General features: G+C 43.5%; 1 protein-coding gene and 1 pseudogene across 1 annotated transcript; one reads left to right on the top strand and one right to left on the bottom strand.

Moving 5' to 3' along the window:
- Window positions 1-24,905: 24,905 nt before the first annotated feature.
- Window positions 24,906-64,683, bottom strand: LOC148038972 (deSI-like protein At4g17486). The gene is made up of 3 exons (XM_087674836.1): window positions 63,753-64,683; window positions 25,539-25,826; window positions 24,906-25,445 (listed from the first exon to the last, which is right to left on the bottom strand). Exons 1-3 carry the CDS (start codon window positions 63,880-63,882, stop codon window positions 25,141-25,143), a joined length of 723 nt encoding a protein of 240 aa, XP_087530962.1. The 5' UTR covers window positions 63,883-64,683; the 3' UTR covers window positions 24,906-25,140.
- On the top strand, window positions 39,150-47,964 carry LOC148038973 (copper-transporting ATPase HMA5 pseudogene; annotated as a pseudogene).
- Window positions 64,684-72,089: the final 7,406 nt, after the last annotated feature.

Genomic DNA, 72,089 nt, shown 5'->3' with positions numbered 1-72,089 from the left:
GGGGTGGCTTTTGTCTAGGGCATTCGGTAAACACGTGAGTGATTCCACACTCTCATCATCTAAGATCGGTCTACCCCCGTTTGGGGCAGCATGAGAAGATGTGTCTTGGGTGACCACAATTCCAACATGAGATTGGTTCTTGGGTCTACCCTCCAAAGCCTCTGCCTCCACCTCTACCTAGTGCCATCACTAGTATAGGTCGGTATTCCATAAGGATTGCATTGCCCTCTTTGTCATATGGCACGTAGGGGTGCACGTAAGGCTCTTTATCATTCGGCTCCTCCATATAGTGGACTGAAGCATCACTCAGTGGATGGGTTATGTAGGGTCCACGTGTTTTAGGTATGCCTATGGGGTTTATCCCCATCCTAGGAATGGCCGGTTTGGCATCATTAGGTGTCCAGAGAGCCAATGGGACTCCCCTTTGGAAGAAGTTTTGTGGCCTATTCTCTAGGTATGGTTGTCCATATGGTTGCGAGTATAGGAGTCTCGTCGGCAATGCATGACATCGCGATCGAACCTACCGCAATTGGCGCAAGGTTGGGACCTCAGGTCCTGACACTCGGCTAGCATGTGGTTTCTACCACGATACACACATTGGACGTGAGGGCATGTTGGTCATCTTATCATTTGGCTAACTCTGTCATTATCTCGGCTAGCTCCTGACTTGCATTTGTGCCCTTTCCTTTATCCTGAGTACTTGGGCCTGATCTTTCACTTGGCATTGAAACTCTCTCAAAGTTTATGGTATTTGTCTCCTCTCAGGTTAAGCTCTTGGAGCTTCTCTCTTTGAGTTGGTCATCCACTCTAATTTCCTTGTCAGAGACCCTTGTGGGAGCTTTCGCTCAACTGCCAAGACCCACGGACCGCTTATTGTTCAAGCGTTCCAAGCCGAGCACTAATGGCTACCTCTCACATAGTCGACGTGCCATCCATATCCATGGGTGTAGTGAGCTTACCTCCATGCCGATCGAGTTACCTCCTCTCCTGCGCACTCCGGTAGCTCCATGATCCAAGTGCAAGCTTCCAGCATGCTCCATCCTCAAGCTCCATGCTCCACGCTCCATTGCCGTGAGCAAGACAAGATAAGAGAAGAGAAGAGAAGAAGAGAGGAGAAGATGGAGAGCTTCTCCTCCCCGGTCCCTCACCCTCACACACTCACTCCCTCACACAGGGGGGGGAGGGGGGGGAATAATTTTTTAGGGGCCATCATGGTGGGTGGGTGTGTGTGTTAAGGGGAGGGTGGCACGTCGCATCATGTCATGTCATGGGGCGGGGGGGGAGGGGGGCGTCGCGACATGGTGTGGTGTGTGTTGGGGGGGGGCATGCTCGCTAACAGGGAGAGAGAGAGAGAGAGAGAGAACCTTCTAAAAGTTTCTTCTTCTTTTCCCCTCCTTAGAGGGTGGCCATGCGCACTTTTCCTTTCCCTTTTTCCCGAGCTTATTCCCTATCCCGCGAGCCGATTTTACCCAATCGCCGCCCCCCCCCCCTCCCCCCTCTTCTTGAGCAAGAGGCTACTGAAATCCCTGCACACTCCCTCTCTCAAGCACAACTCAAGCAAGCAAGAACAAGAAGAAGAAGAAGAAGAAGAGGAGAGCCACTTTTGGCCACACACAAGAATGAGCTTCTCATTCACTTTTTAACTTTATATACAAAACCCTAAATCCCTTTTGGGCGGTCATCCCCTTATCCCCTTTTTTACATGGCCGGCCGTGGCCTCTAGGCCCTTCTTCCCATTGTCCTTCTATCTTCCTAGCTTCCTTTCCACCGCCCGTTTACATTTACAAATTGCACGGGTGAGAGCCCGACGCTGCTTGAATTAAACCATGATGTGCTTGCACTCTTTTACTAAAGTATTGACTTGCGCTTTTCCTTGCGCGCCTTTCTCCCTTATTTAGGACTTTTCTCCTTGTGCGTCTTTGTCTTCCGTTTCTCTTTTCCTTGGCCTTTGTCTTCTGCTTTAGCTTTTCCATATTTTTCACCTTCGTTCGTTTGAGGGTTAACATTACCCCCCTTCTAAACGAGTGCCTCTTAGATTTCCTCCTGTGCTTCGCTGCTCTTGATGCAATCTGGCCTCCAGCTGATAGAGGTGGTTTAGCAGGTGGTTTTAGTACCCAAATCCATCGGTTACCTGAATGAGCACGTAGCAACACTTTGGATATCCAAAGTCCAAAGCCCGTCCTTGGCATTGTCTCTTGACCTTCCTGTTTCAGGCATGGCCTCACAAACTCACCGGTTCTCGTTGTTCAAACTGTGCTTGTATCAACTCTTCCAACAAGTCCTTGCTCTCGTTAGCAGGCTTGACTGTTATGTCAGCACTCTCTTTGCCTTTCCCTCGAGGTTCGATGAGGTCACCCTTGCTAAAGGTTGTGACTATCCTCACACCCGGTAGTGTCAGGTGTATCCTCTGTGCTACATAGTCGGCCTCGCACTTGGTCGCCCTTTTGAAGGGTCTTCCTAGGAGGGTTTCTTTCCCACATCTAGCATTACTTGGAGGAACATGAAATAGGATAGACAAGCTTTCTGTTTCAATTGTCACGAGGATTTTGCACTTCCCTATGAGTGCTTGTGGGTGTCCCCCGTAAGGGCTAAGAGTTGCATTAGTCGGTGTGAGCTCTGGTTGGCCTAGTAGGGTCCATGATTCATAGGTCAAGATATTGAAATCTGCTCCTTCATCAATCAGAGCATCGATAGTATGCTCTCTTTTCGCAGTGAGTTTGACCCTAAGATAAGTAGGTGGTAGTATGTCTTCGTCTTCCGGGTCTTGGCTGGTAAATTTAATCCTTCTAACAAATGCCCTTGAGTCCTCAACTGCACGACCAGATGTGGATTCTCCACTGATATCTTGGATCGTCAGTACAGTGCTATTCAAGGTACATCTCTCGTTAAGAGTGTCATGTCTATCATCTTCGCATTTGTAGCTTGCTGATGTTGTATTTTGCTCTAACTAGACACGGTCTGAACACAATGTCTTTGTGTTCTCGTGGTGTGGCCTTTTTGCCCTTGATGGCTAGATTGGCCTATTAAGGTTCTAGGGTCTCTGTTTATCTCTGTTCGGGTATGGGCTTTTGGTTGGTCTTTTGCAAGTGAGAATTCATGCTCATGTAGAGCCATTACTACACTAGGGTCTAATTTGGAGAACCTCTCACGACGCACATTTTCCCTCCAACTTACTTGGGAGAGATACAGAGGGGGCAAAGCCCCCTCTTCAGGGGTCCGGGGCGGCAGTCCCCCTGGCCCGCAGGGCCGTTACAGTAAACACCATGCACAATTTGGAGGACTGTTTATAGCCAAATTTTGAAGTACTTGCTCTAAGTTTCAGCCCAGTGATGGATCTGTGATGGGCCTTTAGCTCTACGTAGCCTTTAGGGTCGATTTTGGGGTTCAGATGCGTCAAAATTTGTGTTCTAGATACCTGTCTGATTTTGACAGTTTTCTGTCCGATTCTCAGATGTCCGATTTTTAAGAGTCCGATTATCAGAATCGGACGTCTAATTTTGGGTTGGTCCGATCGACCCAGTGGTCCAATTTTGGTTACGTCCGATTTCTGGAATCGAACGTCTGATTTTGACAAGTGTCCAATTCTGAGTGGTCCGATTTCTTGTGTCTGATTTTCAGGGTCCGAGTGTCCAATTTTTCAAAATTGAACGGGCAAGTGTCCAATCAGTCAGACAAGGGTGGTCTGATTCTGGGACTGGTCCGATTCTGGACTGGTCCAATTCTGGGAATCAGATCGTGAGGGTGGTCCGATTTTCGGGTCTGATGGTTTTTTGGAGAGGTCCGATTTTTGGAGTCGGACGGTCCGACTCCAGAGATAGGGAAATCCTATTCTGGGACTCGGACGAACTGGTCTGACTGCGTGGCCGACGGCTCGTGAGTTGCACGCGATGCCTCTAGACTGACGTCTACTTTACCGAATCGTGTCGTGCCACCTAATTAGATGCAAAGCCATAGAGGAAAATGCCTAGCGTACCTGAAAATGGTGTGGCGCTCGAATCGATCAGCACGCTGACGATCTCCCCGCAGGTCTCTCTCTCTCTCCCCCTGGCTCTCAAGCTCACTCTCTTCTCAGAGGGCAGGATGTCAAATGTGGCCTTTCCTGGTTTCTTGGGCCTCTTATTGCCCCATTCCAGCCTGTTGTGACCTCAGAGGTTAGTCCCTCATACTCTTCCAGCCAGAAATTTGGATATGTGCCCCTATTTCCTTGTTTCAGCCTATTATACAGCAACAGAAAACCCTGTTGTTTTCCTTCTTTTTTCCTATCCTAACCTTACCCTAATCAACAAAAATCAAAACCAGAGATGGAGATGAATGGTCCTACTCTAATATTCAATAACAAATCAAAAACCTACTTGCTAAGGAGATCGAATACCTCTTCAAACTCCCTCGCTTCCTACCTATCCATCTCAAGCACCGGTTCGGGAGAAACCCTACTCCAATGCTTAATTCGAAGCGCGTAAGCGCTCAAGGCTTGAATCCGTTGGTCCCGGCAACGGAACCAAAATGTGGAAGCTTTTGCTCAACTGCCAAGACCCACGGACCGCTTATTGTTCAAGCGTTCCAAGCCGAGCACTAATGGCTACCTCTCACATAGCCAACGCGCAATCCATATCCATGGGTGTAGTGAGCTTATCTCCATGCCAATCGAGTTATCTCCTCTCCTGCGCACTCCGGTAGCTCCATGATCCAAGTGCAAGCTTCAAGCATGCTCCATCCTCAAGCTCCATGCTCCAAGCTCCATTGCCGCGAGCAAGACAAGAGAAGAGAAGAGAAGAGAAGAAGAGAGGAGAAGATGGAGAGCTTCTCCTCCCCGGTCCCTCACCCTCACACACTCACTCCCTCATACTCTCACACTCCCTCTCTCAAGCACAAGCTCAAGCAAGCAAGAACAAGAACAAGAAGAAGAAGAGGAGAGCCACTTTTGGCCACACATAAGAATAAGCTTCTTATTCACTTTTCAACTTTATATACAAAACCCTAAATCCCTTTTGGGCGGTCATCCCCTTATCCCCTTTTTTACATGGCCAGCCGTGGCCTAGGCCCTTTTTCCCATTGTCCTTCTATCTTCCTAGCTTCCTTTCCACCACCCGTTTACATTTACAAATTGCATGGGTGAGAGCCCGGCGCTCCTTGAATTAAACCATGATGCGCTTGCACTCTTTTACTAAAGTATTGTGACTTGCGCTTTTCCTTGCGTGCGTTTCTCCCTTATTTAGGACTTTTCTCCTTGTGCGTCTTTGTCTTCCGTTTCTCTTTGCCTTGGCCTTTGTCTTCTGCTTTAGCTTTTTCGGATTTTCCACCTTCATTCGTTTGAGGGTTAACAACCCTAGCTAGTGCATCTCACTGCAAGCTTGAATTACCAACCAAGGCCTTGTAGAGTTCCTCAATTCGTATCCCATTGATGAAGACTATGGAGACCACTCTTTTGGTAGGCCGGTCTTGAATTGCCTACCAAGTTCTTGTAGAGCTCCTCAATTCGTATCCCATTGATGAACATTGTGGAGACCTCTCTTTTGGTAGGTCACTCATTAGTTGAGATCCTCTTAAAGAGACTCCACACGTGGGTGACATAGTCTCTGATGTCCTCCTTATCTTTCTGTTTGATGTTCATCAGTCGTACCAGAAGGTTATCAGAGTACCCAAGCTCAGAGAATCTCTTAATGAAGAGACTCTTGAGGTTGTTGAAGTCAGTCTTCTCAACAGCGTCCAGACTCGTGTACTAGGTCCTACCCTTATCTCCTGAGTATAGACCTAAAAAAAGTTAAGATTGTTGAGGCCGTTGGCCTCGCAGACTTGCTCGAACTGCTCTACGAAGTTATATGGGTCATCATTTGACTGGTACTTGTCTAGTTGCTTAGCCATGACAAGGACTCTTAATTGGCTCGTACAGCCTTGATTGACCCCTAATCTTGCAAGCAACAAGGTTGCCATTGCAGCAGCACTCGGTTCTGCTGATGTGTTATCTAGTAGTCGCTTTGTAAGTAGCTTGCTCAATGTGAGATCACCTTCCAGCGCTATTTCCCTTTCTGCGTTAGGTCTGTCAAGATTGTGGGAGAGAAGGAAGGAGTCTCACTTGTAGCTTTCTTGCTTGCACAATGGGGGAATACACACAAAGGTGGAGGCTGAAAACTGTTTTCCTCTTCTTAGTTGTGTAAGCCAAAAAGAGCACTAGTACATAGAAATAGAAGAACCCTATATATGGGTCTCAAACCAAACTCAACTAACTAAGGTGGCATACTAACTGAGCCACGAACAGTAGATAAGGATAGCTGTCATGTAGCTATTATTCATGGGCAATGTACCAACCGCATCTGCAAAACTGACAAGTCGGTGACATAAATGCACAACGGTCACCCTGGCATATCACGAGTGGAGCTTGATATCTCAACACTCCCCCTCGAGCTCAATCCCAATTCCTGTACACCAAGCAGGTCTCTGAACTTGCGCAGCTTCTCTGCGCCCAATGCCTTCGTAAATATGTCAGCTACCTGATCCTCTGTGCTGACATAAACTAGATCAATAAGACCTAGTAAAACCCTCTCCCGCACATAGTGATAATGCACCTCAATGTGCTTTGTTCTAGCATGATAGACTGGGTTATTTGCCAAGTGTATATTGCTCATGTTGTCACAATAAATGACAACTGGCCCATCTGTAGGCTGATGCATATCATAAAGTAGCTTATGCAACCAAGCTACCTCACATGCAGCCATTGCTGCACCCCTATACTCAGCCTCTGTGCTGGACAAGGCAACTGTAGGCTGTTTCTTGCTGCTCCAAGTGACTGCAGCACTCCCAAAAGAGAACACATATCCACTGGTAGATCGTCTATCATAAATGCTATCAGCCCAATCAGCATCAGTGTATCCATGCAACTGTATCTGAACCCCAATCTCATAAAATAGTCCATACTGCAATGTGGACTTCACATACCTGAGTATGCGTCTAGCCGCATCCAAATGTGGTTTCCTTGGAGCCTGCATAAACTGACTTACCAATCCAACAGCATAGCTCAAATCTGACCTGGTAATAGTCATATAAATCAAACTTCCTACTATGCGTTTGTACATAGTAGGGTCTTCGAGAAGCTCACCTGCATCTGCACTCAACTTCACATTCTGCTCCAAAGGAACTGAAATAGGCTTACAGCCTGTCATCCCATATTTGGACAGCATGTCCAATCCATACTGCCTCTGCAAGAGCCATATCCCACTTGGTGATCTAATCACCTCAATGCCCAAGAAATAACGCAGCTCTCCCAAATCCTTCATCTCAAACTTCTGCTTCAATAGCATTTTCACATGAAGGATATCTTCATCACTGTCACCTGTGCTAATCAAATCATCAACATAAATGACAAGCACCATAATACCTTTCTCTGTTTTTCTCACATAAAGTGAGAAATCTGCCTTGGAAATCTAAAAGCCAATAGTGACAAGATACTGTCCTATCTTGTCAGACCATGCTCTAGGTGCTTGCTTCAAGCCATACAAGGCTTTCTTCAACCTGCAAACAAACTCAGGATGAACAGCATGCACATAACCTGGTGGCTGCTCCATATAGACCTCTTCTTGCAAATCACCATGCAAGAAGGCATTCTTTACATCCATCTGATGTAAAGACCATCCCTTTGATGCAGCCATAGCAATGACTGCTCTTACGGTTGCCATCCTTGTAACCGGACTGAATGTTTCTTCATAATCAATGCCATATGTTTGTGTATACCCCTTGACTACTAATCTTGCCTTGTATCTGTTCACAAAACCATCTGCATTGTGTTTCACCTTATAAACGCACTTACAACCAATTGCATTCTTATCTTTAGGCAAAGGTACCAATTCCCATGTAGCGTTTGCTTCCAAGGCATCCATTTCTTCATCCATGGCTTTCTCCCATTTTTCTTTTCCCATGGCTTGCTCAAAAGAAGTGGGTTCTGGTTCCTATATCACTTTGACCATATATGCATATTGAATGGCTGTAAATCATCATATTTTAGCCCATCCACACGATACCTATCTCTGGTAGACCTGCGCAAAGTAGGTTCACTCCCAGGTGCTCTCAAAACATCCTTGGTCTTCCTTACTCCAGGTGTAACAATAGAAGGAATACCCAACTCATCATCAATGCTCTGTTCTGAGCCACTAGATTCACCATCCACATAAGAATGACCTGCATTCACATCAAACATGGGTTGATCTACCTTCTCCTTTCATTTTCATGATACCTGCATACCACTATCTACATTGCTTTGAGAAGATTCTCATGATCTCAATCTGCCTGTCCATGGCAAGGAATGTGAACCACTGCTAGAGGACGCTCCTGGTCCACTAATATCTTGTGACTGTTGCTGTGAATTCTGTGTAGCATTACCATTTTGTGCATCTACATTATCAATCACATTTACTGGTTTATACCAGCTACTCATCTCATCAAAAACAACATCTTTGCTCACTGTAAACTTACGAGTAGAAGGGTTATAGCATCTTTACCCTTTTTGCTGCAGAGAGTAACCAATAAAGATGCACTTCTCAGCTTTTGGATCCAACTTGGATCTCAACTCATCTAGCACATGTACATAGACAATGTAACCAAAAATTTTCAAATGAGAAATATCTGGTTTCCTACCAGTATACCTCTCCTCTGGAGTCATGCCATGTATTGCTGCAGTGGGAGTCCTGTTCATTATATACACTGTTGTAGCAACTGCCTCAGCCCAGTAAAAATCTGGCAAGTCTTTTTCGTTGAGCATGGCACAAGATACCTCTCCAATATGCCTGTTTTTCCTTTCTGCAATTCCATTTTGTTGTGGGGTATGACTGCATGAATATTGCTGCTTTATGCCATGCTCCTGCAGGAACCTTGCAAACTCATTTAAGAGGTACTCTCCCCCTCCATCTGACCTTAGGCATTTTATTTGCAGGTCTGTTTCTTTTTCAACCATAGCTTTAAGAGTTTTGAAATGCCCAAAAACTTCACTTTTCTTTTTCATAAAATAGACTCAAACTTTTCTGCTATAGTCATCAATAAAAGTGACAAAATAATGACAGCCTCCAAGAGATGCAGCTTTAGTAGTCCACACATCAGAGTGGATTAATTCCAATGGCTTCTTACTCTCTTGAACATGTCTAGGAAATGGTTTCCTTGCCTGTTTTCCAAATTGACAGGCTTCACATACCTTATGTATTTCTGCAACCTTGAATTTAGGCAATCCTGCAACAATATTTTGGGCCTGCATTGATTTAAGTCCCTGTACATTAACATGACCAATGTGTTTATGCCAGATATCAATATCTGCAACTACACCGGTCCCATGTGCAAACATTGCTGCACTCAATTCAGACATATCTGCATCCAACCTAAACATTCTATCCTTCTTCTTTCCTTTTGCTATCAAGCGACCTTTATTTTTCATATCCTCAACAAAGCATCCATGGAATTAAATCTGACCTACAAGCCCTACTCAACCATTTGACCAACAGAAACTAGATACTTGGTGATATTCGGGACATGAAATACATCGGACAGGTATTTCTTTTTCCCGTCCTGCATAGACAAATGAATTTTTCCAATCTGCACAATAGGATGTGCAGTATCATCACCAATCTCCACAAATCCTGGTTTTTCCATTTTCCTTGCATCCTCCATCCATTTTCCATGACCTGTCATGTGGTTTGATGCACCTGAGTCAATATACCACACATCGTTGCTTTCTTCTGCACTTGTCACAGAATTGTTCATGTGCTGTACCATAAACAAATGCTCATTTCTGTCATCACCCTGTCTACTAGAAGATGCATAATTTCCTTGTTGCAGTTTTCCATTCATGATGTCATTCTGCTTTTTATAGCAGTCTTTAGTCATATGACCCATTTTACCACAGTAGTAGCATTCAACATTACTGTTTGCATTTTGGCCTCTTTGCCATCCACCACGACCTCTTTGGCTCCCCCTGCCTCTAGAGTTACCACGTCCTCCTCCATAGGACTTGTTTTCTTGAGTTTGCTGCATATTTTGATTTCTACCACGGCCTCCAAATCGGCCTCCTCTACCTCTGTCTCTACCTCTTCCAGCATTTGAGTAGAAGACTGTTTCTTTTGAAGTTCCTCCTGAAGAAGATGCACCACCATTTCTCTGCTCCTCAGAAATTAGAAGAGCAATCAACTCCTCAAAATTAGAAAATCTTTCACGAACTGAAATGGATGTCTGAAACTGTGCATAATCCTTTCCTAGACCATTCAAGGTCACAGAAACTAAATCATCATCTTCCACTGGCGACCCAATGGAAGCAAGTGCATCTGCAATCTTTTTCACCTTCATGTGGTAGTCATTGATACTCATACTTTCTCTTTGCACATTATGCAACTCTTGCTTGAGCTGCATTTTCCTGGCTTGCGTATTTGTGCTATACATTTTTGACAAAGTATCCCATGCCTCCTTTGGCGTACTTGCATCCTGAATATGCACAATCATAGAATCTGAAATACTGATAGACAGCCAGTACATAACTTTCCTGGCTCTCTCATGCCATGCTTTGAATGCCTGCATTTGCTGTTGATTGGGAACATCAGGAAGAACTGGTTCTTCTTCATTTCCTGCAACAAATTCCCAATATCCTTTTCCCATAAGGAAATTCGTCATTCTAAACTTCCATGCTTGGAAGTTGTTCTTGTCAAGCTTTTCAGTTACAATCTGTGAAAGAGAATCAGACGCCATTACAGAATACTGTAAAAATTTCTGTCACTGCAGAGAACACAGCTTCATCCTCACAAGGGCAAATCTGCAAAACTGACGAAAGTGGTATTTAATCACACAGTCACTTCCTAGTGACGATTTTGCATAAACAGGAACCAAGGATGATTCTGTAACTCCCAATGTCTCTGCGCACAGGCATACGATGCAATTTCTACAGTAACTTTTCACCGACCTGTAGAACAGTGGTCGCACAGCATAAAACTGGGTCTTTTCCTGAGTGCGTGCAGAAATCTTCCGCCTCCAAAACAAGCCCCGAAATGGCCTCAAATCAAAAAAACAGGGTCGCCAAGAGCTAAAGCCCTGTCCCGCAGCATATACTGCCCTCTTGCTTCACCGCGAAGGGCGTCTCAACCTGAGACAATGCACTCTTGCTATTTCGGCTGTGCTACCTGCATAGATCTGCTTCCAAAACAGAAAATGAAAGCAACACTGCTCCTCTTGCCAGAACACCGCGAGCTTGGCTTGCTTTCTTGAGCTCCTTACCACGAACAAGGCTCTGATACCATGTCAAGATTATGGGAGAGAAGGAAGGAATCTCACTTGTAGCTTTCTTGCTTGCACAATGGGGGAATACACACAAAGGTGGAGGCTGAAAACTGTTTTCCTCTTCTTAGTTGTGTAAGCCAAAAAGAGCACTAGTACATAGAAATAGAAGAACCCTATATATGGGTCTCAAACCAAACTCAACTAACTAAGGTGGCATACTAACTGAGCCACGAACTAGAGTAGATAAGGATAGCTGTCATGTAGCTATTATTCATGGGCGGTGTACCAACCGCATCTGCAACTGACAAGTCGGTGACATAAATGCACAACGGTCACCCTGGCATATCACGAGTGGAGCTCGATATCTCAACAAGGTCTTGTTCTATTTCTACTTGCTAGGGCTAGCACTCATTAAATCTCATGCATTTCTATGTTATGTTGCAAGCTTCTAGCTTGTTGTTTCTGATTATATGCCACTATGCCTTGCAAAACTTCCCACACTAGTTTCCTCTCCTCTTCGAGGTCCGGTATGATATCCTCGGATGGCCTACTGTGGTGGTCTATCCGAGTTTGCAAGTTGTACTTGCTCACCATCTATTGGATTTCATCTAGGAAACCCCCCAAATCAAGCTCTTCGTTGTGTCTGCAGTTCATGCTTGTCTTTTCCATATCTGCGGTCTCTTGTTCCACCAGGGTGTCGATGAGGCTGATTAGATCGGATAGATTCACGCCTACAATGATGTCGAGCCTCTAATTTGTCTAGCTCCTATGTCACATCTTCCTCTTAGTCCTACCACTTGGGGTTCTCAATTACCCATCCAAGTTTCACGGTCTTCTCCTACTGGTGGGTTTGTTCAGTTTCTTGAGTCTGAGTGAGTTACTTGTTATTTACAGACAATCCTCAATTTAAGTTCACTCAATGTGTGTGGTGCTCTTTTCCGTGCACTGTGCGAAATCAGGCTTTCGGCTTTTCAACACACTTCAAGCAATAAAATCAATGTGGGATGCGAATGCAGAATGAAAAATGCAGATCACGCTATTCCCCTTTTCGTTCGCAGCATAATGTGGCTCTAAGCATATTCTATGGCTACTCCTAAGAATTGTCGAGGGTCTTTACTGCTCCTCTCTACTCGATCAGGGTGGAATTGGGGTCTATGAGTTGGTTTCGGCTCTAAGTGGGATTGGACTCTCGACTATGCTACTAGAGGTTGCCTCTAGGCCATAGGTCACAATTTCCTGTGTTCTTGACTTCTGTAAGCCAAGTTGTTTTTCTCAGGGGGTTTTGGGGTCTAGTTCAGCTGGTTCTAGTCAGAGGTTTGTCCCTATTTTTGTTTTGTTGCCCTATTGGTCTGATTTCCAAAATCAAATGGTCCAATGGTTTGACTCTGGGAGTCAGACGGTCGGAGTCCGATTGGGTATGTCCGATCGGATGGCAGTTGTAAGGTGCGGGTCCTCTAGGCATGCTTTTAAAGGTCTATTAAGAAACGAATCTAAGCGTCGCTGCTAGTACTCCCATGGAATATTTTGGGTTTTGTCGCCTAAGGTTTCCTGAATCCGCCTTGCAACAGAACGTTCACGGCCGAACCCACTAGGATCGACCTAAAATTTGGGCTCCTAGTGGCCAAGGTCTCCTAACAGCATTCTAGCGTCGAATCTTGGACGTCCTACTTTACGCAGAGATACCCAAGCCAAAGCAGACCCATGCCGCACTTGGTACAAAGAGAATGGGAAACGAGAGGGATGCACTGCTCAACCTCTCTACCTGTAGGGCATAGTCCCATTCCGGTCCCTTAAAACGACATGAATCAGGGTTCTAATCTAACAATTCCTAAGGGTCGTCAGACGTCAGTAAAACCTTGCGAGAAGCCTCCCAGTTCTTTGGGACCACCCTGCTGTAGAACAGACCCGTCGGGGGTCTACCCACCCACTTCCCTTGATAGCTTTAGTTTTCTAATTAGGTCCTACCACATTTATATGCGACACTTAAAATCAGCTTCATTAATTAAGCCTTTAAGGGAACATGGTTCGTTCGCATAACTTATAGCACAAACACAAAAACAGAGCAAGCAATCTATTGACAAACAAGTTCAAACAAGTTCCTTAACTTATCTTTAAGTTCATCTTTATCTCCCGCCCATATAAGAGAAATTATATATCCCTTCTGTCCAACAGAAGTACCCCTTCTGCCCTACAGAAGTATTCTTTCTGCTCTGCAGAAGTAACTGGTCCAAATCACATGGCACCACAAACTCAATCCTTTATCTAGAAGAGAATCTCCCAACATGCCCAGACGTTGGGGGCCACGGAGGTCTTCAACTCCATTCTAGACCTAGCACGGGGTGTCCAGAGCTCCAACTGACCCGCAAGCTGTCTAGTGGCAAAACATCATTCACCACTCGACCTTCGGCCCATGAATCGAGCAGTGCCCTCTTTGGGTTAATCTGTGGTGCGATCATGGAGGTGATCCACCCGTGCAAAATATCCTTTCTTAATTAAATCCTTTAAGAATCAATCACAAACAAGGCATTCAGTCCTAATATCATTTTCCAAGAAAACATTCATTTATTCCCATGGCGACTTGTCATCACAGACCCTTGCCATACATTTACCATAAATCACAAGCACTTGGAATAATCATCCAAGCAACAACTAACAACCACTTGAATGTAAAAGCATCTAGGATGTTGTTCAACTAATTGCATTCTTTCCAAACAATGCAAGAATAGATGATATAACATTTCTATCGTATATTTGCTCTCCCCCTTGGGATCAACGAGCGATTCTATTAAATTTTACTTAATACTTGTATACACAATTTTTAATGTCATGATTATGCCATTCATAACCCTTGACCAATTAATTGCTCTATCAACGAATAAGCCACATGCAACTATATGCAATTAACTTTCCTTGATATATGCACTTCGCAAGCTCCATCTTACGAATATGTGAGATGAAATGATCTATACTTGTGCATCATAGTATGGGCCTAACGTATCTCATACGAGAATCAAAACAAGCATCTATCAATTTGGAAATACATTACTTACGACTGGAACCGCAGTTGGATTGATAATGATGCCTTCGCCCGAAGCTTCATTGTTGGTTATGGGATTGTCATCCGCACGTGACATTCTTCGCTTGGGGGCCATCATCGGTAAGTAGACTCAAGAGATTAAGAAGGTGGAATAGATTCAAGATGGAAGAGCGTAAGAGAAGATGATCAAGGTAGAGGGAATTGTGCAGTCTGTCGGGGTGACTCTTCTCTCTCTCTCTCTCTCTCTCTCTCTCTCTCTCTCTCTCTCTCTCTCTCTCTCTCTCTCTCTCTCTCTCTCTCTCTCTCTCTCTCTCTCTCTCTCTCTCTCTCTCTCTCTCTCTCTCTTTCAAGAGCTCTCTCTCAATCTCATAGAGGATATCCTTCTCTCTACCTCTCTCTCGCAGCCTCTCGGGGTCTCCTTGTGCCTCCCCATGCCTCATATTTATAGTGAATTAGAGAAGAGGGCTTGTGGCTGAGAAGTGGAGCTCTTTGTGGAGGGGGATCTTGGAAAGATCAGTGATCTGATGCTCAGATCATAAATCTGATGGTTCCATTGGCTCCGAAAGGGGGGGTAAAACTCCAAAACACTTGTTTAGAAAGCTCTTAGTTCACTTCTCCTTCTTTTCTCTGTTCAAAGTGTTATTTTCTGTCTGTGGACTGCAATCGCAACACGCGCGATTTCGCCAGTCACTTCTCTTTATTTTTCTTTTTATAAAATCTCCAAAACTAACTAAAACATCACTTGTCTTTTCTTTTAAATGACATCCAATTCTAGAAATCTCCATATCTTTTTTTTAATATAATATCTAAAATATCTTAAATAATCTAGTTTTGCCCAAAATCTAATATTTTTGGACCATCCAAACTATACACATTAATACTAGTGATTAATATAGCTCATAAGTCTCATTCACGTTGTAACTTACGTGAAGGGTGGCTAATCTGAGAAAAATATCAAATTTATGACTCAATTTTTCTAAATAAAATATTTTTAATTAAATAAAAATCCTTAATTATTAATGTTAATTAGTTTTTACCTTAGTCTTTAGTTAGTAATCTTACTAACTTATTAATTGACTAACTAACTTTCGAACTAACCAACTAACTTTTATTGTGTGAAAATATTACAGCAGTCCAATCGGCCCAAGGTGGTCCGTCCAACTAGACACAAGGTGGTGATCTGATGAATGATCCTGGTCCGCGACTGACTAGTCGTATAGTCTGATTGTACCAGTTTGATTGTCCTACTAGTCCAACTCTGGGAGTCACACACCGACGAGTGGTGACTACAACGAACACAAATGCAAATGCTAGCGCAATTGATGCTAGGGGTCCCTAGGGTTTATGGCATAACATGTAATCTTCCAGAACAAGCAAACATAGCATAAGGAAGGCCTGGAGGTACCTGAAATGAAAGATGGACTCGAAATCAACACGCTCGATTCGTTCTATACCCCTCTCCCTCTCCCTCTCCCTCTCCCTCTCCCTCTCCCTCTCCCTCTCCCTCTCCCTCTCCCTCTCTCTCTCTCTCTCTCTCTCTCTCTCTCTCTCTCTCTCTCTCTCTCTCTCTTGTGAAGTGTAGAAATGAGCTCTCCTCTATCGGTTTTGGGCTTTTAGGGTCCTGTCTAGCCATCCTTAGCCTTCCAACTCCATGTCTTGCATGCATTAAACCCCAAAAATCATTTTTTCCCTTTTCTTTTCCCTATCCTACCTGTTTCACAGCAGCAAAACCCTAATGTTCCCTATAAGTTCTTGGTCCTAATCTACCTAAATGCAACCAAAATTCACAAAGTAATCCCTAGCCTGAAGTAATCTACTTGTCTACTATCAAAAACTCCAAACACTTACTTCTTTTGAAGATCAAGCACCTAAATCTCCTACCTATATCAAGCACCGGTTCGGGGGTAAAATCCTACTTCAATGCTCTATTCGAAGCATGAAAGTGCTCAAGGCTTGAATCTGTTGGTCCTAGCGGCAATGTAACCAAAATGTAGTGGGAGCTCATGCTCGACCGCCAAGACCCACTGACCACTTATTGTTTCAAGTGTTTCAAGCCGAGCACCCAATGGCTACCTCTCACATAGTTGACGTGCTATCCCTCTCTACGAGTGTAGTGAGCTTACCTTGATGATCGATTGAGTACGTTCTTCCCTTGTGCACACCAGTGACTCCACAATTCGTGATGCGAGCTCGAGCAACCTCAATCCCTCTCCCTCAATCTCCATCCTCCATAGCCACGCAAGACGAGAAGAGAAAAGAAGAGAAGAAATGATGGAGAGCTTTTTCTCCAAGATCCCTCACCCTTACACACTCACTCCCTCATACTCCCTCACTCAAGCACAAGCAAGAAGGCAAGAAGAAGAAGAAGAAGTACCTAGCTTCTTTTCTACCGCCTGTCTACCCTTACTTACAATTTGCACAAGAGGGAGCTTGGAACTCTTTTACAAGGATTTTGGCTGCGCCTTTACATTCAAAGGTGTGCCTTCTCTTTTTTAGCACTTTTTGGGCTCCGATGGTTGTGCCTTGGACTTCTTATGGCCGTGCATGCACTTTTGGGCTCTTCCAGGTCTAATTTTCAACTCCCGACTTACGCTTTTTCATTTTTTTCTATTTTTTTCGTTTTTTTTAACATTATCTTGTGTTGAGGTTAACTTGTGTTTATTCAACTTGTGAGCTAAGAAATGCAAGGTGTATACCAAGAAGGCCAAGAGTCAAGACCAATGAAATACATTGACTAATTAACCATAGCCTTCAAACAAACAGTATATGTAAAATGATATGGACATTGCACCCAATACCTGCAAAACAAATTAGACAACTCATTAGTAAGAATAGAAAGTACAGCCTAGTCTTCATTATTAGTGTTATGAAGGTGTCTTAGATAGTAAACAAAAAGTAAAGCATTGCCATAAGCAAAAACATATGGAAACACTTCCCAACCAAATGACAAAGCCAAATACAGAGCCGCTAGCAATAGGAGTTATAGCTTGGGCTTGTCACCATTACTATAGTGATGGTGTCTTTGATAGCAAACCAAAGTTAGCATTACCCTTGGCAAAAGCATTAGTCCTTTAGAACCACATGGGCAACATGACTAGAGCTCCAATCATAATGATCACATCTTGCAAGCTTTGAGAAAACTTACCAGAGTTTATCCAAGTCAAGTATTCTCCTTCAACATTATTATCAATTCTCCATGTTGCAAGGTTGGAAAATTGGTACCCCAAAATCAATACCACCAATTCCAGTTGGGGTGGTGGCCAACCAAGGATATACCCTCAAATGCCCATGAAAGGCCAATACATCACTTAAGTAGGTACATCTACCAAGCACGGTGGTTTGTTAGATATGATCAATGCCCCACCCTCATTAGGTGCTACCAATGATCCATGGTGCTCAAAGTTGTAAGGCCCCCATTATGAGGAGAAGCCAAATGTGAGCCCGGACATTGGTTGAGTCCTGACTTGTATATCAGATGAGGTCTATGTGACCGGATGGCAAAAAGGTGACTGTTGTGGGTCTAATCTTTGGGTTAGACGGAGTGGTTAAGCTGGTAGCAACTCGAGGCACATTGCATTGAGTTGCGTGGTAAGGGAGTTAAAAGGGGCCCCTATTGTGGGGTCCGGGGGCCGCGGAAGCGGCCCCTGGCTGGGGGGTCCCAGGGGGGCCAGCGGCCCCCCTGGCGGGGGTCCGGGGGCAGCGCCCCCGGCCCGATGGTAAAGGGAATATTCCCTGGAATATTCCCTGGCCGACTAGTGGAGGCTCATATGGTAGGTCGGTCAGCAGGCCGACCTAACGACCTTCGCGGGCTATAAAAGCTAAACCCCTTCGCAGCCATCTTACACTCATCTTTCACCCAGTCAGAGTTGTTGTTCCAGCTAACCTTAAGCTCTTCACCTATCTTCTGTCTAGATCGCCATCTAAGCTTCATTCATTGGAAGCGCACGGGTGGACAGAGCCATCTTTGTATCAGTTGTTTGGAGTTAAAGAATTTTACTGATTCTCCTCTTATCTGTTGTGTACTCTCTATCTCTTTCTCAGATTCTGTTCGCTGCGCCGTGTAATATTTTACATGGTATCAGAGCCCAGGGGGCTCTAGAGATCGGAGAGCGTGCAAGAGGCAAAGGCTTCAACAGCAAAGAGAAACGATGTCGACTCCGGGAAGCAGTTCTGGCGCATCAGGAAGCGGTGCAGGAGGTGGTGCTGCTGTACCGGCTATTCAAACACTGAGGATTCGTCCACCAACCTTCAGCGAAGGCAAGTTAGATGGTACAAACTACACCTTGTGGAAGTTCAAAATTACTACTATCCTTGATTCTTATGAGCTTCTGGAGACTGTGCTGGGGACTGACGCAGAACCACAGCCTACCCCCGACCCATCAAATCCTAGTGTGATGATTCCTCCGAATGCAGATCTTCTACGAGCTTGGAAACGAAGGAATGCAGATGCATTGTGTGCCTTAGTTACAAGCTGTTCTGACAGTGTTTTGACTCTGATTCAGCATACAACCAAAGCGTCAGAGGCTTGGAATGTACTAAGGAGTCAGTATGAAACACGAAACCAAACAAGGATTCAAAACTTGGAGAATCAACTAGCAGCGGAGAAGTTTGCTGAAGGAGAGACGGTTGAAGCATTCATCACTCGGATTAAGAATCTGCGCGACCAGATGGCTGGCGCTGGGATACAAAAGACTAGCGAAGAGCTAGCTCGGAGGTGTCTTCGGATTTGTCCACAAAAGTTTGATGGACTAGTAACTGCCCTTAATACTCAGGTGAGACCTCAAGCTTTGACTTTTGAGGAGTTTTGTGCATTATTAATGGAGGAGGAGTTGAGGCTGAAAGCCCGAGAAGGAAGCAACAATGGAGATGCTGCATTCTCTGCCAATGCAAAAGGCAAAGGTGTTTCCTCCACCAAAAATGATGGTGACAAAAAGAAAAAGGGCGGCAAGAAGAAGTTTCAAGGAGAGTGCTTCTACTGTAAGAAGAAAGGACATGCAATTGCAGATTGTCGTGTCAAGAAGGCAGATGAAAAGAATGGTACCCTTAAAACTAAAGGGAAAGAGACAGCCAATACGGCTGAAGCAGAGTTGGAATTATTCATGGCGACCATTGAGGAAGTGTGCTCCTCGGCGCAAGAAGAATCTACCACTGACTCTTGGGTGTTGGATAGTGGGGCCTCCCGTCACATGACCAACAAGAAAGGTCTATACAGTTCTATGCAGCCTCTACAAGAATCCATCACTGTGACGGTTGGAAATGATGCTAAATGCCCTGCTGCGGGCACAGGTACTATTTCTTTTGTTGCTGCAAATGGTGAAGTCAAAAAGCTTTCAAATGTGTTGTATGTTCCCGAAATCAGGAGAAATCTCTTATCAGTTGCTGCCATAACTGATCTTGGTCATGAAGTGAGGTTCAAGAAGACAGGTGCAGAAATTATTGATAGTGCTGGCACAATTGTTGGCAAAGGAGAAAGAAGGAACAACCTGTATGAGCTAAGTGCTCTTACAGCCACCGCTGGAGTGGGCACAAGTAAGCTTTGGCATGAAAGGTTTGGACACATCGGATTTGCAGTATTGAAGGAGATGCAAAAGCAAGGTATGGTTGCTCACCTACCTACAATAACTGAATTGAAGGAACCATGTGAAGCTTGTATGATGGGCAAGCAACAGAGAAAGGCATTTCCACAAGAAAGCAAGAATAGAGCACATGCTCCTCTAGAGTTGGTGCATGCTGACTTGTGTGGTAAGATGCCTACACAGGCCTTGGGGGGATCTTCTTATTTTATGTTGATTGTCGACGACTACAGTAGGAAGATGTGGGTGTACTTCCTTCGTGATAAGGCTCAAGCTTTTGGTAAGTTTAAAGAATGGCTAATACTTGTTGAGAATGAAACAGGGAAAAGTGTGAAGAAATTTAGAACAGATGGTGGTGGTGAGTTCAACTCAAAGGAGTTTGAAGGCTTTTGCAAGAGCAAAGGGATCAAGCGTCAATTGACGACGCCTCACACACCTCAGCAGAATGGTGTTGTGGAACGCAGGAATCGTACCATTGTGGAGATGGCAAGATGCATGCTAAAGGGCAAGGGATTGCCTAACCATTTTTGGGCTGAAGCTGTTAATACTGCAGTCTACATTCTAAATCGGAGCTACACAAAGGCTCTCAAGGGAAAAACACCTCATGAGGCTTACACTGGTAAGAAACCATCTGTTTCACATTTCAGAATTTTTGGATGTGAATGTTATGCACATGTTCCAGATGAGAAGAGAAACAAGTTACAACCAAAAAGCAGAAAATGTATCTTCTTGGGTTATAGTGATGAGCAGAAGGCTTACAAGTTATATGACCAAGAGGCAAAGAAGATCATCGCGAGCCGTGATGTGGTGTTCAAGGAGGAGCCGCATACAGTGGAGGAGGAGAAGGCAAGGTCTTCCACTTTATCATCAAGCGAAGAAGTAGTCCACTATGAACCTGTCCCGAGAGCTATCCCTATCCTTAAGGAGGAGGAAGCATCATCTTCAGATGATGAGGAAAAAGTTCACCAACCTGACATCACCCCACCGGAAAAGCCATTGCCGCGCTGGGTGAAGCAGCTCTATGACCACAATAATCCTATGCCTGCATCTGTTGAGGAGAAGGCAGACGGACCAAGGAGGTCTCAGAGAATAGAGGAGCAAAGGAGGGCTTCTGCTCACATAGTCAACATGGCCTTGATGGTTGAGATTATGAGAGAAGTAAAGGAGCCAACTGACTTAGAAGAAGCACTTGCAGATCCATCATGGAAGGCTGCTATGCAGGCGGAGTATGACAGCATAATGAAGAATGACACTTGGGAGCTAGTGGATCGGCCAGCAAAGCGGAAGATTATTGGCACCAAGTGGATCTGGAAGGTAAAGTACAAGGCTGATGGTACCTTAGAAAAGTACAAAGCTAGACTGGTTGCCCAAGGATTTTCACAAGTTGAAGGGTTTGATTTTCAAGAGTCATTTGCCCCAACTGCCAGAATGACCACTATTCGCACGGTACTTGCAGTGGCTGCCTACAAGAAGTGGCCAGTGTACCAAATGGATGTTAAGTCAGCGTTCTTAAATGGTGACCTCAAGGAGGAGGTGTACGTGGCTCAGCCACCAGGGTTTGAGGCCCCCCATTCTGAGAACAAAGTGTGTAAACTAAAGAAGGCATTGTATGGGCTGAAACAAGCCCCCAGAGCATGGTACCAGCGGATAGATAGGTTCTTTTTAAACCTAAACTTCAAAAGATGTGCCTCAGATGCTAACTTGTATGTTTACAGGGATGGTAAAAAGTCTGTAGTGATTGTCCTATATGTGGACGACCTTCTTATTACAGGTGACTATGAAGATATGATCAACCAAACTCGAAAGGCTTTGAGTTTTGAGTTTGAAATGACAGACTTGGGCTTGCTGCACTATTGTTTGGGGATTGAAGTCTGGCAAGAGCCAGGAAAGATCTTCATCTCTCAGAAGAAGTATGCATGGGAGATCTTGAAGGCATTTGGCATGACCGAGTGCAAGGAGATAGCTACACCTATGGAGGTGAATGTAAAGTTATCCGTTGAGGATACATCAGCACTAGCAGACATTGGGAGGTATAGGAGGTTGGTCGGCAGTCTAATCTACTTGTGTAACACCAGACCAGATATCAGTTTTGCTGTTGGTGTTTTGAGCAGGTTCTCAAACAAACCTCATGAGAGTCATTGGAATGCTGGGATGCGGGTGCTCAGATACTTGAAGAAAACTCTTGACTATGGTATCACATACAGTTTCGGAACTTCTCTTGTGGGGAACTGTGACTCAGATTGGGCAGGAGACATTGATTCCAGGAAGTCAGTTTCTGGTTATTGTTTCTCTTTGGGTTCAGGAATTTTCTCTTGGATTAGTAAGAAGCAACCAACAGTGGCATTGTCTTCTACCGAAGCAGAGTACAAGGCAGCTTGTTTTGCTGCATGTGAGGCCGTATGGTTGAGAAGGATTCTATGGCATATGGGAGTGCAGGATGAAGAACCAACTGTGCTGAGATGTGACAATCAGAGTTGCATCGCCATTGCCAAAAAATCCAGTGTTTCATGCACGCACCAAACATATAGAGATCCAGTATCACTATGTGCGTGATTTGATGGAGGATGGGATAGTGGAATTGGTCTACTGTCCAACAGAGGAGAATGGAGCAGATATCTTCACCAAAGCACTTACGAAGGATCTGCTTCAAGTTCATCTTCAGAGACTCGGCATTGGGCCGAGGAGATAGTTCACCTATGGGTGGACATTGAGGGGGGGTGTTAGATATGATCAATGCCCCACCCTCATTAGGTGCTACCAATGATCCATGGTGCTCAAAGTTGTAAGGCCCCCATTATGAGGAGAAGCCAAATGTGAGCCCGGACATTGGTTGAGTCCTGACTTGTATATCAGATGAGGTCTATGTGACCGGATGGCAAAAAGGTGACTGTTGTGGGTCTAATCTTTGGGTTAGACGGAGTGGTTAAGCTGGTAGCAACTCGAGGCACATTGCATTGAGTTGCGTGGTAAGGGAGTTAAAAGGGGCCCCTATTGTGGGGTCCGGGGGCCGCGGAAGCGGCCCCTGGCTGGGGGGTCCCAGGGGGGCCAGCGGCCCCCCTGGCGGGGGTCCGGGGGCAGCGCCCCCGGCCCGATGGTAAAGGGAATATTCCCTGGAATATTCCCTGGCCGACTAGTGGAGGCTCATATGGTAGGTCGGTCAGCAGGCCGACCTAACGACCTTCGCGGGCTATAAAAGCTAAACCCCTTCGCAGCCATCTTACACTCATCTTTCACCCAGTCAGAGTTGTTGTTCCAGCTAACCTTAAGCTCTTCACCTATCTTCTGTCTAGATCGCCATCTAAGCTTCATTCATTGGAAGCGCACGGGTGGACAGAGCCATCTTTGTATCAGTTGTTTGGAGTTAAAGAATTTTACTGATTCTCCTCTTATCTGTTGTGTACTCTCTATCTCTTTCTCAGATTCTGTTCGCTGCGCCGTGTAATATTTTACATGGTTATCATATGTCAACTTTGGCACATGCAAGATAAGATTTGTATATATGTCATCAACACGTTGCAACTAGGTGAGGGAGGAGTATGTCCCATGCAACAACTACAAGTGGAGAGCAAGGGGGGCTAACTAGTGGAGGGTATCACTGCCCACTAGGCCAATGAGATGGTATGCTATTGCATCCCAAAAACAGCATCACTGATGCAATATGGATGGCAACAGATTCAATTGGCATAAGCTCTTGGCATAAGCTCAAACATCCATGAAGGGAAGATAAGAGTACTTATCACCAAGTTAATAGCACTACCAAGCATGGCACTTGCGAACCTCAGTGTGAGTAGAACAACACTTGCGTACATGTCATCATGAGGCTACAAGCCAAGTGAATAGCATGCTCTATGTAGCTGCTTATTTTCTTATTGGAACACCATTGCAAGTTCTTATCACCAAGTTAATAGCACTACCAAGCATGGCACTTGCGAAGCTCAATGTGAGTAGAATGACACTCGCATACATGTCATCATGAGGCTACAAGCCAAGTGAGGAGCATGCTCTATGTAGCTGCTTATTTTCTTATTGGAACAGCATTGCAAGTTGAGAGAAGGGGCTAGCTTGTGTGTGTAGCCAATCCATCTAGGACAACATAGTCTGGATTCACGCTAACGTTGAGTGCTAAAAATCGTAGCATAATAGTCCCACGCTATTCATCCACTAGAGTATGGAAATATTACACTTGATGAGAGATTGCATCAACTACAACAAAAGCTTGGCAATGGCAACTATTATAAAATTGGTACCATTTGGAATTCAAAATACCACATTCCCTAAGCAATTTGGTGATTGAAGGAAATAGCTAGAAAGGCAATGATAGCAATGACAACAAGAGTACTTACCAAGCCACTAAATGGTTGGCAACATGTTACCAATAAGTCTTATGCTCAACTAGCAAGGACTTTATAGTGAGATTAAATTCTCGAACAAGGCATCAATAGTTGTTTTTTTCGATGGTACATGCCCATTATTTCTTCAAAAAGAAAAGGCTACTCTTTAGGGCCTAATGAGATGATGTAATGAAGGGAGCTTACATGGAGATATGCAAGGCAAAGTTGTAGCCTTGCAACACCAACTTAAATATATGATAGCCAATGTTTTCACATGACTCAATTTATGTGAGACTCTACCCATTCAAATCAAAATATCAAGAAATGCCCACTATCAATTAAATTCAGATGGTAGTGGTGTTTAAGTGTCATCGGTGCTTGTATTATGCTTTGTGTGTGAGCAATGGATGGCATATTACGAAGATCATATGATTAAATAATAAAACCTAACACATGATTAGCAATGAAATGACTTTATAATTGCATGGTCCAAATGGTCATGAAGGATGTAGCATGCCACAAGCAACAGGTCAATGCCAAGTGTACGACTCACCTCACAAATTCTATTGATAATGACTCTGTTAAGTGTTTCCCAAAGTCAACACTTGGAGAGCCGTGTCCAAAGAAGAGAGATTAGTTGGTGCATGCACGTGTATATTGGCACATGTGAGGAAAAATGGACAGCAGCCCCGACAGCATGCACGTGTAGAATGTGAATGGCAGGTAAAAATGTACTCATTTAGAAACTACCAAAATATGTATAATTGCAGTGAATGTGACTGTCAGGTAACAATGTCAGATCAACACCCGATCTGTAAAATCGAAACCACCAAAGCATGAGTGATGCTCAACCTTGAGTCTTTAACAGGCACAAGTGGTACTAACAATGCCAAAAAAAATCACGAAACACACACATCCTTGAAAAACCAATACATCATTGTTGTGAGTGAGCTCTTTTTTTTTAGGCAAGGCTCTTTTTGTCTTTCTTTATGAGATGCAGTTCCCTTAGTTTCTCTCCAGATAGACTCCTGGGAAGGCTTATGCTTCTCCATTCACGTAACAGAGTTTCTCCCTGAAAGGAAGATCGGAGAAATGCAGGAGCCACCAGATGTCTTTTCTTTGGTGCTACTCTTGCCAACGCGCCAGCTAATTGACGATATGTTCTTGGAGAACATCTTTTTGTATCTTCTTCATATGCTTCATAATCTAGTGTATTTATAGAATCTGCCTGCAAAGCATCGGGTAAGAAGCAGCTGCAGAAGGAACCTGATCCAAAACAATGCAATGTTAGTAAGCCAAGATAACCACAGAAGATCCTGTAATCGAACACTTGCTATCCCATAAGAGTTTGACACAGACCTATCCTTGCGAGGCGATTTATCCACCCTGGAATGGGAGATTCAACTAATCTCATGCATACATCATCACAAAAGTGATTGCAATTTTTGAAAAGAAGATTATAGGAGTCCCCGGTATATTCACAGGCAATCTCCTCAATAAATTCTCTGAACTTTTCAGGTCCCAACCACAAGGATCCCAATGTTATAGATTTCCGAAATCTAAATCCTGGGCATTGCCTTGGCTCAACTTCAAACACCCCACTCGTTGGGTAGTCGTGAGCACCATATGCATACTCCATTCCATATGCTGCAGACATTGAATGATACCTTGTGTAAACATTAGTTTTTCCAGAAAAGCAGCTCTCAATTCAACTGGCGACGGACCCTAACTCAATATGTACAAACATTAAGTGTTCACACATAAAGTAATAGGCTTGATTCAACACGCACATCTAGTAACTGCCACAATACCTCACAGCCTTTTTAGGTCGAACATGGACACACTCAGTCTTTCGCAGAAAAATGATCCTGCAAATGAATCTATCACCCATCTCACAAACAATAAAAACTGCAGTTTCAAGCTCTCAGATTTCCCCATATTACTACCTGTAGAGTCATGTAGAGTGCCGCCACAATCTTTACAAGAATGAAATTGTAGTCAGATTAACAATGCTGAGCCAAGTCTAAGGAGGAATAAGAACAAATGAGAACAAATACTAAGTGAGCCTTCTTGTAACTTTGGGATAAGGTCTAGGATAACTTATGTTACTGTAACCCACCTGCACACATTCACAAGTACAGATACTGATTTCCCGACCAACATACTCCAAGCTCCATCAACACCGGATGGAGTGTGGACAGAAGAATGGAACAGCTAAAGCACATGGAAATTCGACACTTGACAAAAGACATTTTTTTGGTCCAAAATGTATTCTTGAGTTTAAAGCAGTGAAGGACAATGTTCAGTTCCCAATTTACCCCCACTGAGCATAGTTGCCAAGAGTTTCGGAAAGGGGGAAACGAAAATACGTTTTGAACTCATAAAATGGAGTTGGCATCGCCTCCTACGCCACCCTCCAGATCTGCCATTGCCCCTCTATTCGCACCCGCCCTACTCTATGTTGTATTGCATCTCTGCCAACCAATGCCGCCCTGCTCCATTAGTTGTTTCCATCAACACCACCTAGGTCACCCTACATCCTACAGCACCGCCGTTGTTGTGCCACTAACAATAGCTTTGCCAACAGCGGTTGCTGCTCCCAACGCTCCACTAAGTGCCACCATAGTCATCACCGTCTACCCAACACCGCTGGTCTCTGCGCATGCATCTCGAGGTGATAGAAATTTGGGGCTTTTGCCTAACTTGGAGTACACGCTTCATCACCCAATGTGCCAAGATTGTGTAATTTCCTCGAGATTTGTGCAATAAAAGCGGACCTTTTGTGATTCTCGCACGTACATTGCTGGTCGCTACTGACATAAGCTGGAAGTATTACCAAGACTGGGTCAGCTTGTACCTCAAACACATCACCGTGGTGCTAGACGACAATTAGCTACTCCTGTTGCTGCCCCTGCTCCTCCTACATCAAATCAAAGGAAGTGGGATTCGAAAGATGCATAGGCCTCATCTAACTCATTGCCTTGCCAATTAAGATGGCTATCATACCTCATATATGGTCGTACATGACCTCTAAAGCAGCTTGGTATATTTTGAAACGCATGATTGCAGCTTGTAATGAAGCCAAAATCTCCTACTTACAGAGAGAATTGGCTAATGCACATACGGATAAGGGTGACAGCATGATTGAAGGTGAACACTTGCAAGACATTCATGAGCAACTGCTAGACATTGATGAGGTTATTATTTTGGATGTAAAAATGGTGAATGTCACAAACTCCAAGAAATGTTGCTATGCGGTCAAGGGGTGTAGCCATCTAAATGTAAGGGCAAGGGAAAAGCAAAGCAGTATGTAAAAAATAACCAAAAGGCTAATTTGGGACAGCAATCAAACAAGGCTGCCCCAGACACAAAGAAGACAAAGAAAAAGGAAAAATGCCACTACCATAAGAAACCAAGACATTACATTGATGAATGTAGGAAAAGGTTGGCTAAGAAGAAGAAAAAGACAGCCACTTATTGCCTATATATAGGCAGCCTACCCTCCCACTCTTATTATCCATCATTAATCCTTCGTGGTCCATCATCGATCCTTTGTGATCAGCCAGCCCTCCTCATTCTCTCATCCCCTTACAACTGTATGGCACCCACACTAATGCGTAGAGCTCTGTGTTGGGGCCGACTTGCAGCGTTGTACCTTCAACCATCACAGTCACATTGTTCCTTCTCTCTCCTACAATCTCCCTTTGTCTCCTCTCCGAGTTCACTTTTCTCTTTCCATTGGTGCACTCTCACATGGTATCAAAGCCATGCATGGGAGCCAGAGATCTTGAAGAGGAGCGTGTTATCCACGACAATATTTGCACAGTGGCATCCTCATGTGCTGCAGACCCTGCATTTGGAGTCAAACAAGGCAAGGGGACCTGTTTCCAGCCCTTTTAGGTTGTGCTTACCAAGGCAGATTTGTGTCTTGCACATGGGCAGCCTTATATAGGCTGGGCAGCACCATTACTGACCCTATGTGGCCTCTACCAAGTTGGGCCGCACCATTTTGCAAGTTCAGTATTGCATTTCCTGCAGGCAGTCCCCCCCTTCAATTTGCATTTCAGTGCAAGCAGCTCTTGTCTCTCTCCATTTTGTGTGGGCAAGTCATCAATTCCCAGGGAGGCACATTTGCAGGCTAAGCAACACCTACTCTCTGCTGGGCAGCCTGTTTATAAGCACACAGACACATCTTTCAACTCTATTTCATACTGACTGGTCTTTTCTGACCACGGCGACTTCTTTTCAATGCTGGGCGGCCTTTCTGTCAAGCCTGACACAAGGTAGATTTGCATTTATTGCAGGCATTGTACTTCCGAGCACTCCTGGTAAGATACTAGCCCCTAAATTGGCTGCATTTACAGCTGGAATAACTATATTCATCTGTGTTTATTGCTCCCTCCTACTCCCCATCAAGTCATCTCTCTCACCTCGGATACTCCCCGTCTACACTGTTGTCCATCAGTCCTTTCTGATCAATGCAATGATGGACCCCATACAAGCGGAGGATATCCCAATTGCAGCATCTTCTTTGTTTTCTTTCAAGTATTTACTAAAGGACATCTATGGCTGACACGTATGCTATGGAGAATCGTGTGGTTTGGACTGATTCAAACTTACCACCATCCTATGTCTCTTTCCTACTATATTCTTCTAGGGCTAGAACTAGTCTCCGATTGGCATTGATGGCAAAGACCGATTCTTACAAAGCCCATACACATGGCTGTGCTTATACAAATTTATCTGCAAGTATAGGACAAGCCAAGCAAAAGAATGTGAAGAGGACGAAATTGAAGTCATCTCCCAACTCAGATACAACTTTTGTGGGGAAGCGTAGAGGATATCTCGCGTGTCTTCATTGCAAGAAGACCTCACACTCCAAGGAGAAGAGTTGGAGAATATACCCTCACCTTCATCCACGAGCGAAGGGTTAATCTTCATTCGAGCCTTCACCTACCTCTACTTCATCACCCGCTATTACCAACCAGTCCATATTTCTACATATTCATCAAGTAGCGGAGCCTTCTTCAATTGTCTTGTCTTCTAAGCATCCTTAGCTCATTGATAGTGGTCTTCTAAGCATCCTTAGCTCATTGATAGTGGTATATCGAGTCATATCACTCCCTAAGGTGATTTGTTGCAATATCTCCATCTGGTCACCATCCCTCAAGCTCTATTTCTAAGGCCCTACATGTTTTGGACATAAACTTTCCTCTCCTCTCAGTTAATGGGCTTCCTAGACTCAAGACCTACATTGTTTTCCTTGAGCCGTCCGTCTTTATTGAGGATTCTTCTACAAGGATCTCCTTGGAGAAGAAGCTTCAAATGCCCAATGTTGACAACTCTCGTTCCATGAAGGATCACATCAACAAACTGAAGGATATGCAAGATGAGCTTACGTCTTTTGAGAGAACAATATCTTTTGAGGATATGGCTATGTTCTATAGATACAACTACCATCTCCTAAGTACAATGTCCTCTATACCAACCTTTTGGCTTCGAGGACCTGAGATACTCTTCTTTGGAAGCAGCTTTCACAACTTGTCTTGAAGCATGATGAGCATCTCAAAGAGGTATTGCGCCTAGTGGCACGAGGATCAAGACACGCAATGCTTACACACAGCAGAAGAGACAAAGAGAAAGTGCAGAGTAGTGAGAAGAGTGAACACGACTTGTGGGTACAATGACGAGTGTATCACTTTAGGTTTTTAGATAGATATATATAAAAGTACAATGTGCTAAGGGTGTGTTCACAGCCGTGCACATATAAAAGGCACGATGGCTCTTTATTCCCAACAACCTCCCACCTAAAGGCAATGTGCCTTAAGAGGAGAAAAGAATCAGCTAAGTCTAGGTATGTACAAAGCTAAAATAAATATAGCTATCCAACTCCCATCATCTGTCGGCAATGAGCAAATTGCTCTGCTAGAAGACCCTTTGTGAGAAGGTCTACAGGATTATCATCTGTATGCACTTTGACAAGCTCAATGCTCTTGATGTCAAGTACATCTCTAATGAAGTGGTACTTTACCTGTATGTGCTTTGTCTTTGCATGAAAAATAGTACACATATAAAAGGCACGATGGCTCTTTATTCCCAACGACCTCCCACCTAAAGGCAATGTGCCTTAAGAGGAGAAAAGAATCAGCTAAGTCTAGGTATGTACAAAGCTAAAATAAATATAGCTATCCAACTCCCATCATCTATCGGCAATGAGCAAACTGCTCTGCTAGAAGACCCTTTGTGAGAAGGTCTACAGGATTATCATCTGTATGCACTTTGACAAGCTCAATGCTCTTGATGTCAAGTACATCTCTAATGAAGTGGTATTTCACCTATATGTGCTTTGTCTTTGCATAAAAAATAGGATTCCGTGCTAGCATGATAGCACTCTGACTATCACAATGGAGAACGAGTAACTCTGTGATGCCAAACTCTCCCACGAGACGTGAAAGCCATAAAGCCTCCTTGCATGCCTCAGTGACAGCCACATACTCTGCCTCTGTAGTAGACAATGCAACACACTTTTGTAGCCTGGAGATCCAAGAGATTGCTCCTCATGTGAAAGTAAACACATACCCAAAAGTAGACTTCCTACAGTTCACATAACAAGCATAGTCTGCATCCGTAAAGCCAACAACAGATGCTTTCTGCTTTGCAAAGTAGATGCACAACTCCTTTGTGCCTTTGAGGTATCTCATAATACCTTTCACTGCATCCCAATGCTTCTTGCCAGGGGTTGCCATATATCTGTCAACCACTCCCACTGCAAAGGCAATGTCAGGACGTGTAGCAACCATGGCATACATCAAACTGTCAACAGCTGAAGCATATGGTATCTTGGCCATTTCAACCTTCGCATCATCAGATGTAGGGTTGTCCTCTGCACTAAGTTTCCCATATGGAGACAATGGAACCCGTTTTCCCCCCCTCCATATTGAAACGCTGCAAAACTTTGGAGATATACTCTTGCTGAGATAGATAGAGTAAGCCTTTCGATCTTTGTCAGAGTATTCACATGCCAAGAATGTGATTTGCATCATCAAGATCCTTCACGTTAAAGCTACCATGAAGACTTTGCTTCAATGAGTCCAAGGCATGAGTATCCCTGCCAACAATCAACATGTCATCAATATACAAAACCAAGATAATCAGGCTGTCATCTACTGCCTTCTTGGTGTACAAGCAATGATCAACTTTACTTCTATGAAAGCCTTGGGATTGCATGAATGTATCAAATTTATAATACCATTCTCTTGGTGTTTGATTCAGCCCATACAAACTCCTTTTGAGATTACATACCATTTTTTCCTTCCCTTGTTCAACAAATCCTTCAAGCTGTTGCATATATATATCTTCATACAGATCACCATGTAAAAACGCAGTCTTTGCATCCATCTGTATGAGCTCCATATCCTCAACTGCAACCAAGCCCAAAATGGTTCTCAATGTAGTCATCTTGAACTACACAAGAGAAAATCTCATCAAAGTCAATTCCATGCTCCTGCTTGTACCCTTTTGCAACCAATCTTGCTTTGTACTTTGGTGAGGAATCAGAAGTGACCTCCATCTTATAAACCCATTTGCATGGAAGGATTTTCTGTCCTTTAGGCAACTGCACCAAGTCCCAAGTGCCATTTTTTTCAAGAGATTTCATCTCTGACAGCATGGCTTTATACCATTTATTGCTGTCCTATCTGTCCATTGCTTCCTTAAAGCAAGAAGGTTCACCATAGTCTGTCAACATGACATAATCAGCCACATTAATTGCACCAAGAATAAACCTATCAGATTGTCTAGTAGCCCTAGACGATTTCCTAACCCAATGGTCATTGTTTGTTGGCTGTTCCTGCAAATTTCCATTTTCAGCATGCTGTCTTGCCATTTCAGCCTGCAAATTAGCATTAACAGCTTGTTGTCTTGGCTGTTCCTGCACATGTAATGGCTCATTTTCATAGGCAATAGCTGGCTCCTGCATTTACAAGTTCATTTACAGCAAGTATTTGTAGCTGTACAGCGGGCACATTTTGTTGTCCAAAAGGTATTTCTTCCCGAAATACAACCCTATGGACCTAATCAATCTTTTCGGCCTGTTTGTGCATGAGATCTTCCCAGAAGATAACGTCATTGCTATGTACTACTTTCATTTTCTCGAGATCCCACAATTTATATTCCATTTCACCCTCGTCACCATATCCTAGGAAAATGCATTTACAGGACTTTGGCTCAAGTTTGCTGCATTTTTCTTTACGAATGTGCACAAAAGCCTCGTAGCCAAACACGCATATAAAGGTGGCTTGCCCGACCACGTTTAATCAATCTTTTCGGCCTGTTTGTGCATGAGATCTTCCCAGAAGATAACGTCATTGCTATGTACTACTTTCATTTTCTTGAGATCCCACAATTTATATTCCATTTCACCCTCGTCACCATATCCTAGGAAAATGCATTTACAGGACTTTGGCTCAAGTTTGCTGCATTTTTCTTTACGAATGTGCACAAAAGCCTCGTAGCCAAACACGCATATGAAGGTGGCTTGCCCGACCACGTTTCCTCACATCCTCGTATCCTAGGACTTTTGATGCTGCATTGACGACCCCACATCCTCGTGAGTCAATTGTTAACAATGGTGCTTCTCAGCATACAACTCCTCCTGCAACAACTGTTGCCAATTTACGGCCTTCACATGGACAAATTCTTGGCAATAGCTCTTCTATTCCTATTGAGGAGAGGACTAAAACACAACTTATTCCATATAGGCAAGGTGGTGCCCACAATTCAAAGGTACTTTATGTAAAGAAAATAACCTAACACAGAAGCATAGACAGAAACCATACGACAAAGCGCAGACTGATAAAAAAACACAGTTAGGATTAGGGTTAGGATAACTCAGAGACAATGAACACAGTTAATAAATGAAATGATATGACTACTAATAATACGATGCTCATGCAACAAACATACTATGCAGTGAATGAATGCTGGACCTCGAACTCCTGTATCTCAAGGATCAAGACAGGGGTAATGAGCTGGAGAGTGTATCGTACTCCGAACGGTGAGAGCGGAGTTTTGAGCTCGGGATGTGCCTACAATTTGCCAAAAAATCCAAAATTTAGGGAAAAAATATTTAACATCGAAGGCGACGGCTCCAACTAGGACGATTTTAAGCACCAAGTGAAATACGACTTTTAAAAGGCGCCCCAGCGACACTTGTGGATTTTTGATAATTTTTCAGACTGCCGTGCGGGTTGTCAAGAGTTGCCAGTCAATGCGGGATGTAGAGCTGGACGTGCAAAAATTTACAGCACTCGAATCGGAGCCCGAACGAGAAAGGAGCCACAAAATGGGCAAGATATGAAGAGGTGGACATTTGAGAGGGCCAAAAGAAGTGCCCTTTGGGGGAATTTTATCCCCCCTTCAATTTTTTAGTTTGCTTCCGAATCGATGTAGACATGAAGATTGCTGATTGTGAAGATGCTGGACATTGAATGCGGGCTGACCCGCAATCCTGTACCAAATCCGAGATCTCGAGACATGAAGCCTAAGCGGTAATTCAATTTTTATGAAGAAAAAATGAGTTTTTATGCTATTTGGATGATGAAATATTGTTCCCATGGGCTCATTATGCATTATGATGTTGTTTCCTATGAGTTTTATCAATTAATGCTCAGAAAATCAGAGAATCATAAGTGATATGGCTAGAATTAGTGTTATAAAACCCGTAAAACACGCGTTTAAGGGGTAAAATGGGGGGTTTTTTGCAAGATAAAGAGAAAGTATGGGCAATAACATCTACAAAACCTGAAATTTTGCTGTCAAAGAACCTAAGGGCCACAGCCCATAATCAATCTTAATTTCTAGTCATTTTTTATTGAAGAAAATAGAGGAAAAATACCAAAAAATAGTGGGAAATGGGTTTTAAATGAAAGAAAATTAGGAAACGATAAAAAGAAAATTCCAAAAAATTACATAAGTGTTTGTGCAATGTATAATGAAGGTAGAGCACGAGGTTAGCCTCGGTTTACCCTCGTTTCTATGTTTATGTCCGTGTTTATTGCTTTCTCCATAAAGAAATACACATAAAATGACCTTTACACCTATCAATGAATGCAAAACATTAAACGATAGGGTGAGAGGGGAGGTTGAGCGTCAAAGTATAATCTTAAATCTGATTTATGTGTTGAATCATGCCTATAGGCCGTTGTTTTAAAATAAAGGAAAAGGCAGCATGAGCGTAAGGCTCGGTGTCTCTCGTTTCATTATATAAACGTTAGTATGGAAATCATGAAAAGATTGGTTTCGCACGATACACAATGCTGATTTCCTTATGTTTGTGCACTAAACCATTCACATTATGCATTATGCATGGTTCATGGTATCAAAGGACAAAACCTCCTGGACTGCATAGCAATTGTTTTCTTAGAACTTTGACCCACGATTGAGAGTGTAAGGTTATCCCGTGCTGTAGGGTAGAGGGTCGGTTTTCTAAGAGACTGCTAAGTAAGGACACATGGTATATCTCCTGAAAATACGAGAAATACGAAAGAGAGGAGTTTGTGTTCGTTTGTGTTATATGTTGAGCAACGCATCAAGGGGCCAATCCTTGCAATGTAGGAGAGCTGCAGTAGGGCCGCAGTGTTTCTACCGAGAGGTTGCCTCCATATGTATGTGATTGTGGCATTGCCAACGTGTATGTTTTCTCCCTTTGAGGAGTTTAAGGGAAACGTTAGACTATAAACTATAAATGCCTAAATTAAGCTTTAGGGCAGTTTATCCTTTAGCATTAGATTGACGCTCCTGGTCCGCGTGGCCGTGAGGGTGTTTGTGTGTCATGAGCATGAGGTCCGGCTAGTGCTATAGGCAGTGCCGGCCCATTTTAGGTCCCATCAAACGGATCCCAAATCGCAGCAAGGCAGCCTTCGGATGTCAAACACCAACAAACACAATAGTGAGAAGTTGTATCTAATGCAGACAGTAGTGAGGAGAGAAAAACTAAAAACGTAAGCAGCGCGTGAGAGAAAGACTAAAAACGCAGGCAGGATAGCTTGCAAGAGAGAGAAAGACTAAAAAAGTAGCCAGGACAACCTTCAGGAGAGAGAAAGACTAAAAACACATGCAGAACAGCCTGCAGGAGAGAGAAAGACTGCAACGACTACAGCAAGAGAGAAAATTGTCGCAACAGCTAGAGCCTGCAAATGCAACAGTTTGCTGACGTGGCAAGCTGTATGATAGCAGTGCAGATGATCAACAATCAATCGCTAGGTAAAAACAGCAGCAATCATCGTGTCAGAGCTGAAAACAAGTGCCAGACTAGAGGGAACAGTGATGGACAGCAAGGGCTGAGATGTCCTCCGTGATGGGGGTGTGGACAACAAGCTAGTAACACCTAAAACCTGCAAAAACGAGATTCAGGAAGAGTGAAGGGCTGGCTATCAATTTATAGAAGATTAGAGCTCTAGATCCCCTCCCACTTAACTCTCTCAATCCGCTCCATGTTTTAGGATTTTGGCTAAAATAAGCCTAAAATAAGCATGTTTTGGGATTGTTTAAGTGGCTAAGAGAAATTCTTAGCACAACACCCCCTCTTAGGCCCAAAATAGGACGAGAAAAGTAGGCCAGCCTATATTTTGATTTACCCAAGACGTCGACTGCCCAGTGGCCTACCAAGACTACAGAGGCGATGGTTATCTAACCAAGGGAGCCCAAATGATCACCGCAGAGAGACCAGGGCATCGGATCAAGGTTTCTCGGTGGCTGCCCAAGGGCCAACCAAGTCCTACAAAGGCAGATGGAATCAGTGGACTTTTTTTTTAATGTTTTGAAAATGCATAAGTAATATAGGAACAGCGGCCGATTAAGTGACAGATAGAAAAATATAAAGAGAGTTTTAAACCCAAGTCAAGCACAAAACTAGCACACCAATCCCTCGCACTAACTAGGATAAGTGCCTAAGGATGAGAACAAGTGTGTGTATGTGTCAATCATGTGGTGAATATATGGAAAGGCAAAAAAAGGATGGTGGGCTTAGTAAGACGAGCAAAGCAAGAAACTGCCTTTAGGAGAACTGTCATTTGGTATGCCAAGAATATGGTGGATCCTAAAGTCGACCACTCCAAAAGACCGAAAAGGGATAAATGCGCACAGATGCATGTTTACATGAATAGAATACCAATGTATGGGGTAATGCAAAGAGAGATGCAAGATATCATGCTCATGCAATATGCTATGCAACGGTGCCACTGGGACAGTGCCCTCACTAGGGAATTATTCACTTATCCAAGTGCCCTTTTACAATCATGTCATCCTGACATTGTGGATAAAGTTACAAATATCCATAATACAATACAAAAGAATAAGTGAATGTAATATCTAAAAATTGTAAGCATCATCACTGTCACGATCAAGAGTAGAAGTCGCCCCCTCTCAAACTGGAAGGAAAAGCAAGAAGGAAACACCCTCTCTCCATCAAGCTTAAGAAGTAGGGGAGGGTGTACCCAAGCCGATCCTGGATAGCAGGTACTGAAGAACCGATCGATTGACCGCTTTGGTCGAGATATCTGCAAAATTATCTGATGAAGACACAAACTCTAAGCGAATAGTGTCTGGCTCAACCTGCTCTCTGAAAAAGTCGAAGTGGATTCCCGCATGCCATGTCCGTGGTGTGATGATCAGATTGCCCGCAAGGACAATGCACTCTGGTATCGCAGTAGACAACTGTGGAAGAGTCACATGGAAAGTGAAGCGCCGCCAATAAACTCCTCAGATAGATGGCCTCGATAGTGCCATCTAAGAGAGCTCGGTACTCAACCTCGGCTGTGAAAGCCGCCACCATCTCCTACTTACGGTTGGACCAAGAAATGGGAGCCGTGCCCAAGGTAAACAGATAGCCGCCATGGAAACGCCAAGTGTCAGGATCTCCTGCCCAATCAGAATCAGTGTACCCCTACAAACATAAACCACAACCATATGTCAAGCCATAAGAAAAAGTATACCGCAAATAATGCAATACATGAAAACATGCAATCCAATGTGACATCCTAAGTACTGTGAAATACTGACTAAGTATGCTAGCTGAGTAAGCTAAATCTCACCTGGTGTAAATTAGCCAAATAAGTTTTCCTACAACAGAACGATAGGTGTGTGCATCGAAGGGCTGTCCTAGGCTATCCTTCGACAAGTGAACAGTAGGATCAAGAGACGTGGCCATTGGCCGTGTCTGATCCGAAGTGTACTGTTCCATAAGCTGAAGTGCGTACTTCTGCTGTGACACAAAAATACATCCACCAGAATGAACTATCTCCATCCCCAAAAAATAGGACAACAAACCAAGGTCTGTCATTTCAAATGTAGCTTTAAGCTTAGCCTTAATTTCCACTATGGCAGCAGAATCTGAACCTGTGATGAGTAAGTCATAAACGTATAGCAAGATATAGCTAACCCCCTCTGGTGTGGATCGAACATATAAGTTCGGGTCATAAGGGATAGAAGGGAATCCATAAGTCTGTAAAAACTCATCCATTCTATGAAACCAAGACCACGACGCTTGCTTCAGTCCATAAAGAGCTTTCTGCAAATAAAATACCTTATCCTAAGATTCCCTGAAGGAAATCCCGATGGCTGCTCCACATAGATTTCCTCCTCCAAGTATCCCTTCAGGAAGGCACTCTTGATATCCATTTGATGTATTGGCTAACCGTGGTGAGCGGCGAGCGCAAGTAGCAACCGAAAGAAAGTCAACCGTGCAGTAGGGACAAAGGTCTCTTCATAATCAATGTCATGCTTCTGTCGAAACCCTTGCACTACAAGGCAAGCCTTGTACTTGTCTAAAGTCCCATCAGCTTTTAGCTTTGTCTTAAAAATCCACTTTGTCCCGGTGACTTTCTTGTAGCTCGAACGATCCACCAATGTCCAAGTCTCATTTCGGTCAATACTCTCTAGCTCCTTTTCCATGGCCTCTCACCATTGAGGATGTTGAAGAGCCTCTTGCCATATGTACGGCTTAGAATGCGCTATATAATCAGCTGTAAACAGCGTTGCAAATGATGCCTGAGGAGCATAGTGACAGGAAACGGCCAGAACGGCCCCCCGGCACGCGGAATCGCCGTCCCCGGAATGTTTCCGTCATGGACCGCGTTTCCAAACGATGGAACGTTCCCTGTCTGAAACGGGACAGGGAACGCCACGTGGCAAAACTTACCTGCGCTTAAGTTGGATTTCCAACCACATGTCGTGCAGTGTAGGGGTTCAAGTCCTGCCAGTGGATAAAACACTTGAAACTCAACTTTGGGGCAGCCTGGATAAGCTGGTCACTTTTTTGCTCTCATGGACAACTTCCTGAATACCCATGCATTCAACACCTTAGCACAGGCTCATGTACTCTGATATTTTCTGGACTACTGTAAATCCTCCCTTTTCCTTCCCACAGGCCATTCCAGCAGCTCATATACAAAGGTCTAATCTAGACCCATGAAGTGTAGCATTAGCTTGACATGACCAGAGAAATTAAAAAATCTGCTGCTTGCAGCTCCTGAACACCACTTTGCTTCCAGTGCCTGAAATGTGGAATGTGAAATGGTGTTAACTGCATTACTGTTATGCTCTTCTAAATCCCATTCTGGATACGTCCTAGGCCAAGAGAAATAAGGAGATCACTTTATACAGACCTTGGATCGTCAGAACCTTTTCCTCAATTTGACAGAAGGGCTTTTCACTATTGAAATTTTGCCCTTTTACTGCTTCAACTTGTTGCAGTTCTTCTATTATAATAAAAGACCCACCGTATCTTGTAACTTTAGGTTGATAATTGGTGAGATAATAGATTGCATGCACCATGAGAGTTCCAAGTTTATTGGACTGGTTTTTTGTTGGTGGTTTCCTGTTTTCAAGCTCATTTAGTTGACATTCCTCAGAACCATACATATTGCTTCATCAATAAGCTGTTTTAATTAAAAGGCCTAAACAGAATGCTTTATGCATGAACAGAAAGTTGAACAGGAAGTTAAAATTTGTGACAGCATCAAGGATGCTCGCTTTGAAGCTCAAGACATGCTACATAGGCTCAATGAGGAAAGCATAAGAACATGCAGACTGCGCATCAAGGGCATGACTTGCACATCATGCTCAACTTCTATTGAATCTAGTCTAAGTTTGTTACCTGGTGTGAAAAGAGCTGTTGTTGCCTTAGCAACAGAGGAAGCTCAACTTGATTACAATCCTAACTTGGTTAGTTACAAGCAGCTCATGAAGGCTATTGAAGATACAGCCTTCGAGGCTGTTCTCATAAGTGTAGGTGAAGAGAATGATAAGTTGACTTTGAAGGTCGAGGGTGCCCATTCCATTGAAGGCATAAACTTGATTAAGAGTTCCTTGGAAGCCCTGCCAGGGGTAAAATCTGTAGAAATGGAATTACAAGTTGAGACAGTGATGGTGTCATATGATCCTGATCAGACAGGACCTCGGTGTTTTATAGAGGTCATTGAATCCACGGGATTTCCCCTTTATAATTTTAAAGCAAGTGTTTGCAATCCTCCGGGAATTGGTGGGCCTGATAGGAGTGGAGAGATTGCACATTACAAGGTTTCTTTCCTTTGGAGTTGCATCTTTACCATCCCTGTATTTCTTCTCTCAATGGTGTTGATGTACATTCCTGGAATCAAAGAATGTCTGGATACCAAAATTGTCAACATGCTAACGATTGGCCAAGTGTTACGCTGGCTCTTATCTACTGTTGTACAAGTAGTTTTTGGAAGACAATTTTATGTGGGTTCTTATAAAGCCCTCCGCCAAGCTGCAGCCAATATGGATGTGTTAGTGGCCCTAGGCACAAATGCAGCTTACTTTTACTCTGTATATATTGTCTTGCGTTCTGCAACCTCTACAAACTTTGTGGGAGCAGATTTTTTTGAGACAAATGCCATGCTGATATCCTTCATACTTCTGGGGAAATACTTGGAAGTTTTAGCCAAGGGGAAAACTTCAGAAGCTATCGCCAAGCTTATGGAGCTTGCTCCAGATATTGCTGTCTTGCTTGTTACAGATGTAGATGGCAATATCATTTCTGAAAGGGAGATCATAAATTTTGATTTTTTAAATGCCGTTCCCGTTCCCACATCCCCGTTCCCTAGGTTTGGCGTTCCCGTCCCCGTTCCCCGTTTCATGTTTCTATGCTGAGGAGCAAGCCGAGTAGATCTTCTAGGTCCCTCCAAAGAGGAATCCGGTGGTAGGATCCCCGAATCCCGCATGGTCTACCGATACCAGCGAGGTAACGGGTCTCGCGAAGGGGACATGGAAGCTAAAAAAACTGCAAGAATGTTAGGAGCAGACAATAGACCAGGCTCAGTAGGCACGATCTCTGATAATGTGGAAGAAGAAAGCGGATCGGAATCCAATGCAAAAAACTAGATAATATCCCTCTCGTCAAAAACAACATCCCGCCTAACGATCACCTTGTTTGTATGAGGATCGAATAAACGATAGGCTTTCGCTTCAAAGAAATATCCCACAAAAATAAGGAGATCAACTCAGGGAGTAAACTTACTTATCTTGTCATTAGGCGTGTGTGTGTACGCACGACACCCGAAGACTCTGAAATGGAAAATAACAGGCAGAGAGCCAAAAAATGTCTCATACGGGGTCTTCTGAGAAAGAGCCATTGTCAGGCACCGATTGAGGATGTATATCGAAGTGTTAACAACCTCGACCCTAAGGCGCTCAAGAAGCTCTGTTGCGAACAGCATAGAGCATGCCATTTCCATGACTATGCGGTTCCTACGCTCTATGACTCCATTCTGAGAGGGAGAGTTGGTAGAGGTGAGCTGGCAAGAAATACCATGCTTCTGTAGAAACTCGGAAAGCTCGTAGAAGATAAACTCACCACTGCTATCACTCCTCATGCACCCGACACAACAATCAGTCTGGTTATGAACCAGCGACACCCATGCAGAAAAATATGTAAAAGCATTTGACTTATGCTTAAGAAAGTACACCCACATGTATCGAGAATCGTCATCCACTATCAAAAAGAAGTACAGTGTCCCGTTCAAAGCGACAGTGGATGTCGGTCCGCAAAGATCAACGTGAATCAATCTAAGAGGCTCCTCAACTCTATGTGTAGATTGCTAAGGAAAAGAGGCACGGTGCTGCTTCCCCAAGCTAACAAGCTTTACAGACATCTCGAGCTAGCTTCAGGCATAAAAGGCCCTCAACCAACTTACGGCGTGACAACTCATAAAGTGAGTCATAACCAAGATGCCCTAAGCAAAAATGCCAAAGACGCTCATTGTACGTAGGCTCCTGAGATGTAGCTAAGGCCTTGAAGCTATGGAACACAGAGCCCTCGGCAATAGACTCGGTGAGAAAGTGAGTCATGTGGTATAGGTCATTAGGTTGTGCCCTACCGCAAGCAATCACTAAACAGTTTGAGAGTCAAGGACCTCGATTGTAGTCGCTGTAAAGAAAACTGCTGATCCAAACCGGCAAAGCCGCTAAACAGATAACAAGTTCACCCCAAGCTAAGATACATAATATACATTGTCCAGTGAAGCCAGATCCGGACCCTTGTCAATGGCAAAACTGATGCAACCTTGAGCCTGAATCTTGACCGAGGAGTTGTTTCCTACACGAGCCCGCCCGGCTGCAGGGGCTTGGGTATGAATAAAGTCCTCTATAGGAGTCATGTGATGTGCAGCTCCACTGTCCACAATCCAAACTGGAGCTAAAGTGCTTGGCTATGACAAGTGGGCCTCTGCAATAACCTTGTCAGGAGGCAACTCACATATGTGAACGAGACTCGCATCGTATGTTTCTACGGAGACAATGTGGGCCTCTGCAGACCAGCCAGACAAGCCCTCTGGAGTTGAGAACGTTGTCGACTGAGATGGCTGTGCGGTGGCAGTGTGAGTTTGACCTTTAAACTGCCCCTTGCCATCACCTGTTAGCAGAGTATTTGTCAGCTCATGTGTGAGTCTGAGCTTGATCTGGGCTGGGCATTTTTATTAGGTATTTTAGGTATTTTTCTGGTGTGGCATTTTATGCCAGTGGAGCATTTTATGCACCAGTCGGCCAGCTTTAATGCTGTCCGACCAGCATTATTGCTCCCCACTTTTTCAGCCTATTTATACTCAGTGGCTCCTCCTCAGTCAGTCACTTCATCTTCACCATCTGCAGACTCTGTGGAGAGAGGAGCCAGTGCCAATGCCCACGCAGCCAGTGACTCACTGTTGTATGCGACTTCTCGTGTTCAGATATATGGATTCCATTTCCCGTGCATACATCTGAGTTCTCATCTGTATCGTGTTCTTTTCTTTTCTCTTTTTGTCTTGTGTTTCAGCAGTTTATTTCAGCACATGTTTATGCTTCCACCGCTGCTCCACTTCTGACATGATATCAGTTTTCAAGATTTGTGTTTCTGCTGTGTTTTCTTGCTGATTTCAGGACTGTTTTGTACCCCTGCTGATCAGGCGACTGCTGTAGCAGCCAGGCGACCTGTTTTGGGGCTGTTTTCAGCCTGCGTTTTTTGCAGTTTTGCCATCGCCTACTGCCTCCGCACCCTCTGCTGCCTACGCACCCTCTGCTGCCTGCGTTTTTCATCTGCAGCTGCTGGCGACAGTTTTCTACCTGTTTTTCTCCAGTTTACAGCCTGCGTTTTGCTGATTCAGCGTCTCTCGTGGCTGGATGACTGTTACTTCAGGCCGTTTTTGCTGTTTTTGGCAGTTTTTGACTGATTTTTTGACTTTCTGCAGCAGCTTTTGTCTTCTATTGATCAGATTTTGGGTTCTATTGCATGTGAACTCTCTTTTTCTGTAGTCTGTGCTTGTGTTTTGGCTGTGTTTCCTCTCTAAATTCCATCTCTTCTCTACTTCTCTTCTTATCCTCTCCATATGGCTCCTCCGTGCACTTCCACTGATGATAAGTTACATGGACCTGATTATCTCACATGGCGTGCTGTCATGAAAGCTTGGTTTGTGCAGAAGCGGCTATGGTACATCGTCTGTGGAGCTATTGCTCGACCTCTCCGTCCTTTTCCTCTTCTTGAAGACTTTGATGAGGACAATCATGAGGAAGCGGTGCTCACATGGGACTCGGACGATGCCCGTGCTTACTCGGCGTTGCTTCGGTGTATTTCTAAAGCGGTCTTACCGGCGGTTACCTCCTGTAGGACATCTCCTGAAGTATGGCAGAAGTTGCAGCAGATGTACGAGGCACCTTCCACCATGCGGGCCGTCACACTTTATGGCCAGCTCCAGCAGATGAAGTTTGAGCCGAAAGATACTATTCAGTCTTTTCTTCTTCGTGTTACGCAGGTACAGGACCAGCTTCGGCACATGCAATCTGCTCTTCCCGAGGTGCATCTCGTCGGAACGGTCCTCTACAAGCTCCCCCCGGAGTTTGATGGAGTGGCCAATGCTTTGCGGGCGCAGACATCATCGACTCCTGTCAGTTTTACACATATGACCTCGATGCTTCTTGAGCATGAGACATCCTTGAGATTACAGGGGCGGCTTCCGACACATTATGGAGGCGAGGCTTATGTAGCTTCAGAGAGGGGTGACGGGAAGAAGAAGTCGAAGGCCCAGTGTTACCACTGTGGCAAGAAGGGACATTTGCGGAAGGACTGCAAGAAGTTAGCGGCTTCCAGGAAGAAGGAGCAGAAGACGAAGCGGGATGCTGACTCTACCGATGAATCCTCTCCTTCATCAGACTCCGACTCCGATCCTCCGACCAAGGTGAAGTCCAAGGCGCGGAAGGGATCCTCTTCTTTGGATCGCGGGAAGGGCTTGGTGGCCCCTTCCTCGGCTGCTTTCTAGTGGTGGTGATGAGGTCATCCCTCACGACTCTCTTGTGCCAGAGAGGGAGTGTGAGCGGGTGTTCAGATGGGGCAGCCGCGCCTCATCTATACTTTTATACAGGTGCACAGGTTCCAGAGAGGGACGTCCCTGACGCATCGACTTCAGTCTGGCGGAATCAAATCCTGGAGCTGGGATTGACATCCAGGTTCATGCTGAGCTGGTTATCTGACAAAGAGCGGGAGGCTTTCGTCTGGAGCTCACATGAGGGGACACTTTGGCGGTCTGGCCAAAGGCGGGGACTCCATGGTCACATATGTTCAGAGGCATTTTTGACAGGATGGTCTTGTATGCTCCTGCGAGACATTGATGATGGACACAGAGACATGCTATGATCTTCTCTATTTTCAGGTGTTTGGTACGATCGACATCGACATCAGGTTCTCTCCGAGGCACCTTGGTGGTGGCTTGATCACCCACTCCTTGGGTATCCATGGTTCTACTTGGTGGTTCTATGTTGTATAGTTTCTGATCCCTTTTCATTGTACTATTGTATTGTATCAGATCACCCATGATCTGAGAGAGGGTGTTAGCAGAGTATTTGTCAGCTCATGTGTGAGTCTGAGCTTGATCTGGGCTAGGCATTTTTATTAGGTATTTTAGGTATTTTTTTGGTGTGGCATTTTATGCCAGTGGAGCATTTTATGCACCAGTCGGCCAGCTTTAATGCTGTCCGACCAGCATTATTGCTCCCCACTTTTTCAGCCTATTTATACTCAGTGGCTCCTCCTCAGTCAGTCACTTCATCTTCACCATCTGCAGACTCTGTGGAGAGAGGAGCCAGTGCCAGTGCCCACGCAGCCAGTGACTCACTGTTGTATGCGACTTCTCGTGTTCAGATATATGGATTCCATTTCCCGTGCATACATCTGAGTTCTCATTTGTATCGTGTTCTTTTCTTTTCTCTTTTTGTCTTGTGTTTCAGCAGTTTATTTCAGCACATGTTTATGCTTCCACCGCTGCTCCACTTCTGACATCACCTTGCCTCCCCTGCTGGGGGTTGCCTGATTGAGGGACAAGGGTCTGAGACTTAGATTTTGATATTGTGGCTCGTGCCTTTAATCAACACTCGTCGTCAAAATGACCAACCTTTTCACAATGTTGACAATGCCTATTTTTTTAAGGTATATTCTGCCACCCTAGTTTAAGTTGTGACTGGGAGTTTCCTTGAGAATCCCCAGATTGATTTAGCTTTTGATGTTGATTTTGATTTTGAGTGGAGGTTTGGTTTGGTTTGCCCTTCCCTTGTTGCCCTTTCTAAGAATGAGCAAGAAAAACCCCCTCTATGTTGACAATACCTATTTTTTTAAGGCACATTCTGCCACCCTGGTTTAAGTTGTGACTGGGAGTTTCCTTGAGGATCCCCAGATTGATTTAGCTTTGGATGTTGATTTTGATTTTGAGTGGAGGTTTGGTTTGGTTTGCCCTTCCCTCGTTGCCCTTTCTAAGAATGAGCAAGAAAAACCCCCTCTAAAGAGGAATTATATCAAAATGATCGAACAACCGTGCGTAACGCAACAGCTGACACTCAAATTCATAGAATGTAGGCATGGTAGGCTTTGAAACTATTCCTTCCACAAAATTGAAGTATTTCTTGGGGAGTTTTTTTAGGAACAATGTGACCTGATCGTCAGAGGACTTGGGAGTCCCCGTAGTGGAGAATTCAGCGAGAAGATACCGATACTCAATCAACTTGACTTTCAAGTCATCCCGGTCAGTGATTTTAAAAAGCTGAAGCTCATGGTCAAGATTAATACGACGGATCCTATCCCAAGCCGCATAGTGGTCAGTCAAGTGAGCCCATCGCTCTGACGCTAAGTCAAAATGTTGAAGCTAAGAATGAAACTTAGGCAATAAGCCCTGCATCAACTTGATAATAGCGAAGGCATTCCTAGCCTTCCATGAGCGGGCAACCTCGTATGGAACAAATGCGGAATCGGGTTGGGGTTCCAACCCCTGCACAAGATCCCATAGGTTTTGTGAGTCAAGGACATGTCTCATCAAATTCAACCTAGTAAAATTTGACCCGTTAAAACGAGTCTTGTCATTAAATGCATTCTTGGCAGAAGATGAGCTAGAACCATGAGGTGTCGAGTAAGTGGTGTAAAATGATGGTGGGAAAGATGGTGAAGGTGGGTGTGTCTAATAAGAGAAAGAGGGAGGGAAAAGAGGTGGGTAGGCAAAAGTAGGCTGTGAGTGTCCAATGAGTGTTCATTGATGCGGAGACACCGAAACATGAATGTTTCCATAAGGTACCGGTGTAGGTAGAGACACTGGGACATGGTAGCCTAGTCCAAAGTAAGGCTAGGACATAGCAGGATGACCAGCAGGTCCACTAGACAATGCCATGGAGACAAATTGTGGAGGCAACTGATCCACACTCGGAAGAGACTGAGTGGGATACCCAGGCTACAATGATCCCGAAAGTACATATGAGGTAGGTGAAACAACATCCGACTGAGGAAAAAGTAGGCTGTGAGTGTCCAATGAGTGTTCATTGATGCGGAGACACCGAAACATGAATGTTTCCATAAGGTACCGGTGTAGGTAGAGACACTGGGACATGGTAGCCTAGTCCAAAGTAAGGCTAGGACATAGCAGGATGACCAGAAGGTCCACTAGACAATGCCATGGAGACAAATTGTGGAGGCAACTGATCCACACTCGGAAGAGACTGAGTGGGATACCCAGGCTGCAATGATCCCGAAAGTACATATGAGGTAGGTGAAACAACATCCGACTGAGGGAAGGATGAGGTCCTAAAGGATGTGCCTATGTTTCCATAACCCCCCGATGTGATGTGCAATGCGACATGAGGTATCTGAAATGGAAATGTAAATGGTGTGAATAGAAGTGGTGAAGCAGCGGAAGAATGTGGTGGGATGGGTGGGTTTTGAAAGTGAGATGGGAAAGAGGTAGGTAGACAGAAGTAGGCTGTGAGTGTCCAATGAGTGTTGATTGATGTGGAGACACCGAAACATGAATGTTTCCATAAGATTTATATTCTTCAAAGATCAACTTACCTATCTTTTCTTCCATGTACTCAGATGTGTCTTCCACCATGTTGGAACTTTGTGGAACAAGCTGATCAGCCCACTCTCGCTCGGTTCTCGGCATAGACTGTTCTAGAGACAGAATTGATGTTGATGTGTTCGAAGTCATTTGAATTTATTGTCGTTCTTGCTTCATGTGAAGAGCTCTCAGATCAAAAGCCTAGATTTCTCAAAGAGTACCAAGTTACCATTTGCTTTTGGTGCACAAGATTTGTGCCCTCAACCTCTTGGTTAAGTTTGACAATGACTACTTTAGAATTCTTAATTGTGAACCGAGACAAGTACTTCCTTTCAGTTACGAGGAGATGGAATCTACAAGTTACAATCTCCTTCTGCCTTAACTTCTCTTTTTCTTACCTCTCAAATATAATCCAAGCTATGGCATGCTCGGTTTGGCCATCTAAATTATGATTACCAGACAACTCGTTCAAAGTAATGCCAAACATTGTGGTGAGCCAATAGCCATGTGTATCTTGCATTCTTGGAAAACAGCATCGTGATGTCATTCCCAACAAGTCTTAAGGCAATCTTCAATGCCCTTGGAGCTTGTTTCCACATATCTTTGTGGCCCTATATGGACAATCCCTTAAGGGAAGCTTGTATTTCATGTTGATCATGGATGATTTTAGAAAGATGGCATGGGCTTATTTTTTGCAATTGAAGTCAAAGGCTTTCTCCCACTTCAGGAATCAGTTACTCTTTTAAGAGAACCGATGGAGCTGAAAACTTAAGACATTTGGATAGGATAAGGGAGGAGAATTTGTTTCTAATGAGCTTGCTAGGTTTTATGCAAATCGCAGTATCAACCAAGAGTTAGCAAACGCAAACAGACCTCAAGAAAATGGCATGTTGGAGGGAAAGAACCAAAGTGTGACTGAGATGGGCTAATGCACCATCCTGGGTTCACTCATGAACTTGGCCACCAAATCTATAGCAAAACACAAGTTAACATGAGTGTTGAGGAGCCATATTAAGGACCCAATCAATTGCTGATAGCAGATAGATTTTTCCAAAGGAGAATCTGCATGGGCCATAGTCTTCCAGTTTGGATCCATAGGAGTAGAAATGACCTTACATCCCTCCATCTCAAACATGGCCAAGAGCTCTTGCATATGCCGCTACTTGGAGATGAAAATCTCCTTTTGGAGTCTGATAGTCTCATGGGTTAAAATGAAGGCAGCCTATATCTGTAATCTCGAATATCGTGTGTAGAGCGGCCTTAGTCTCCTCGACCTTTTGAGCATGATTTACCTATCAAAATAAGATCGTCCACATAAAGCACGAATAATGTGTGCCCTCTAGTTGAGTTATGGACTATACCCCAACTTCCCTTGGAGGAACGGGTTTATCTTTTTGTTCTGTGGAGCTTGTTTGAGGCTGTAAAGGGTCTTCTTCAACTTGTCTATGTTCTCCTCCTTTAAATGACCATTGACAAAGGCAAGCTTCACATCAAGTTGATAAATGGGCTATCTCCTATGGTTGACTAAGGCAAGAACGGCCCTACTGGTAGCCATCTGAGTTGTAGGTACAAAGGTGTCATGGAAATCATCCACTCTTGGCAGTTGTGTGAAGCCATTTGCAACAAGTTGCGCACCTTGTGGTTATCGAGAGTACCACCACTGTGATATTTGGTCTTGAAGACCCATTTCACACCGATTACCTTTCTACGAATGGGTTGAGGCACAAGATCCCAAACCAAGTGCTATTTTGTTCAATAGCATCCAACTCTTCCTCCATAACCTTTTTTCAATGTTGTGATTGCAAAGCCTCTTCATGGAGGTGGTTTTTCTATCTTATATGGCATGGACCATCAAACGATAGTTAGTATAAACAAGGTTGGTGGTATATTCTTGGTTTCTTTGAGACCGTTGCGGACCATCCTGCTACTGCCACTCCTCAGGGGCTCCCTCAACCTTGAATCATGGAGGGTGTCTCAAGTCCAATGAGGAGGTCGGATCTCGCCTCGTTGCTCTCCATCTGTTGAAGTCTTTAGAACATCCATTGGTGGTGGCTCAATTGGGGAAGTTGGTGGTAAAGTAGCATCGTCATTTGAAGAGGAAGCATCCAGAAGAGGTACAAGCTCCAAAGGTATAGACGTTGACACGTGATTATCTCTTGGATCTCCAAGCACGGGGTGCTCCTCATCCTCCTTTGAGGTTGGAACCTCCACAGACCAAACATCTCAACTTGTGTAGATATTCTGTTGAACGTGATCATACAATCGGTAACCTTGGAATTGCGACATGTGGCTTGTCTTCGGAAAGCCATTTAAGTTTATCACATTGTCTTTTGGATGTAGACATAGGTGTCGCACCCAAAAACCTTGAAATAGGAAACATTAGGCTCAGATCCAAAATATGTCTCATAGGGTGTCATACCAACAATGGTTGAAGTGGGGGATTGATTAAGGACGTGGAGTGTAGTAGCCATAGTCTTGGCCCATAAACACTGAGGTGTTTGTCTATGCTCCATCATGGTGCAAGTGCTTACAAAGCTGCTTCCACATATTTTACTTTGGCAACATTCCAAATCCCTCAGCCTTATGTCTCATCCAAGATTTGAGAAGAGGTGTTGGCAACATGGTCATCCCTTGGATAGACATTTGAGAGCAATCGCCTACAGTTTGGTCACAATTTGAGCAATTTTCATCAATTGTGGACAATCGAACAAGTGACACATGGCAAGGCAGGTCAAATTTGCATGTGCAAGAGCAATCAAACAAGTGCCACATCTCCAATCAAATAGTTGGTCTGTTTCTCTAGGCAATCAACCTATTTTTAATGCAATCAACCAATAATTACTAACCGATCTGTCCTATTTCCTTGGGCTTTTTTTGTCAACCCAATTCACACACTTGATCATCAATCTAATCACAAATTCCCCAGTACTAATCATGAGGATTCATGTGCACTCTTTGGCATTCACAACCTGGGGAGATCATCGAGGTGGAGATATGCAAACACACGTACTGCACCCATACTCGCAAATCCTCTAAGTTCTTCTATCTCTTTCACTCTTTTCTCTTGGTATTCACTTTATCTCCCAGTCTTGGTCACACACTTTCGCACCATGACACTCCAACACTAAAATCCTATAACATTGAAAAACATGTTTGTTTTCACACTTTAGACATGCAATGTCTCGACAATGGCCCACGCAGATTCATTGGCTGCGGATGCTACCCATATAAGCACTTGATTGGGTCATTGAAATACATTCTTAACACTCGGATTGATTTGTAATTTCCAATAGGTTTCCTTGCAAGGTTCACAAGTAAACCCAACCCAGTCCATTAGCAAGCTGCTATGAGGATTTTCCAGTTCTTAAGAAAAACTCCCAATCTTGGTATTCATTAACCACCAAGTACTGGTCATACAACTTTGGTTCTTAAAGTTAAGAGATTTAGATTGGGCTAAAGATATTCACCACAATAGATCAATGACAAGATATTGCTTTACTATGGGTGCAAGTATTATCTTGTGGAGTAGCAAGAAACAACCCATAGTTGTCCATGGTTCTACAAAGAGAGTATAGAGTGACTCTTTCACGTGTGAGACACTGTGGCTTTGGAGGTTACTAGGAGAGCTTGGTTGCCCACAATCAAGTCTGAAGACCCTTAAATGTGACAATAAGAGTTGCATTGCTTTGGCACAAAACCTTATGTTTCATACTAGGTGGAAGCACATTGAGATATATTACCATTTCATTCAAGAAGATCTTGGATGAGACCATTAATGTGATATATTACAAAGGACAATTTGGCTGATTTGTTTACAAAGGCACTTACTCAATCGACATGACTCCAGATCTATGAGCCTTGTGCCCCATCCAAGATCTAAGAGGGGGTGTAGATTTAGTTGTCCCCAAGACTAGCATTGTCAAGCTGCAATTGTATAGTTAGTTCTCTTAGTCACAGTTATGCATTTCCTATTAGTTCGCGTATTTTCAACAGCCACCTAGAGTAGGCACCTTATTTCGGGCAAGTCTGATATGCAATGGGCAAGTAGCAATGCCGCATGGCACATATGGGCAAATTGCACATACTCAATCCTGACCAATAAAGGACCTCATACACATGACATGCAACCAACAAATGAGCAACACGCACAATGTTGTTGTGGGCATTGATATGTGGTTGTGGGCATTGATATATTTAAGTACCTATAAATGAATCAGAGACTACTCTATTTTCAAAACTCTTTGAAACTCCGAAATTTTCTTTTTGAAAACTCCTCTAGACTATGATTGTGTGGGTTTCTACAGGCATTAATTATCTTGCAATTTTGAAACCCAACAAGCTAGTTTGACTTTAGATTTATGATTGCTTGGTGATACACTTTGGCAAGATATTGAAGAAAGGAAATCCAAGGTACATATTGAGCATGAAAATGTGTGAAAGACAGAGATTCCAAGTATTGCAGCATTTAGAGGATCTTCTGTAATGGGTGATTCCAAGCACTACATCACTATATATTTATTGTATCGATAAACCATAATGTGAGAGAGGGTATTAGTGTGGTGCATGTCATGTGTATGAGTTCCTTTATTGGTTGGTAATGGGTGTGTATGTTTGGCCGCTTTATGGGCAGCCTAATGGTGCTTCAATGGGTTGATTTTGGTTTCTTTAGTGGTGTTCTTTCCACTCTCACACTTTATATGTTACTCAAATTTTACACAAAGCTTCAAGCATTCATGTTACACAATTCATGAAGTTGGAGCATATTACAACTTACACAAGACAAGGAGGGAGAAAAAGGAGAACAAGAAGAACAAGAACAAGAACAAGAAGAAAGAAGGAAAAGGAAAAAATCAAAGAGAGAAGATAGTATTCCGAAACAACATTTTGAACCCCTAACATTGATTTCAAATCGTTTTCGAAATTCTGAAATGCATTTCAAGATTGATCACTTGTGCGTGCGTGTGTGTGTGTGTGTGTGTGTGTTAAAAAAACGTTTTTGGGAGGCAAGCATTTTGAACCTTACCAACCTACATTTTCATTTTTGGCCAAAAAGCAATGTCTTTTAGGTCGCAACTTTCAATTCTAGCCTTCAAAAACACTATTATTGCATTGTCTACATGCCTATTTATCTTCATTGAAGCAATTTATAGTGAAAGGATGAAAGCAATCACACAAAGATATGCATCATTGAGATGGTAGTACTAACTCTCAACTCTTGCCAACAATCTGTAACTACTAAATTGTGACATGATGGCTTGAAATCCTTAACTTATCACAGATTTTTTAATATAAGAGATGGAGACAAGACGAAGACAAGTTCATCTCACATGAAGGCTTGGTGTTTTGTGTAAAATTTAAGCAATGTTATGTGCACTAATATATTAAAGTACCTATAAATGGATTTGATACTAAAACCTAAAAATCCGCCCCCGATTTTCAAAACTAACTGAAACTTCAAAGCTCTGGTTTTAACCATTTATGTTTTTCCCATTTCCAAAACTATCTTCTATTGTGAAGAGGAGGAGAAGAAGTAAGTTGCCAGCTGTGTGGACAAAAGAAATGGTAAAACACGAAAGTAAACAGGCAAAAGAGAAATTGAGAAGTGATGTTCCATTTCAAGCTACCCAAAACACCATTTCAGCATACTGTGCATACAATGAACCACATCATATATCAATAAAGCAGAGTGCCCTCACTATCTATCTTTGGAGTTTGACTTGGGAACACAAGGAGCACCACTCCACTACTATACGACTGATCTAGCCCAAAAATCTTTCAAAGAAGAATCAAAGTCATTGTAGTAAGGATAAGAAAAGAGCACCACTTGCAATCACACCAAGTTGTCCAAGAGCCAGATGTGCATAGACATACCATAGGAGACATATCCATGCCTCTTTCTCACAAAAGGCACCATCACATGAACTACTAATAGGAAACCTAAATAAACCAAGTCAAGCCGAGGAATCATAACTCCATGTAGCAACTACACAATCATCCCTCATTAGCATAGCCTAAGTAGACCACCACCAATATTATTAGAGAAGCATCATCAAGAAGCCTCAATGACTAACACCAAAAATCACCATTTCAAGATAGCCTCTTAAGGCATCAAAGATAGAGAAGAGATCCACAAAGTTGAGGCCCTGGTCCAGCTCGAGAAAAGATGCATACCTCTAAAGACCACTTTGTCTCAATCAAAATCTCAACCCTCAAAGAAAGCCTCAAATGTTGAGAATAGCAAATGATGCTTGCCCATAGAGGTTAGATGTATGCCCTAAAGAGGCTAGAAGATAGACAAATGATGTATGCTCTAGGAAAAGATGTTCAAAATCCCATATGCACAGTGAGGAGAGTGGTGTGAAGAAAACTGCTAGGGTTTGCACTAAGGACACATAAAGTGTACGACCACGATAGAAACATAAAGAGACAGACACAAAGACCGAGGGAAAAACTCAAACCCTAAATGCAAAACTCAAAACTCAAACACAGAAACTCAAACACAACAGGGAGAGAGAAAACACAACTCCAAAATGTTGTAAATGAATGTAAAAGTGTACAGAGCAATGTCGGAGTGTGACGTCCATCGGAGATAGATCCCAAGTCTATGACCACCAATTGGAGAGTAGGAGTGCTGAATAGTGAATGGCAACAGGCTGGTCACCAAAACATAGCAGTCTGGAGGCAAGAAATTGGTAAACATAGCAATGTACCACCGATCGGGGGCTGGAAACTATGCACAATCTACTGTAAACAACAGGCTGAAACAATGTTTGATGTGGCTGGTGATGACCGGATGATCAGATTGCAGCAGATGATGATGTCGCCAGCAGCTGACATTAGCAAGGATGAAGGCACGAGCAGCAGGAGCAAACACGGATGAAGTGGCAGTAGTCTTGAGGGCTGGACAGCCACATGGGAGGAGGCTGATGGCTGAAATCTGCACATGGAGTGAGAAACCTGCACAGATGGAGTAAGGTTGAATGGGGGCAGCCTGTCTATTTATAGATGTGGAAGGGTTAGGGTTTCCACTGAACTCTCTCGAACCGCTCTCTGTTTTAGGGTTTTACTCTAAAAGAGCATTTTTTAGTGTGTTTTGGGGATGTTTAAGAGGCTAATCAGCAAGTAATGCATGTTTTAGCTCAACACCCCCTCTCAGGCCCAAAACTGAGCCAAAAGGTTAGGCCAACCCAAGGTGTCCCACCCCAAAGCAGCCAGGGCATCGGACAAAGGGTGCACGTCGGCTGCCCAGTGGCCTACCAAGACTACAGAGGCAATAGTTATCATACCAAGGGAATCCAAGTAGTCACCCCGGAGAGGATAGAACATCATACAAAGGGTCCATGTCGGCTGCCCACCAGTGGCCTACCAAGCCCTACATAGACGGATGGAACCACATGGAACCTTTTTTTTTTTTAAATAAGTGAGGTAAATTTTATGGGATGCAACCGATTGAGTAATAGTGACCCAAAAAACGGGAATAGGGATGGTACACCCAACACATCACAAAACAGAACAAGCCAACCCATCCACTCAATTGATGACAAGAAAAAATAAGTGATGAAGTATCCATGTGATGAAGGAAGATGGTGGTCGAATAACAACAGCCGCCAATGGAAACAGCTAAGGATCCGCTCAAGAGGTGCTCTGCACAATGAGATGCAAAGTATGCTACATGCTGAAGAATGCTCATGCAACAAGTGTCAAAAGTGGTGCAACAATGGAAGCATAAACAACATGCTGAAATAAACTGCTGAAACACAAGACGAGAAAGAATGAATGAATAAACGCAAATACAGATGAGAACTCAAATGTATGACTCAAATGTATGCTCGGGAAGCGGAATCCATATTGAACACGAGACAACAGCATACAACAGTGAGTCATTGGTTGTGTGGGCACCCTGGCACCAGCTCCTCTCTCCTCAGAAGAATCCACAAATGATGACTGAAGTACACAAAGAGGAGGAGAAGCCCAACAATATATAGGCATAAAATGGGAAGAGCAATAAAAGCAATCGGCTAGCATTAAATACTCCCCAACCCTAGACAGCACTCCAGAAAATGCCAAATAAATACTACATAAAAGTCCACAATCTCTGCAACACATGAGCTGACTAATCTGCTAACACCCTCTCTTTGATCAGGGGTGATTTGATACAATACAATAGTATAATGATAGGGAATCATAAACTATACAACATAGAACCACCAGAAGAACCATGGATATCTAAGCAGTGAGCAGCCAGCCCACCACCAAGATGCCTCGGAGAGTATCTAACATCGATGTCGAGCATAACATCACCACCTGAAAATAGAGAAGAATCATAGCAACTCTCTGGGTAATGTCACCTATGTCACTCAGGACATACAAGACCAATCTTCCAAACATGTCTCTGAACATATAACCATGAAATCCCCGCCTTCGGCCAAAATTGCCAAAATGTCCCCTCATTGCCAAAATGTCCCCTCACTTGAGCTCCAGACGAAAGCCCCCCGCTCTCTGTCAAGTAACTAGCCCATCATGAACCTAGATGTCAATCCTAGCTCCAAGATTTGTACCCGCCAAACTTCAGTTGATATGTCAGGGATGTCCCTCTCTAGATCCTGTGCATCTATATAAACATATAGATGAGGCATGGCTGCCCCATCTCACCACCCTCTCACACTCTCTCTCTAGCACTGGAGAGTTGTGAAGGATGTCCACATCACCACCACTAGAAAGCGGCTGAGAAAGGGGCCACTAAGCCCTTCCCACGATCCGAAGAAGAGAATCCCTTCTGTGCCTTGGACTTTGCCTTGGCTGGAGGATCGGAATCGAAAGCTGAGATAGATGATGACTCGTCGGAGAAGTCCGCATCCTGCTTCATCTTCTGCTCCTTTTTCTTCCTGGAAGCCACTAACTCTTTGCAATCCTTCCTTAAATGACCCTTCTTGCCACACTGGTAACACTGGGCCTTCGGCTTCTTCATCTTCGAACTCCTCTCTGAAGCTACAAGAGCCTCACTCGAATCTCCATAATGTGACGGAAGCCTCCCCTGTAGTCGCAAAGTAGCCTCATGCTCAAGTAACATGGAGGACATGTGAAGAAAATTGACAAAAGTCGTAGATGTCTGCGCCCGTAAAGCATTCGTCACTCCATCAAACTCCCAAGGAAGCTTGTAGAGTACCATACCAACAAGATGTGCCTCTGATAGGGCAGATTGCATAGTGCAAAGTTGGTCCTGAAGTTGGATAACACGAAGTAGGAAGGATTGAATCGTATCTTTGGATTCAAACTTCAATTGCTAGAGCTGGCCATAGAGAGTAATGGCCCTCATGGTGGAGGGAGCCCCGTACATCAACTGTACTTCGACCATATGTCTGAAGCAATCGGACAGGAGGTGACCGCCAGTAGGACTTCTTTGGAAATACACCGAAGTAAGGCCGAATAAGCACACACATCATCTGAATCCCATGTAAGCACAGCCTCCTCATGGTTGTCTTTATCAAAAGTAGATGGAATAGGAGAAGGTTGTTAAGGACGTGTCACAGCTCTGTTAACCACGTACCATAACCGCTTCTGAATAAACCAAGCCTTCATTACCGCACTCCACGTGTAATAATCAAGTCCATGGAGCTTGTCATCAGTGGATGTGCATGGAGGAGCCATCTGAAGAGGACTTAGAAAAGAAGTAGAGAAAAAGAAGGGATTGGGAGAGGAAACACAGCCAAACCACAAGCACATACTGCAAAAAACAAGAGTTCACATACAGTATAACCCAAAATCTGATCAAAATAAGACAAAAACTATTGTAAAAAGTCAAGAAATCAATCAAAAACTTTCAAAAAACAGCAAAAACGGCCTAATGATATAAGCGCCCAACCAAGAGGAGATGCAAAAACACCAAAACGAAGGCTGAAATGGATGCGCAGGCTGTACGGATGCTGATGTCAACAAAAAACGCAAGCAAAACTGGTCGCCTAATTGGAGCAGCAGCTACCTGATAAGCAAGAGGGAAAACAGTCTTGAAATCAGTAATAAAAGACAACAGAAACACAAATCTTGAAATCTGATATCATGTCAAAAGTAATGCAGCAATGGAAGCATAAACAACATGCTGAAATAAACTACAGAAGCACAAGATAAGAAAAAGAATGAATGAATAAGCACAAATACAGATGAAAACTCAGATGTATGCTCGAGAAACGGAATCCATATCGAACACGAGACAACAGCATACAACAATGAGTCACTGGCTGTGTGGGCACCTTGGCACCGGCTCCTCTCTCCTCAAAAGAATCCACAAATGATGGCTGAAGTACACAAAGAGAAGGAGGAGCCCAGCAATATATAGGCATAAAATGGGAGGAGCAATAAATGTAATCGATTAGCATTAAATGCTCCCCAACCCTAGACAACACTCCAGAAAATGCCATACAAATACTACATAAAAGTCCACAGCCTTTGCAGCACAGACTCACACCTGAGCTGACTAATCTGCTAATAGCAAGTGCCACTTGGACAGTGTCCCTCATGGGAAAATTGTTCACTTGCCCAAGCGCCCTAGTACAAAGATGATGAAATCATGCAAGGGTAAGATACAACAGGGGGGAAAAGCCGATGTCGAAGACAAAGTGCTGAAGCATGTAGAATACCAAGAAGGGTAGGAACTCCCTCTCAACCTAGATGTAGATGCTGAAGAAGGAAGAGGAGCCTGATATCAGTCTTTGGATGGTGCCGAGAACCATAAGAAATGAAAGAAAATGAAGTGGATAAAGTGGATAAAGCACCCCGCTAGAAGAGAAAGGTAGAAGTCACCGCCATGATAGCATCGAGAGAGATGCTGCACGATCCACCTCGGGAGGGGAAACCGCCATGCTGGAAGAAGAGCAAGCACTCCTAGGATGATGAAACCATGAAAGGAACGGTGCGCATCCCCACGTCTCTAGCCCAAGTAGGACCAAAGCAATTTGCAAGTTAGCCCTACACTGAAAGACAAAACCCTGCAAAAGAGATAAGAATCTGCTAACACAAAGGTTAGTGGTGGGATGCTCCAAAGCAAAACATAACAAAAGGAAAATCTAACTCAAAATAAATGCAATGAATGTGTATGTATGTGAGTAAATGCAATGGAAGACAAAAGAATGGAAAAGCTAAGGACAATGTATCCTATGGGCCCGACTCTAAGAGTACGAAAAATGAATGCTAGACTGACCTAGGGTATCCGAAAGGACCTAAAGACATGCTAGTCTAAGAAGGTGGCCACCATCGCATACGTCTAGTAGCAAGGCTCTGCCAAGGAAACGGCTGAAGAGATGCGAAGGAAGGTGAGATAAATGCATGAAGTGCAACGGGATCAGAACCTACAAACCAATCAGCCAATCCCTCAGGGGGTGATGAAAGAGATGGGCTGCTAAGGCTGTACTCGAGCCACATATCCAACAGCAACGACGGGTACTAAAGGAGCAGATGAAGCAGCAGCGGAAGGCATAGCCCCATTGGACTATGCAATTGCAACGGTTTGCAGAGGCTTTTTAGGTGGAAGATCTTGGGCCTTGAAACGACACTCCTCGTCCACATGGCTTGCTCTATGGCAGTGTGTGCAAAACCGGTTTTTCTTAGGGAGTTGCTGCCAGATGGATCTAGATTCTTTGGTTCCATTTGAGGAAGAGCAATCACCCTTTGATTGGCTTGCCTTCGCATCTTGCAAGTTCTTGCCACTAGTGGTTTTTCCTCCCGAAGAACAGGCAACCAACCCCCTCTACTCTGAATAAGGCTGTGATGAGGAGTTCTTGTGGACTTGATCATGCAGCCTTGCATGACTCAAGAATTGGCACTCAAACTCGTATAAGATTGGCAATCGAGGTTCAGAGATGATGTGTTGAATGAAATTGAAGTATTTTTCGGGCAACTTATTCAAGAAGAATGTATCCTAATCGTCATCTGATTTTAGAGAGCCAATAGTGGCGAACTCAACAAGTAACCGTCTATATTCAACCAACTTGACTTTCAGATCATCCCCTTCCTTAATAGAGAACTCTTGAAGCTCAAAGTCGAGATTGATGCGCTGAGTACGATCATGAGCCGCATAGCGGTCAAGAAGGTGACTCCAACGCTCTGACACAAGCAAGAAGTCCTGCAATTGAGAGTGAAACTCAAGAAGCAATCCCCGCATCAGCTCAACATTGGCTGTGGCATTGCAAGCTCTCCATTGACGAATGTAATCAAGGTGAGCTAGTCGAGGGTCCGACATAGGCTCTAGACCAATGACGAGGTCCCAAAGACCCTGAGACTCAAGCACTTATTACATGAAATTAGACCAAGTAGTGAAATTTGACCCATTAAGATGTGTCTTATCCGTGAAGGCATTCTTAGCCGTTGCAACAGGAGTGGTAGTACTCGGAGATGGATAGTGTGAAAAAGTATAGTGTAGATAGGATGGGAAAGCGGAGTACACTTGGGAATGGGCCCCAAAGTGCCCATCACGCATGCGGCTAGTGTGCAAGGTGGATCCATAGGTAGGGATGAGATAACTAGAGATAGGCATGGTAGCCACATGAGGAACCCAAGGAGGTGAGATGGAAACACGGGAAGCAGAAAAGGGAAATCCCTGCATAGGTGTAACCCAAGGAGAGTGTGAAGACGCACTATAAGCTGAGAAAGGAAACCCCTGCATATAAGTGGTCATGGAAGATGTGAAGCTCGGGATAGTGAGGGGGATGCCCATCACAGTCGACCCACGAGTTGTGGATGTACTCATTTGCTGAAAGGTGAGAGGCATTGTGTTAAAGGATGGCATTCCCCCTAACGAAGTACCATGGTACAAAGAGGTAGCGAATGGGGTGGAGAAAGAAAAGGTACTAGGAGCAGAGATGGAAGATCCAACCCCTAGGGTGTGATGCAAATGTGAAGTGTAATCCAAGGTTTTGGAAAGATGATGGGGTGATCAAGGTGTGATATAGAAGAGGGTGGGATGGGAGCTATGTGTGGCATGCTCAAATAAAACAGAAGCTATAGATGTACCTGAATTTCGTCTACTTCATGAGCCCCCTCTATTGAAGTTCACATACACAAAGCCATCCGGATCCTATACCTCAAAAGAAGAAAAAGATAAGGGTTTTGATTTATGCAATACAAAAGAATTGTACAAACCTGCCATTGGACCTAGCTGAGATGATGAAAATGGATTGCAAGACGTTCCGAATGCCGTATATCCTCCATGATCAGAGAGGTGGCCAACCTCACTAACCGGTCAAAATGTGGTAGCAAAACTGATAGGAGGGGTGTAAACATCACTATGCTTATTGCGATAGTACTCCTCAAAAGTCCTCTGTCATGTTAGTGAAATCTGATGAGGATGGAGTGTCGTCCTCCTCACTGAGTTCATAATGCCGTCTCAAGGTCTCCAATGATGAAAAAGCCATCATAGAAACTGGAGAAGATGTCTAGGACATTGTGATTTAATTACAAGTTGTATTGTGTGCCTCGCATAAAGACTAGCTCTCAACAATATCCGCAAGATACTCTTTACAAGAGCATCGATTCTGATACCATGTGAAAAAAATTGCTAGGATTTGCACTGAGGACATACAAAGTGTACAACCACGACAGAAACACGAAGAGACAGACATAGACACAGAGGGCAAAACTCAAACCCTAAACGCAAAACTCAAAACTCAAACACAAAAACTCAAACACAAATAGAAAAGGGGACAGAGAGAACACAACTCTGAAGTGAATGAATATTGTAAATAAATGTAAGAGTGTACAGTGTGCTCAAGGGCAGAGCAATGTCGAAGTGTGACGTCCATCAAAGATGGATCCCAAGTCTGTGACCACCAGTCAGAGAGTAGGAGTGTTGAATAGTGAATGACAGCAGGTTGTTCACCAAAACACATCAGTCTGAAGATTAAAAACTGGTAAATGCAGCAATGTACCGCCGATCAAGGGCTGGAAACTGTGCATAGTCTACTGTAAACAGCAAGCTGAAACAATATCTAATGTGGCAGGCAATAACTGAATGATCAAATCACAACAGATAATTATGTTGCCAGCAGCTAACGTCAGCATTGATGAAGGCGCGAGCAGCAGGAGCAAACACGGATGGAGTGGCAGCAGTCTCAAGGGCTAACAACCACGTGGGAGGAGGCTAATGGCTGAAATCTGCACATGGAGTGAGAAACCTGCATAGACCGAATAAGGCTAAATGGGGGTAGCCTGTCTAAATGTAAATGTGCAAGGGTTAGGGTTTCCACTGAACTCTCTCGAACCGCTCTCTGTTTTAGGGTTTTACTTTAAAAGAGCATTTTTTAGTGTATTTTGGAGCTGTTTAAAAGACTAATCAGCAAGTAATGCATGTTTTATCTTAACAAGTGATACTATCCAAAAAGCTATAAAAACATGTACTTGGTTGACACTCATAACAAGGTAATGGAACTATCAGTTTGAGTCATTGTCAGTGTTATTGTCCATAATACTTTAATGTGAGTATCAAATTGATAAAACACCTTGTAAGCCTCATTATAAGGTACGAGACACTGCCTTGAGCATTTGCTCAATGATAAGACCTTCCCATGCCTTTAAAAGAAAGATGTTTTATACACAAATGTCAAGAAAATCCAATGCTAGTGTAATGCCAAGATATCATCATATAGCCACCAGTGATCCAAAGCTCCAAACTCTAGCCCAATATCATAATGTGCTGTCAAGCAATACATTTTAACAAGTTCCAAAGCTATCCAAAGAGAAATATATCTGTCTTGCAAAACTGCGTGAAACCCCCAAATCTATGTATCCCAAAGCTTATGTCATGTCAAGCTTCATCAATGTACCTATTTGTATCCATCTCAAACTCACTAAGAAAGAAGATCAAAAGGACCTCACAAAGAATATTAGCGCACAAGATTATAAAAAACAAGAAGATTGAAGACATCATCAAAGGGTGTCAAAGAAGCACAAAGAAGATGAAGAAGATACTTTCCAATGTTGACAACAAAGAATTTCCCATAGTGGATCTCCCTGGATCTTGTTTCCCATAGTGGATATTGTAAAAACCCTACCAAAAATGTAAAGTTTCAAGCCTTCACTTGACTAGGCTGCCAAAGAGCTAATCTCCCGGGCCATGTCATCATGTAGGGGAGACAAAAGCCAACAAGGATAGAGATTCATAATTTGAAGGGGGGTGTTGAGAATAGCAAATGATGCTTTCCCATAGAGGTTAGATATGCCCTAAAGAGACTAGAAGATAGACAAATGATATATGCTCTAGGAAGAGATGTTTAAAATCCCATATGGATAGTGAGAGAGATACTATCCAAAAAGCTATAAAGATATATACTTGGTTAACACTCATAACAAGGAAATAGAACTATCAGTTTGAGTCACTGTCAGTATCATTGTCCATCTTACACAAGAATGTGTTTATAAGTCCAAGCTAATCTATCTTGAAACCTAATTCACTTGTGTTAGAGTTTGTCTATTTAAGTCCATGTCATTATGAGTTGTACATTCATCTTCCATCCTCCATATCTTCTACCATGCTCTAGATCCCGGTTTATCAACATCAAAGACAAAGGAATCCAATCAAGCCATGGTAACTTATAGTTTATACACTAAGCTATCAAATAGAAATATCATGACAAAAATATAAATATGATAACTAGATAGCAATTTTTAAAAAAACTATTAAGAATTGTTGAGAGATCCTAGATATGCACACAAAAAACTTTCAAGTTCAACTATATTAATAAACAAGTCGCATGAGGTACGATCTAGATACATCACAACTTGTACGTATATCATAAACACGCTCAACAAAACGTAAAATTTCTTAGTCTTCATAGTATTCATTTGTTGATTCCTAACTCTTTGGTCTTCCTCTCTCCTTGTTTTAGTTGGTATTGGGCATTATAATGGTCTTATTATTCTCATTCTATACTTTAGCTTCGTTCCATGAAGACCAAGCAACAAGAAAACAACAACAATATTGAGAGGCACTAACATATGTATATGTCATTACAAAGACAAAGGGCAACAAGAAGAAGAAAAAGACAAGACACAAGACGGAGAAAACTCCACCAACAAGCACCTAGATAGAGTGGTAAGAATATTCAGATGATGTAACCATCTTACCATCCTATAATAGCTAGAATAAGGCACCAAGGGGAGGCGTTGAAATATTTATTGAGGATATGTATGGTACCTTACAAGAAACTGAAAGGCCGATGTGAACTAGACCTAAGAGTATAAAAAGATGAGGATAAATTCAAGTAAATGGATGAGTCCACACAAAGAAAGATGCCAAGCCAAAGGAATCCCTTAATTAAAGAAAAGAGCCCTGTGAAATGGACCCCACAAAGATACCTTCTACTTTATTATGTAATACAAAAGTGATAGTGTTCAGCATTAAGCTAATCTTGTAGCTTGTCTATATAAGGCTCGCTATGATTGGAAAGAAGTAGAGGTTTTATCTATTTTGTGTATGATTGTCTCTCTTTTCTTAAGTCTCTTATAGCATGAAGTTAGCCAAATAATGTATGCATCCAAGATCCATGTTTATTTTCACAACACAACAAGCAGCTCAATCACAAAGAACAGTTACATAAACTCAATCTAAGGTGGCATTTATCCCACAAATGCCAACAAAAATAATCTCTTGAACCATGCAAGCACTTGAATTTAGGAGAATGATAGTATAATCACAAACATGGGGAAAGGGACAGAATGCGAGTGTTCTCACCTTCAACAGCTGAATGATAAACACCAAGACCAAGCCAGTACATATATCCATTCATAGGTGTAAGATCGTAAACATTAATCCTTAATGGCTCGGCAGCACCAGAGTTGTTCTCGTACGGCAGTGCATCCATCAGATTCAAAATTGGATCAACTGCAGGTAGATGAAACCTGAGACTGTGCGTTATCTAAATTTGCAGTGTTGTATGGGTACAAATGGTGTAGAAAGCTGCCAGTTCCTTTACACACAGGTTAAACCATGTGATGCAGAGTTGGTTTAATGTCTGATGGAGCACAGCAACTGTGGAGCTAATGCTGACAAAAGATATTATCCAGAAGCCTTGGCACAGGACCTGAAGTACACAGAGGTTGGCATCAAAGGCCTCTTAGACTTGCAAGTACTCCATTAGATCAATCTGCAGGTCATCTAGCTACGACGGTCGATCTGTTTGCAAGCCTTTGCACACTGCCTTAGGGCGGCAGTGCACACATCATACCATCTGCTGTGCAACTTTATGTTGCTGAAAAGGCATAAGGATATCTGGAATACAGATCAAAATTTACAGCTTGTCAAGGGAAGGCACAAGAAGCACTCTGTATGCCTCAGCCTGATCAGTCTTTCTTTTGTAAGGCAAGAGAAGCATTCTTGAATGATCCCGTTAGCATTCGTTAGGCTTAACCAGCCAGTAGCAGCAGTGAAAAACCCTACCGCTCGATGCAGTTGAAAGTCAACCAATACCAATGCCGGAGATTTGATAAGACGCTAGAGGTTAGATGAAACAGGCGATCTATTTACCACACCTACGAATGAAGAAGACGAAAGAAGAGAGAGGGGACAGGGAAACAAAAGAGTCCGCCATTGCAGCGTGCAGAGGGAGAGCTTCGAATGAAGCAGCCATACTCCTTTTGAAACATAAATAACGGTAGCATTGTATTTGTGGTTATTGATTACTTTCGAAATACGTAATGGTTCGGACACAAGTTCTGTCAAATGCGCTTATTGCGGGGGCCTGGTGGGGCCCGCCTGGAGCAGTGAACCACAACTACGCACTGCCACGCAGTTTTCTTCTTTTTAATGCGGAAAGGTTATATTAAAATAAAAGCGGGAGAAGGAGGTGGTTACACGTAGCATGTTAAGCAGCAAGCTTTAACCTTGGCCTTTTGTAACTCGTCCATTCGCACAAAGGCGAGTTATGAGTCACGACTCACGCTGCTGCTGTTGCATAGTGTTCATTTTTGAAGGTTGCACAGCCCTTCTGGGCCATTATTGACCTACTAGAGAATCCCAAAATATTACAAGCAATGCATTTAAAGGGGAAAAGAAAAAATTTGTCCTTCTTGGAGAAATGCAAAAATCTTCTAACACTGCATTCGAAGGGCACTTTTTTTCCTAAAAATTTAATATATTATATTATAAATAAATTTATTAATCATATTGCCTAAATTCCAATGCCTAATTAGTAGTGACTCGTGAGTCTACTAGTGAGTAGTGACTACTATTATCGAGATCCGAGGTAAGTATAGAGTATACTTTATAAGTTTATAGATAATAGACTAGTCACTATAGTACACCGGTGACCGAGCGGCGATCAAAACCCTAGGGGCTCCCTTGACTCCTGAGCCCTCATCTTCTTGAGTGTGACAGCACCTCGGTCCTCAACCCTCCCGTCACCTTCTTGAAAGCGACAGGCACGTAGGCTGTAGCAGCTAGTTGAGCAGTGAGTCGACTCCAGTGACCGCCACCCTGGAGGCTAGGACTCGGGAGTCGGGACTCGGCCCTCAGGACTCGTCAAGCATCAGGACATGAAGGGCCCGGCCAAGGCTTGAAGGCTGGCCGCTGGAGCCGCGAGCAGCGGATACTCCCTGGACTCTGGAGCGTGGGCCGTGGTGCTGCGCCGGCGGCCGCTGCATGCCACCGTGTAGGGCATGACATTCAGGACTCGGCCCTCTGCCGCTTGCGTGTCAGGCTTCACCGTGGAGTGACGGTCCATTCAGCAGTGCAACACTACCACAGTGCCGCTGGCGACTGCAGCCTACCTACAGACAGCATGCTACTACCTAGAGGCTAGTACTATCGTCGCCTGATTCTCAAACCTTCATAACGGACTGCGGCGACCAATCCCCTTTTTCCTCCCTGGGCTAGGGCCTAGAGGCTAGTATAGTGTACCAAATGACATTTGGCACTTCACTATTCAGGATTCAGGATTCAATACGAGGCTCGAGCTATAATAGAAGCAATCTTGAGGTCCACCGCCCGAGGAGTCAAGGACTCGCGCAGCTCGAACTTCAAAGGTACATTCCTTGTCGTACAACATACGATTCTTGAGCTTGGAGAATTTAGATTTTAGCATACGATTCTTGAGCTTAGAGACTTTCAAAATCTAAGACTATTAATCTTAGATAGATGTCTTTGCCTTGCAGCCTACAGGGCATATTGATATTAGAGTATACCATCTAACTTTAAATCAAGTCTTCATCGAAACTTTGAGCAGGTATGAGTTCAACATTCTACCAATTTTTAAATCTCAAGTTTTAAAGATTGCTAGTATTTGTCGCAGTCCACTACCATTTGGATTTTGGAGTGTCTAACTTTAGCAGACCTTAACTCTTTGCATCCATATTATAGATATGGGTCGTCCTAAGAGGGATTTGAGTCAATTGACTCTATCTCTAGCACTTGCTCGAAGGAAACGGGTTGCTCAAGGAGATTCCATGCTTGTAAGTGCCTCATCGATTGCACCTCCGCCCACATCTGACACACCTACAGCATCTACTCATATAAATGTGAGTTTGGATCTAAACATGCCTATAGGGGATGCAAGTGAAAGTGTGGATTCTTTTGATGAAGCTATGAGAAGTCTTGATGGGGTAAGAGAGCAATATGTTGCTCATGTAGATGCCACCCTAGATTATGAGGGTAGTGCACCTAAAAAAGTGAAAGGTCAACGCTCTTACAAAGAGCATTGGAAAACATATCATCCATGGAGTTATTCATTGCATGATGCTTATGGTAAAGAAAGGATTTTTTGTAGCTATTGCATACAATTTCGAATGAGTAATGCTTTTGCTACTGTTGGGAGTACAGTACTTCAAAGGCCATCATTACAGACTCATGAGAAATTGAAGGAGCATGAGAAGGCTGCATTTCTATGGGCTGAAAAAGAAAGGAAATCTATGGTGCCTATGAGCTTGCATCTTGAAAAGATGGACTCTAATGCAGTAGATAAAAAGGTATCTCGTGTAAAAGTTCTTTTGAAAGTTTTGTATTTCATTTCCATTAGGGATAAATCTTTGTGTGATTTTCAAAAGAATGTCGAGGAATTGGCATTCCTTGGAACACCAAATGTTCCTATTGAGAATTGTTATGCATCCTACCTTTCATACACATCTTCTTTGCTTTTCTTGGAGGCATGTTATACACACTTTTATGAGATGGTTAAAAGTGAAATTATTGAGAGTCCTTTCTTCTCCTTGATGGTAGATGAGAGTACATATGTCTCTAATGACCATCATATGATTGTGTGTATAGGATATTTGACAAAAACTGGTCATGTATGCAATTGCTTCATTAGGTTGCTTCATACAAGAAATGGAACTACATCTGCTTTATATGATGCACTTTCAGAGTTCTTATGCATGTATGGTTTATCAAAATCAAAATTGGTGGGATTTGCCACTGATGGCTGCAGTGTTATGATGGGCATGGAGAATGGATTGGTTGCACGTTTCGCCAGAGATGTACCTCATTTGGTTGGAATTCATTGCATTGCATATAGAGATGCTTTGGCAGTAAAAGATGCATTGGGTGGATTTCCTATTTTTGATGTTGTGGAAAAGGCAGTAAAGAAGGCTTACAAATGGGTGAATAGCTCTTATAAGAGACACGAAGAGGTAAAGGACCTTGCTTCAAAGTTTCATCTTTTAGCCCATGAGATTTTGAGGATGCATGACATTCATTGGTTATCACGTGGGCAAGTAACAAAGAGGATGGTAACTTTGATGCCAGTGCTCTTGCGAATTTGGAAGCGAAAGAAATGTGATTTGTATACCTCCTTTACCTCTTTTAAAGTTTAGTTTTTTCTTCATTTATTGACAGATGTACTTCATCATTTGAATGTTTTGAAACAAAAAGTTCCAAGTTGATCATGTGGATATTACTACAATTGGCACAGAGCTTGTGACTACAATCGATATTCTTCAAGCTCGCTTTCTTGCAGGTGAGTTTGATAGAGGTGCTGAGCATATTACGTAGTTTTTCGGGCAAGTGAAAGATGGTTACATGGTGTTTCAAAATGGTGCACAACTGATAGATAAGCATACACTTCATATCAATGTCTTGGGAAATAAAGATACAGCCAAGGATCTTATCACATGGGATGCTTGTATTGATGTTGGAAGACAGTTTCTTCGTAGTGTGATAACTTCATTGCATGCTTGATTTCGTGACTTGGAGCTTTTTGAGGCTACCAAAATCTTTAGCCCTAGAGACTATCCAGAGGATGTACGTGGTATTTTCAACATGGGTGCTATATGGATTAGGCCATTGTTGGAAAAGTTTGGAGATATAGTGAATGTGAATATGTGTAAGTTGCAATATGAAGAGTTCATGGCAAAACTGAAGAGAGCATGTCCTGGAAAGAGTATGCATATGGCATGGCAGTTTTGTGCACATGATATTGAATGGGATCAGTCTTTTGGTGAGATGAAGAAGCTTTGGCGTGCTTGCTTGGTTATTGTTGCAAGCACAGTCAATTGTGAAAGGGGATTCTCCAAGATGAACCAGGTCAAGTCAAATGACCGCAATCGATTGAGCTTGGAGAATGTTAACAAGCTTATGTTTCTTTCTTACAATGGCACACGAGGTCCAAGAGAGGTAGATTGGGATGCGATCTACTCTACTTGGGATAGCTTGAAAGCTCATCGGGATGTTGATATCCGTACCACAAGTTAGATAGTTGTGCTCTAGCCTCTCAATATTTTATCACTTGTATGAACTATTCTAATTTATTTTCTTTATTGACTTGAGATTTGACAGTTGTTATTTTGCATACAATTCAAATAAAAAGATATTAACATTGTTGTTAAAGCTTGTAAGAATACAAAGATTTATGTCTCATTTATTACTTTGAAGTTTCTTACCAAAGATACATGAAAACAGGTCTGATTACATAGTTTATCGAGAATAGATAGTAAAAGCTATATCAATGATTCATAATAGAGTTGATATGATTCATAATAGAGTTGATTAAATCTAATATGTATAGTGAAAATTGAAAGGAAAATTTGTATTGTACATGAATTAGAATTTTACCGTTGTTAAGTGATTTTGATTAAAAAGCTTCCTTGAATCCTTGCACAAACTTTAGATCTTGAAAGGAAATATTTATTGCACGCATCATTCGAAGGCTATATTTTGAAAAATGACCTTCAAGTTGAAGGGCAAGATCATAAAGAGACCTTCAGGAGAAAATATTGATGTGCCCTAAACAATTGTGGGTGATGCTAAAGGGCTAGGGGACTAGGGATGGAGCCAGCCGACCAAGGTCACTGGATGTACTTAATTTGAGGACCCCTAGGTGCTGTGCTATGATCGTGGGTGCTTCTTATTTTTTCGTTCTTTTCTTTTCTTTTTTCCTTTTTCTTTTTTCTTTTTTCTTTTTCTTTTCTTTTTCTTGTTCTTTTTTTTTGGACTTGCCTGAGTACAACCATTGCAATATGTTAAGGCTATCAGCCTTTCAATGGGTTAGAAAATGTCAAGCTTCGAAGGCTCAAGAAATGGATATTACAGTGATGATTGTGTCTTAGCCTTGTTGTTGGAGAAGTAGTTGTTGAGATGGGGAGATACACTTGAGATTTTGCAACCCTCTTTGGAACGTGCGATGTTGGTACAATTGAGGTAAGAGCTACCATGAGTGTCCAGTGTAGAGTGTAACCCAGAAAGAGAAAGTGGTTATGATCATGCTTTGGGCCTTGATGTGGGTGATCGGCTAGGGTGATTTTTGCTTTCAGCAGCGTGGCTTTGTCGCAGCTCTTTGTGGGGTTGGCGGTCTTGGGTGTCTTGGGTGTTGAACACTTTCGCACAAAGACTTGTGTCATCCTGCATCCACTTGTCACTTCATGAGAGTATATGCATGGCACATGCCTCAACTATAATAAACCAGTACAACACAAGGAGACATCACTTATCTGAATTCCATGGTGTTGACTTAGATACTTATCACCTGCGCTTGATTATCTTTTTCTTTTGCTAAAGACGTGAAACATAGTAAATGCAGATATGAAAAGTTTGTACAATTGGGAAACATGTCAATACGTAACCCTTTAGAGACAAAAAGTCATGGCCATGTAGCATTTGATAAGCCTTTTACATAATGTGGGGCTACTTTATTTGTACGAGGCAGGGCGAGTCCGGGTGGTCGAGCAATTGAGGCTCTGCTGGTGAGGGGCTCTTGTGAGGTTGGGTAGGAAAGATGTCAGTCGGACCTGAATGGTGTAGTCCTTGGCCGCAACTATTTCCAGAATGCTTTTGAACAATGCATCAAATTCCTGCTTTTCTCGAGCTGCCCTCTCCTCTTTCGAGCATCTGGTGCCCGAGCATCTGTTGGGGGCCTGTACGATCGGTGTTGCCACACCCTGTGTGCTCCCTTGAGCTTTTATTCCCCTGGCTTGGGGATTTTTGGCCTATGTCCGGGGCGGTGTCGCTTGGGGCCTCGTTTCTTTGCATACCTTTTAATGCTAGGTATGCAGCGTTTCGACGAAGGAGCTTGTGCTCCATGCTCCCTTCGACGGCAGATAGCATCCTTGCAAGGTAGCTGCACTGGGTGCTCCATGTCGGCTACTGTAGGGGGACTTGCAAAATGCGAACTAAGGATTAGGCCTTGAAGCAGGATAAAACTATTCGCATGGAAGGGATTATACAGTGGGTTATCAAGCGCATATGATGAGGAGGGGAGAGGTGAGGCATGCAGTGTTTGTTGTAGAGGGATGGCCCCCATGATGGTGTTCGTTTTGCCTCCAACCATTAGCAGATATTGGCTTATCCTAAGTTGTGTGGACTGGTTGTCATGGAGTGGGGCAGGGCTCATCCTCGAAAGGATAGACCGGAAAGGGGAAAAGGTGTATAGAAGGGGACGATACCCTATCTACACCATCAAAGATGTTGGTCAATGCTTCCTATGGCGGTAATGAGGGTTGCATGCCCTCCACCTGGAGGCGGGAATGGTCACACAACTTCTAAATGTGTGGTGAGAGGAGGACAAGAGGAGCTTAGCCTATCAAACCCAACTCTTCTCCTTGCGCTTGACTATCATTGCTTGTGTGTGTTGATATTGTCTATACAGGGTCACAAAATTCATTGTTTATTTATGTACATATTTATGAATCCAAGTCACTTCGTAAGGATAAAAACCAATTGTAGAACTCAGGATTGTACTGGAGTGTGGCACACGCATCCAGTACCCGCGCTAGCCTTCTTAATAACATTAGGTATTTTGCAACGTCGAGTATCATGGTACCTTGTCCGAGACTACTTGCAACATGTAGCTCCTCCTTAGTGAGAACCTTATCAGCCAGAGAGTTCTCTTGGCTAGTTTCGACTAAGTCCGTACCCCGAATGCTAGTCAACACTCGAAAGGAAGTTGGTGCCACATAGGTTGGGTCTCTTTGATACCGCCATTTGGCCAATCGCTCCTCTGAGACTGTCATAATTTGGGCTCCTAGTTCGGCCATTGCAACATAGTTTTCAAACCAACGTTTTTCAAATTGACTTCGACCCTCTGATTGTCGCTTTCTTTGCTCTATCTCTAAGAGATTTGGTTGGCAGAGCACATAATTGAATGTTACAGTTAAGCGTAGTTCGTCGGCTTCCTCGTTAGAGGTGAGTCACATGTGTTCATGCAGGAGCCTGTCATAGTGCTCGTCAAGATGTTCTTGCTCTTCCTAGGATAGGGGAAATGGCAAGTATTCTTCAAGCTGCTCTTTAGGGAATGCGCCCATGTCTGCCAAGACATAAACACGTGTGAACACTTGGAGCTTAGCATCCAACTCAATTAAGCATTCTGCGACACTTCTATGTTCAATGAGGGCTTGCTCGGTTGCTATCTCATGCAAGGTTCTAGGAGTTTGCCTAGGCTTTAGCATTGCTAGGGGCTTAGGCCTAGATGCACAAGATTGGTAAACGCTAGGATTGCTTATGCTCTTGGGGTTTCCATGTTTCTCATGAGGCTTTGTTATTGCGTCATGGTTCTCCTTGGATGTGACTAGTATAAATTTGTCACCCTGTTGTGAGAGCGTTGCATCCACTCTTGATTGGTCAATGCGAGTTTTGTTGTCAGTGGATTGA

This window comes from Lygodium microphyllum, chromosome 3, assembly GCF_053477565.2.
Source record: "Lygodium microphyllum isolate KBCC chromosome 3, Lygodium_microphyllum_v1.1.10, whole genome shotgun sequence".
NCBI lineage: Eukaryota > Viridiplantae > Streptophyta > Polypodiopsida > Schizaeales > Lygodiaceae > Lygodium > Lygodium microphyllum.
The sequence above is the reverse complement of the archived record's forward strand: the minus strand, read 5'-3'. Positions and strand labels throughout refer to the sequence as shown.

Excerpts from the sequence above, each read along its gene's own strand:
- LOC148038972 (XM_087674836.1), bottom strand. The coding sequence starts at position 63,882 with ATGGATGCACTGCCGTACGAGAACAACTCTGGTGCTGCCGAGCCATTA. Across the intron at positions 25,827-63,752 it reads TTATCATTCAGCTGTTGAAG|CATATGGAATGGAGTATGCA; the intron begins GTGAGAACACTC and ends CAATGTCTGCAG. Across the intron at positions 25,446-25,538 it reads AAATCGCCTCGCAAGGATAG|GTTCCTTCTGCAGCTGCTTC; the intron begins GTCTGTGTCAAA and ends GTTTTGGATCAG.